At 32.9% G+C, this 62122-nt stretch overlaps 2 protein-coding genes across 3 annotated transcripts in view; one reads left to right on the top strand and one right to left on the bottom strand.

Annotated features, from left to right (window-relative positions):
• Positions 1 to 1556: 1556 nt before the first annotated feature.
• LOC106682307 (germinal-center associated nuclear protein) lies at positions 1557 to 28121 on the bottom strand. 2 transcript variants are annotated; one of them, XM_014423086.3, is made up of 9 exons: positions 27954 to 28121; positions 27493 to 27554; positions 24696 to 24854; positions 24433 to 24588; positions 22161 to 22352; positions 20916 to 21056; positions 18552 to 18741; positions 17296 to 17445; positions 1557 to 15707 (listed from the first exon to the last, which is right to left on the bottom strand). In XM_014423086.3, exons 2-8 carry the CDS (start codon positions 27552 to 27554, stop codon positions 17359 to 17361), a joined length of 987 nt encoding a protein of 328 aa, XP_014278572.1. In that variant the 5' UTR covers positions 27954 to 28121; the 3' UTR covers positions 1557 to 15707; positions 17296 to 17358. The 2 variants fall into 2 exon arrangements, with proteins under 2 accessions (XP_014278572.1, XP_014278571.1); XM_014423085.3 differs by having other exon boundaries at positions 17306 to 17445; positions 27954 to 28120.
• Positions 28122 to 37091: 8970 nt separating this feature from the next.
• Positions 37092 to 62122, top strand: part of LOC106682306 (protein artichoke) — a 150936-nt gene continuing 125905 nt past the window's right edge. The window contains exon 1 of the mRNA XM_014423084.2: positions 37092 to 37240. The gene's annotated coding sequence lies outside the window, so the exon portion shown is untranslated. The remainder of the gene's footprint in view (positions 37241 to 62122) is intronic.

Genomic DNA, 62122 nt, shown 5'->3' with positions numbered 1-62122 from the left:
TAAAGTGCGTTGGCCCGACAACTTCCCTCCACCCGTAAATGAATTCCCTGAAGTACGGGTAATTATCCTCTTCCATCAGCAGAGGGAAGTCCGACTCGGCGAGGGCGAAGATCCCGCATTTTCTTGACAACCTGGCACGGTGTCCTTCCATCGCGGTGCAGACAACAATGCGACTGCCCTCATCTCTCTAGACTGCAGCCAGACGTTTGAGAGAGTGTCCCACCCGCTACTACTCCGCCGACTGGAGAAATTCAAGTTTCCCGCCGCCCTATGCCGATTGGTCAGAAACTACTTGTGGCCGATCATTCGTCATAAGAGTGAAGAACTGTCGCCTCCAATCCCCACCACCTGCGGAGTACCTCAAGGCTCGGTGCTTGGACCTCTATTGTTCGTCGTTTTCACGGCACCAGTAGTCGCCATCAAGCATCGGGATGCAGTGGTAGCAGCCTATGCCGACGACATCGGTGTTTACGCTTTGAGCGTGAGAGCCGACCTGGCCCTACTCCATGCACAGACTGCCTCCGCCACCATAGTAGCTGCTCTGAGGAAGGACGGGAACAAGGTTAATCCGTCGAAGACGGATGCCATTGTCATGTCCTTCCAGAAGGACAAGAAATGCAGACTACCCCAACAGTTCGTTGTGGATGGTGAGGGTCGGAAACTCTCTACTAGCATCCTCTACCTCGGCGTGACTCTTGACAGGCACCTCACCTTCTCTAATCACGCCAGCAAGCACAGTCTTAAGCAAGCACGCCAGAAGTCATATAGACTCTATCACCTGCTTACCTCACAGCAGATCTCACTCCGCCTCAAGCTGCAGATCTACAAGGCCGTCATACGTCCGACTCTTCTCCATGGCGCACCACTCATGCGGCACCTCTTCCGGACCACGTTAACCCAACTGCAGAGCTTCCAGAATTCCCTCCTTCGGCGAATAGTCAGAGGAACCGCACTCCAAAGGGCCAGGAATAGTGTTATCAGAGAGGAGCTCCAACTCCCTTCTGTGCCGGAATTCATAGGCCGTAGGCACATCAAATTCTTTGATGGGCTGAAAGCCTGTGCCAATCCCCTATTCCGAGAAATAAACCCTCCCTCAAGACCTGGGAGGAGGCAAAACACGGTCCCCTTGGTCGACGTCCTCGCCGAGGGAAGGACTTCTGGCTCTGCAGCCTGAAGTCATCCACACCTCAACACTACCAGCCGGAATGGCCCCTCCCCATTCCTTGTTAGCCCCTGGCACTACAGCCACTCGTGTAAAACCGCCTTCAGCGGACCAAGCATGTAACATCTTATAGTGCCACAAGGCAAAACAAGATAAAATGTAAATACGTGTATATATTATCCTTAGATTTAAGTAAGATATATAATTGTATTAGTTTAAATAAATAAAATAGGAGGTAAGAAAAAAACAAAAAAAAAAAAAAAAAAAACGTAGTGCAGACAATACACCTGCTAGTGAAATGGTTGTCGATCACGTAACCGATCAAACAAAACAGACACCTCCCAACCCCCATAGGGAATGTAAGAGACGTCGCATCACGACTCCCCCTGATGAGGAAGGCTATGTAAAGCCAAAATATACTGCCCGGGTTGATCCTCGACCCCAAACTCAATTAATACCAAAACTCAATAATACATTTGACGGACTCTCTGAGACCGATATTACAAACAACACACACATACACCCACTACAAGCACCACAACTAACACAACTACAAAACAAGTTAGACCACCACCTATAGTAATTAATCCGCCGGTATCGGCGGTACAATTACGGGATGCCTTCAAACAGGCCAACATAATTAATTTCACCATCCGTTCCTCAAAAGAGGAAAACAAAATACTAACCAACACTAAACAAGACTACGACAGAGTCCTCCGTTATTTAGAAGTAATGGAAAATGTATATTACTATACATACGCACCACGAGGTCAACCTCTCAAAAAATACATTATCAAAGGGTTTGACATTAATCACCCTTTAGATTCAATTAGTGATGCGTTCTCGGAACGCCTTCCTGGCTTCCGTCAATTGCATAGAATGCAAAAAACAAATGCTGCCAGGCAAAAGACTGACATGACGCATATTATCGTCACAACAGAACACACAACAACCCTTGACGATATTAAAAAAGTGGGTCCCATAGACCACATGATATATTCAGTTGAAAAAATGAGATAGGTATATTGAAAAATACCAAAGGTAGTAAAAGGTAAGACCCAACATGAATTACTTTTCTTTTCACAGTAATGCACCTATTAATTTACTTTTATTTCTGTTTTAGAGGGATCGGAAAAGAAAAATCAGATGTTAATTGCCGCAAGGCAAACCAAGATTAAATGTTATAAGTGTATATATATTCCTTAGTTTGTAAGTACTATATATAATTGTATTTGTTCAATAAATAAATATAGGAGGTAAGAAAAAAAGACAAAAAAAAAAAATCAGACGTTAACGCTGCCGAAAGGCAAAACAAGAAAAATTGTATAAATGTATTTATATTGTATTATTGTAAACATATAAATCCGTATTATATATGTTAACGACCGCCCACAACTAGCCAGCCAAACACCAGAGGCCAGTATGCCCAAAGCTAGGACTGGTGCTACCCCATCCACTTCAATGAACATGAAGAGGCCACAAACGACCTAGCAGACGCTACTACTCACTATCATGGATGGTGTAGAAGAGGCCACACCCCGCAACCGCGGAGAGAAGAGACACCCCACTGACGATGGATACCGGCAGGTGTCCCAAAAACACATCTACCCACGAGCCAAAGCTGACACCGAAGCAGCACCAGTAGAGGTAAGCAACATGTGGAACGCTGTAGCTCCTAAGCCCCGACGCCCCCCACCAATTGTCATCAACCCACCAATGTCACAGGCCCAACTAAAACGAATGCTGAGTACGATCTGTATCACCAAATTTTCAATAAACAATTCGGGTAAAGAGACAAGGCTATACCTGACCACGGAGGATGATGCAGAAAATGCAAGGGGACTGTTCCCCACCGATGAAGAGGTGCAATTCCACACCTATGCACCACGAGGAACGAAGCGATCGAAAAAAATTGTCATATACGGCTTCGATCCCGATTACCCTATTGAAGACATCACAGACGCCCATAAAAGGCGTCTACCTGGATTTAAGATGGCAAGACGCCTCACTAGTAGATATGCCATAGAACGGGTCTACGAGATTGAGACCATTCAAATGATCACAGGCCACACAGTTTGCATAGCAGACATAGAAAAGCTGAGCGACATGACCATGTATGCTTTAGAGTAAGCACATTTAAAGAGGATGGCTCACTAGTCCAGTGCCGAAACTGTCAAAGTTTCGGACATAGAATGAAATACTCACAGACGTCAGTTAAGGAGATGCTCCTTAGCATTAATATAAAGCAGTTCTGGACCAATTCCTTACTGGACCAGACACGGGTATACCTTCAGACAGCCACTGATCATAAAGCCACTATTGAACTACTAAACCTTCACAAAGAGGTGCAGTATCACACATTTGCACCCCGGGGGACGAAGCGCTCCAGAAAATTTGTCCTCTTTGGAGGACTTGAGGTTTCAAGGATTTGAAGTAGATCATCCCATTGAGGACATCATTGAAGAATTACACCGCTAATTGCCAGGATTCAAAATGGCCCGCCGGCTCACCAAGATCCAAAAAGATGGTCTTAGGTACAATACACAACTTATTCAAGTCATAACTGACCACACGACCAACCTCACCACTTTCCAATCGATCCCAGTCATCGATTACGTACGCTACAGGGTGAGCACCTTCAATGATGATTGGATGCCCTGCACAGTGTAGAAAGGGCCTCCAGTATGGTCACACCATGGCTTACTGCGGCAGGCAGAGTGTATGCCCACAGTGTGGGGGGTCCTCACTTGCTCAACGAGTGCTCAGCGAGGGGACCGCCGCAATGCGCATTGTGTGATGGCAAGGTTGGCCACACAGCCACTTCCAGTGTCCCATCCGACAGGAGCTCCTCAAGAAAAGCCGGGCCAAGAGGGAACAGGCTCAACAAGCACCAGTAATGACACCAGCGCCACTCAGGATGCCCAGTAAACTAGTAAGAAATAGATTATCCTAGTCAGAATTAATGAGAGGATACCCACCCACATGAATTCATTTCGGGTCCTCAATTATAATTGCTGTGGCATTGCACCAAAACTAGAGGAGGTGTAGGCACTTCTAGTGCTCACTAAAACGACAGTAGCCGTCCTCACCGACATCAGAATACAGGGACGACCACCATTTATCAGGGGCTATCACGTAGCCACCGATGATCCAATTCGAGGATAGGCAGTTGACCAGTGAGGACGTGTTTGCTGTTGCTGATCATCTGCCACCTGTACGTTCTTCTGTGTTTTCCAGATGTCGTTTCAGTTGCAGACTCTTCACGAGACTCCTGGACCTACGGGAAACGCAGGTTAGTCAGTTATTATATATTTAGTGATTGAGCGGGAAGTGACAATTTGCCTTTGGTGCACGGTTAAAGACAGGAGAAACAGTGATGAACAGGAGAGTGCATTCTGCTAGTTTTAGTGCTGACAGTGTATGCGACAACAACATGGCTGAGGCTGTAACCAACGAGGAACAAATATTCCCCCTATCTCTGACTAACTCGTACCAGGAGGAAATAGAGGAAGATGTCAGCATGGAAGAGGTAGAAGATGGAGATGCTCAAAACAAAGGTTCAAAGAGAACAAGAGATGCGGGTTGGGAAAAGGTAGAAGAGGCTCGGCATGCCTACAAACAAAGATGAACATCGTACGGTGTCGTCCAAGATGTCTCAGTCACAAACCCAACACCAGTCCTGCATAATCGCTATGTTGTCCGGGACAACCACCAGCTGCCCAATAAGCGACGTCCACCACCCATCATCATAACACCTGCCATGGCGCAGCAGGCGGTAAAATCAATCCTCGCCACTATTAGGATTTATAAGTTTATGCTTAATAATTCTAGGCAAGAGACCCGCCTCTACCTAGAAACGGAGAAACACCATGATCAGGCCAGTCAGTTAATGACCAAGATGGACATGATACAATTTCATACATTCGCCCCCCGAGGTACTAAAAGGACCAAGAAGTGGGTCCTCTATGGCTTCGACCTCGACACAGATATCAGTGAGGTAGCCCTCGATCTCCAGGCGAAACTCCCAGGCTTTAAAATGATCAAACGCCTCACAAAAACACTCCCCAATGAATGAAAAGAGGAGATAGACCTCATTCAACTAATAACGGAACACTATGTAAAGATAACGGACATTAGAAAACTTGACGCTATAGACCACGTACGCTTCAGGGTCTCTCCCTTCAAAGATGATGGATGCCCGGTGCAGTGTAAGCGATGCCAACATGGTCATACCATGCAATATTGCCTCCGTCTCTTGTGGTTTGCCCGCGGTGCTCTCAACATCACGAGTTAACCCAATGCCCTATGACAGGACCGACGACCAAATGCACCGTATGCGACAAGGAAGGTCATATGGCCACGTCACGTGAGTGTCCTACTAGAGTCGACCTCATGAAACGTAGAGCCAAGAAGGAAGACCCGATACCTCCACCAGTAAAACCAGTACCATCCAGAAGACAGCACCCCGCTTCAAACAGCGCTACACCGTCACCTGTGTATACAAGAGCCCTAGGGCTGGCCTGACTTCTGTTAAGCTGCTGCTGCAACATACCCAGGCGACAAGTCGACACATAGTACTGGGTGACCTAAATGCCCGACACACTGCCTGGTTGTATAGCAACAATAATCCGCTGGGAACATACATCACCAAGACCAGGCTGGCACTATTTCACCCGGAGGTACACACGTTCAGGCACGCAGGTCGCCCATCATGCACGTCAACCCTCGACCTACTCCTTTCCAGAATCATGCAAGAGGTCACGGACCGCCGGGTGTTGCCCTATGGACCATTGGACCACCGCCTGGTGCTCTATACCTTTGAAGGCGAGTTCGTCACACCACCTGCGAGCAAATACCTTTTGCATGAGGCTAATTGGGGGCTAATCTTCATTTATGAGATTGTTGCTTAGAATGGGTATGGGCCTTAACTAATGCTAGTTGCAGTGGCGGCGGTAGATACAAAAGATAATTGTTAGTGGACAGCACTACAACTTGCCATAAGAGAAGTACACACAGCTGTAATAAAAATGTTGCTAGATGCTGGCACAGCAGTGGATTCGAAAGTTTGGGACCAGTGAATTCCCCTTACATATTGCAGTAATGAAATGGCACAAAGCAGTGGTGGCTTTACTGATCCCCTGTTTGAAGCAATGCCTCAGCACATTGCTTCTAATCCTTCATTTATGAGATTGTTGTTCAGGATAGGTGTGGGCCTTAACTCCCAGGATAGTTCAGGCATAACTCTGTTGATGAAGGCTGCTGGGAATTGCAAGGCATATGTAGTAAATATATTGTTCCTAAGTGGTGCTGATCTTAAGATCAGGGACAGAGGTTGAACCGCACTCCACTACGCTGCTGAAGGAGGCAGCACAGAGTCAGCGGCCGCTCTGTTGATTGCTGGAGTTAGTGATGATGAGCAGGATAAAAGAGGTTGCTCTCCAGTTTTCATCACAGTCGCCAATAATAAGCCTTGTGTTCTGCAACTGTTTGTTGAGAATGGGGCAGACCTGACTCTTAGAGACTGGAATGTTAATTGTTTTTGTTATCATGATTCCCGTGCAGGTCACCTTAAAAGATATCGAAAGAGTAAGGAAAGTTAATCAGTGCCTGTTTACAGCACAGAATTTGATAAAAAGAAAAGAACATGGCCCACCTCAATGTTATCGATGCCAGCAGTTTGGGCACACCAAGAACTACTGCAGATATGTGGAGGTATACGTGCGCTGTGGCCAGAAACACAGCATCGGTGCTTGCCACAGGGTGGGTGACCTAAAGTGCTCCAACCATGGGGAGGGCATATATAGCAGCAGTATAAACCCCAAACATGCACTAGTGCTGGCCGAAGCAGTCTGCAAGTAGATTTTTTAACTGCTGGGTAATTTAAATATCAACATGAGCCCAGCAAAGACAGACTGTGTTGTTTTCGCTCATCAACAACATAAGCGATTGACTCTCCCGAAGTCGCTCAAACTGAACGACTCATCATCTCACCTTCAAACTCCATAGTCTATCTGGGTGTGAAACTGGACAGCCATCTCAAATTCTCCACTCACCTCTACCAAAAAAGTAAGAAGGCGGTTTTACAGACTGAACTACCTCCTCACAACACCAACGCTCTCTCTGCAGCTTAAACTGCAGACCTATAAGAATATTCTGAGGCCGGCACTTCTATACAGGATGCCAATCTTCACATACCTCTCCAACGGCAGGCATTGCAGGACAGCATACTGCGTAAGATGGTTCGAACTACATCGTGGAAGGAGATGAAGCCTCCAGAACTACATTAGCTCCTAGATCAGCCCACAGTACCAGAGTTCATTGGTCGGAAGCATGCCAATTTCTGACTCTTTTAAACAATGACACCAGCCCCCCCTCTAGTGCTTTGGCAAGACTTACACAGTACCCAATGAAAACAGCCAATGCAAGTGACACATATCTAGTTTTTAGTTGTTTTAAGTTTTAGTGTAAGTCAATGAAATGGGGTGTGCCCCAACACTTTACACAACTCAGAAATGAACCACCAGCACTATTTAATTATATAAACTCAGACATTCCTTAGAATGGAGCTTTGCTCTAATAAAAGGAACAAGTGCAGATCAACAATATGTTTATATTTAAATTATATTTCTTTTATTTTATTAAATTTATATTTTTAAGGATTTTGGAAAAAAAAAAAAAAGGACGCGCAACCATCATTTCCCCTTCCAACTCTATAGTTTAATTGGGTGTGAAGCTGGACCGCCATTTCAAGTTGTCCACCCACCTCTAAGTAAGAAGGCGGTGTTACAGACTGAACCACCTTCTCCTCCTTCTGCAGTTTAAATTGCAGATCTATAAATGCATCCTGTGACCACTTTCATCCGTGGAGTGCACCTCTCGAGGAAAGGGCAGCCTTGCTCTGGCAGAACACAAAATCCTTTTGCGTACGTTACGACCCGGTCCAATGCCACACATTGGCCCCACGAGGAACTGAACAGTCGAAGAAGTCGGTCCTCTGCGGGTTCGACGTTGACCATGATCTTAAAGATATTGTCAGCGACATTAAAGACAGGCTTGTATTGCTGTGTCACTTGATCAAGACTCAACCTGACAGACAATGAGTGGAACTAGATTTTCTTCAACTGGTGACGGAACATTTCGTCAAGATCGCCAATATAAGGAAACTGGGAGTAATCAACCACGTGCACTTCTGAATCTCCACCTTCAAACAAGATAGTAGCCCGGTCCAGTGTAGGCATTGCCAACAATATGGACAAACCATGCGATACTACAACCCAGAAGTGATCTACCTGAAGTGTGCTGAAAATCACGACCTGACCCAGTGTACTCTGAGGGGGCCACCCAGGTGTAACAATAGGGAAGGTCATAGGGTGACATCAAAGGAGTGCCCTGTATAGGTGAACCTTCTGAAGAAGAGCAGGGCTAGGAATGACATAGCCTTCTCGGAACTGTTGCAAAAAAGAAACAGCAGCCTGCCCCGATGACTAGTGCCTCTACCATGCCAGTCATGGAGCAGCTGTATGCCCACATGGACCAGATGTGCCTGCCGGCATCACATTACAGGCAGTACCAGGATCGCTCTTGAGCATTGCCTGGAGTAGACGCAGTGGTTGTGTGATAATGATGCCAGCTGTAGTTCACTAGGTTTTCTAGTAAAACACCACAGTTGAAATCATGCTAGATAGTGTTTGTCCCAATCCCTAACTTCTCCTGATAGAGAGTCAGTTAAGAAGTGAGAAAGCCTTCAGGCTAGTACATCTGTCTCACCTTCATCATTCCCACTGTATTACCTAAACAACTAAAGGCCATTCTAAGGCGTAGTCATAGAAACCGGGCCCCAGGCCAAGATGGGGTGCAAAACCATATTACTTTAGCAGCTACCGAGGAAAGGGATTGCTCATCTGGCAAATCTGTACAACTCTGCTTGAGGCTGAGATACTTCCCCACAAAATGGAAATATGCCATTCTGTTTCCACCCCTCAAACCAAGCAAGACGGGGTACGATGTTAATCACTACAGTCACATAAGTCTGTTGTCTCACCATACTAAGATATATGAGATCATTCTGATTACTTTTGGGAATACCCGGGGAGGCCCACATCAGTACTGAACACCATCTTATGAAGTTCCAGAAAAAGGTGAACTGCAGCTTCAATTGGAACCATGAAATGGCCATGATCTCCATATGATTGTTGTAAGGTATTCAACTCAGTGTTTCAGGGCATTCTGTATTGTAAGCTCATAGACTTTGAGTGTCCAGAACAATTCTACAGTATCATCGCATCATTTCTCGACAACAGGATCATCACTGTGTGGGTTTCAAATGAGTATTTCCGCTTCGTACAACTGACCTGCGAAGTGCCCCATGGAGCAGTCCTATCGCCAGGGTTATTTTCTAACTATACTGCTGATGTGGTTGGTGCAAACTACAAAATAGCTACAGTTGCCATTTTTTATGTGTACCCAAGACTTGACTTTTATCCTTCGGTCTACTTTGTTCCTATTCCTCTTATCCAACAATCTTAGTCCATCTGGCTCATTCCAGCAACTGAGGCCGTAACTTTCCCACAGTTCTAGTCTATCTGGCTTATCCCAGCAACTAAAACTGTTAATCTATCTGCTAGCCGACTGATCCTCTCCACTACTAGCGTCAGTGTCCAGGATTCATCCCTTGGCACAGTCAATCCTTACATATTTCCTAAGAAAAATCCTCAATACGCTTTGTCTAGGGCCTTCTGTGTAATAGCTATCAGGCCAAAATATCATTGCAACAAATTAAGCTCTCTCAGCTATAAGACAGGCTTGACAACCCCAAAATAAATGAGGAACACAGTCAAGAAGAGACTATCACGATAAGCATAATGAACGCTTCAGAGGAGAGAAAGGAAAAGATTTCACACGCCAGATAAGCAAGCGTCTGGATGAGAAATTATCTGTTGGATTACAAGAGTAAGAAAGTATTTGATAAATTTGAAGCTGGTGACACATTGCAATAAGTCACAATAGCTACACTACAAGATCAGTTGGATTTACAAAATAAGTTGCAAAAATGATTCTTTACTTTCGTTAACTTTCCTTCAGCTATACATTTACTTTTAAAAAAATTATAGGCACTGCTAAAAATAATACCTTTATTATTTGAAAAAAAAATCAAAGGAACCTAAACTAATATTTTAAAAAATCTAAATAAATATACTATGGAAAATTAAGTACAAAAAATATATAGTTACTAACGCTCTTATTCAGTGTACGTAGATTAATTTTTTAAAAAAAGTTAAATATACTGTTATATTATGTATGAAATCACAAATTTGTTCACATTAGTAAAACATTTTCGATATTTACATTGTTAAACTTTAAGCAAATAAAATTCCTATATTATGTTTGTGTTAGTTTCTTTAAACTGAAAGTATTATCATTAAATTATACACATGTGAACAGTTTGGTGAGAGAAGATTCTATTGCCGATATCTCGCCAGTTTTAAACATGAATCTATTTAGGTAGCAGCAAAATAAGAATAAAAAGAACTGCATCTATAAAGAAAAAGAAAAATTAACAATTTTTTTGTTTTTAAGAAGAACGCTTAAATGTATAATAGACAGACGAACAATTTAATTAATGGAAGACAAAAAGTGACATGTTAACCCACATGAGGAAAAAAAATAGAAAATGGTTCCAGAAAAGCTTGAAAATGGACAACTGAGTCTGAAACGTCGCAGAGTTAGTTCCACTGTAAATCTTAAAAATAAAATTTTTAAAATCGGATTAATACAAGAGAAAGTGCACTAAACTTGAATCACTCGCCTAAAGTAATCTAAAACACCATTGGAACCAAATAGTGTATGTTGAGACATATTGATAGAGGCATGTGCAGTGTAGTTAAGAAGGGTAGTAGTAACAAGATCATCTGATAGAAGGAAAATCGATAAGTGGCGTTATGAAGGTTATTTGCTGTGTTTTTTCTTTGTTTATTGTTTTTTTTTTTAAATAGTTAATAGCAATGATATAATAAATTAACATAATACAAAATTGATTTTAGCGGAACCTAATACTAAAAAAAAAAATGTCAAATTTTCTTTCTAGTTCGAATACTTTAACCTTAAATTCATTAATTTCATTAGCTTAATGACCTTGCTACAAGTCATTGAGATTGTGCTTCCGAATTATCGAATAGTGAAAAACATTAACATTAAAATTTGTTGATTGTGAGCCGATAATATCAATGAATAAGCAAGTAACAACAGAACATAGCGGCGCTCCAAGTAGCAATATGTCATAAAATATCACCACTATACTGGCCAAGGTTGGCAAAATAACGGACGATATAAGGACTTCAGGTGATAAACAAGACAACATATTCTTTAAAAATGCTCAGAGGCTTAAGTCAATGAAAAGATCAAGAAAACATGACGAGTTAATTGAAAAATTGTTAGTGGGAAAACAATAATATAAATATTCAAACCATAAACATGGACATTAGACTTAATCACTCAGAACAGGCCCAGCTCTCACATTCCCTTGAGATAAGGGAAATTACACAGAAAACTGATGAGACGCCAGAGGGTATAGTTTTATCCATTGGAAAGGCTCAAGGAATTAAGTTTACTACCCAAGATATAGACATGGTAGAAAGAAAAAGGCCTATGGAAGAACCCCTACCACCGTGATTAGTTGTTTGTTTTGCTAACCAAACAGTCAGAGATGAGGTGCTATGACTGAGAAAAGTTGAAAGAAATTACACCACAAGCCACCTAGATTGGGAGAGTGACGAGCTATAAGCTATATGTCAGCGAGATGACCTCTGCTAACCGACTACAGGCTGGCGAGGCAGAATAAGGCTGCAGGCAAAGTTAAATATGTTCAATATATGTATACATAGTTGACCATGAAGATTTAAATATACGAAGATGGTCAGGGTTGTGGTCAAACAAAGAAGAACAAATAGTTTAAGACTATTTTAATGTCCGACGTTTCGCCCCACTTTGCAGGGTTTCATCAGGGCTAAAAAGATACAAAAAAAACTGTTCAAAGCGAACAGTTGAACAGAAGGCAACAATGAAGCGGACGTTTTAAACTATTTTTTTTTCTTTTTTAACCGCAACCCTGATCATCTTATATTTAAATATGTTCAGTTCGCTAGGGGTCGTGTTAAAAAAAAGGGAAATAAAATCTCTATTCTTGAATGAGTTTAAAAAAAAAAATATTTAATGGAGTTTAGTCGAAGGGTGTACAATATGGTTTAGCTGTGTTAGTATTTAAATTAATTTTGTTTCTCTACATCCTGTATCATATCATTATGTCATTATGATTAAATTTACTGGTTGTATTTTTTTATACAGTTGTAAATATCAACAAATAAAAAAAAAAAAAAAATTAATTTTGACTATATCCATATAGGAAAAAATGTTATTGATGGAAAGAATTACTGAAATCCAAATAACTAACTTATGTCAACAGAATTATAATTATTACATTATGTATTACATAAGTTCATAGTCGAACTCTATGGAAATATTAAGCATGAAAGATATTGTAAATATTTTGATAAGGATTTCTTGTCAATTTTGGAAAATATGTTGATTGTAAAAGATTATAGAAACACAGACCACTATTTGTGTGTACTGCATAATAATTCATTTTGGGAAAGTTCAGAGTTTAACTCTGTGAAAATATTAGTCATAGAAGATATTGTGAATATCTTGGTAAGAATTAGCTTGTCGATTTTAAAAAATACATTATTGATTGTAAAAATTACAGAAACACATATGTCAGCTACATTATAATTCATTTTACGTGAGTTCATAATCTAACTCTATGGAAATATTAGGGGTATTCATCTCAGCATAGCCCTAACCTTCAAAAGAAACGTGTATAAATTTGACAGCTGTCGGATTATTAGTTTGTGAGATATAGCATTTTGAGTGAAACAACTTATGATAGTTTGAAAAAAATGGATAAAAAGGAATTTCATGAGTCAATAAAGCATTGCTTTTTGGCGAAAAAAAAAAATACTGTTGAAGGGAAGGCAAGGCTTAGCTTGATAAATATTAATCAGACTTGTACCAAAAGAATTTTTTTAAGTTTAAACAAGGCAACATGAGCACTGAGGATGATGCATGCAGTGGATGCCCCAAAGAGCCTGTTACCGCAAAAATATCAAAAAGTCCACAAAATAATTTTGGATGACCTTAAAGTGAAATTGATAGAGATAGCTAAGACTCTAAAGTTATCAAAGGAATGTTTTAGACATATCGTGAATGAATATTTGGGTATGCGAAAGCTCAGTGCAAAGTAGGTGCCACATGAGCTCACAATCGACCAAAAACAACAACGAATTGATGATTCTAAGTAGTGTTTGGAACTGTTCTATCATAATAAATCTGAATTTTTGTAACAAACTGTATGTAACGATGAAACATGGTTCCATCATTTCACATCAGAGTCCAATCCACAGTCAGCCGAGTAGACTGCATGTGATGAACCAACTCCAAAGCGTGGAAAGACGCAACAGTAAGCTGGTAAGGTTATGGCATCAGTATTTTGGGATGGGCATGGTATAATATTCATCAACTATCTTGAAAAGGGAAAAACATCAACAGGGACTATTACATAGCTTATTGGAGCGTTTAAAGGACAAAATCACGGAAAAATGGTCTCATTTGAAGAATAAGAAAGTGCTGTTTCAACAAGACAATCCACTGTGTCACAAATCAAAGAAAACGATGGCAAATTAAAAACGATTTCATGAATTGGGCTTTGAATTGCTTCCGCATCCACTATTTTCGCCAGATCTGGCCCTCAGTGACTTTTTCCTTTTCTCAGACCTCAAGAGAAAGCTCACTGGAAAGAAATTTAGCGCCGATGAAGAGCAATCACCAAAATTGAGGCCTATTTTGAGTCTACCATATAACGATATATAAACAAACGATAAATCATACCATAAAAATGGTATCAACAAATTGTATAACCACTATAATCGTTGTATTGCGCTCGAAGGAAAATATATTGAATAATAAAATCAAACTTTATCAAAAAACAATTACTTTCTATGTTAGCCTATGAAATTTTCAACCCAACTGTTAGATGTTTGATAGAAATAACTTATTTTTAGAAAATATGTTATTCAATGTAAAAATTACAGAAACGTAAATCACTACTTATATCAAACGCATAATTCATTTTAGTTGAGTTCACAGGTGAACACTGTGAAGATATTAGGCTTGAAAGAAATTGAGAATATCTTGAGATGTATTGCCTTATCGATTTTGGAAAATATGTTATTGACTGTAAGAATTACAAAAAAGCATGAAAGAGAAAAGGAATGAAGTCGTTTTTGAAAATATGTTATTCATTGTAAAAATTACAGAAATGCTAACCACTACTTATCTCAGTGCCATAATAATTCATTTTAGGTGAGCTCAGAGTCGAACTCTGTGAAAATATTAGGCATGAAAAAGAATATTAATATCTTGTGATACATTACCCTGTCGATTTTGGAAAATATGTTATTGATGGTAAAGGATTATAGAAACACAGACCACTAATTGTGCTAACCGCATTATAATTTATTTTAGGCTAGTTATCCCCCCCGTTCACTGCCTTATAAAAAAAAATGTGAGATTTTTTTTTTCTTGTTTCCAGTAGTAATAAGTGTCTTTATTACAAATTAAATTCATTTTTTGTAAATTTATTTTTTGTGTGGAATATTTGCCCATTTATACCTATCACATGGATCCGAATATCCGGCACTGTCAGCAAAATATCCATTGTAAAACACGTAAGTAGTTTAAATTAAATTTATTACAACTATATAATCATGGAAAAAAGTGCAACATATTACCAAAACAGAAACAATTAATACAAAACTTTTTCTTGATGTTTGTTTCATTTTTGCATTCAGACTTTCGTTTTGACAGACCAGCTTCAATATTCATGGTTGAAAATATGTACCTTAATTGAATAGCAAAAAAAATACAAAAATAAAAACATTTTTCAAAAACAATCACTAAATATGTTTAAAATGAATATTCTATTACAGGAAACAAGTGCAAAAACACCTCTTGCCAAGCAGACACCATGCCGATCACGGATCCGTGTAGTGGGCACCATGTGCTAGACACGTGATACACGGATCCGTGTAGTAAGCATGCGAAGGTTTAAGAGTTGAACTCTGTGAAAATATTAGGCATGAAAGATATTGTGAATATCTTAAGAAATATTACTGTGTCTATTATGTAAAATATGTTACAGATTTTAAGCATTACAGAAACACATATTTCAACTGTGACTATAAACTCAAACACGACTCAAAACTAATTTATTATTATGAATATAATTTTTAGACTATGTACATAGAGCTGAAGGGAGTTTTTTAAAAAAATAAAGCTTTATGTAAAAATACTTGTTTCTAAAATAATTAACTACATCTTAACTAACTTGATCAATACCACTGATGAATTCTTCTAAATTGCAGTTAAAAGACTAGACTCTGAAAATATTATTCCCTTGATCATTCATGACATTGTAGGATGTTAATGCGAATACCTAGAATAAAATAAATAAACTGAATTAGTTTGTAATTAATTGCCTTGGACAGATCCATGAAATAGTGGAAATTTTTTATTATCTAGGTGCTGTCATAAGTAGGGATGAAGAATAGATCATGAGATATTGTACCAAATCAGAAAGGTAAAAGGTATATTCAACCAAATATCTTCAGCGCTGATAGGCTAACGGGAAGTAAGTAAAGAAACAAAGTAATACCTGTTTAAGTTAATATTCTTACCTATTTATTTATGTGATTCCTAAGAAAAGTGTTGGGAAAAATCAGAAGGGGTTATGGAAGAAATAACAGAATCAGAATCATATCAGGAGTGAGATCTATTATTGAAGCCTCGGAGGAACGCCAGTTGAAAAGGTATGGCCATGTTTGTATGTTGGGAGAAGATCGGAAGGCCCACTGGCTGATGGAGCAAGGTCTACAGGAAAGCACCCTGTAGATAGGCCAAGGTACAGTGACTACTTACACAGACTCAGTTAGGAATATGGTTGCTAATTAGTTCACGTCTGAAGAATGGTTCTGGACAGAAACATATAAGCAATGGGCTGAGACTAATCCACGCCTAACACTACTAAGGAGATAGTAAAAGAAAAAATATATAAATATATATATATTATATAATAATAGTATATGGAGGCAGAGAATCAAGTAGGAGCTGTATGATTTATATCATTAACCAGATATATCTTATTTCATCAAGAGTGGAAGCTCCAATGGGAGAGACATCTTGCAAAATTGGCTGATGATTTATCTTTAAGAGGATTCTGACCGAACCCCTTTGCAGTCGCTGAGTTGGAATGTCAAGGTTTTAAGACAGACACCAGTTCTTATCTTTATCTTAGTATACAAAAAGAATAGACATAATACATATAGATGATTGACTTCATCTGAATTTATAAGGTAACCATGACAATCAAATTGGGCATATGGATCTGCTGGGCTGGATAAAAGAAAATTCAATATAATCAGCACTCAAAGCTTTTATAAGCTGGAGGTGTGGAGATGACCTCATCTTGTAGGGAAGGGATTTCATGGAGATTGGGCTGGGTTTATATTTGTGGAATAGATAATGAATCTCTGGGTTTAATAACATATTTAGTAATAATAAAAGGCTTAGCAGCCTAGAAGGTTTGATCCCAATACCAACAACTGCTGTTCACACACACCTGCTCCATGAGGCCCATCAAAACCAAAATTCACGAGATCAATCTTGATGCAATCCTCTCACCTATGCTTCAGTCTATCCCATAGGTATTTACCTCAGAGTGCATTGAGTTTTTAGGAATCTGTTCTTTACTAAACCCTATAAACTTTCACCTCATCTTAATTTCATAATTTTTTCTAGTAACTGTAGACCCCAAACACTTAAATTTCTTTATTTGTTTATATGTATTTCCTTCTATATAGTTGACAAGCATAATCTTTATAAAATTATTGATGAATATAAAACTATCTCTAATGATTAAAAATTTAGTTAGGCATATTTAAGCCAGCAAAGCTTAAAAGGAATAATAATAATTTATATTATAATACAATATATGATTCAAATAAACAATAAAAATAAATAAATACCTAATGTTACCTTCATAACTTCTTAACTGAGGTGAAGCTGGGATTTAGCAGCAATCATGAATATTAGCAATCATTGCCATTCAAAAAGAGATCTGGGAGTAATGCAAGGTGTAATTTGCAAGAGATCCACTCAGGGCGCTTGAACAGAGCCTAGAGAGAAAAAAAAAAATACATTAAAGGAATCACATTCCTTTATAACATTAATTATAAATTTTCAGTTATCTAACTTTGAAAATATATCAAGAAATAAATTTAATTCACAAGAAAATTTTAAAATAAAACTTAAATTTCATAAGATGATTTAAAAAAACAATTGGCACCAGTGCTTGACCTTTATTACATTAAAATTTGTTTCACACTAGAAAGATCGGGGAAGGGGAGGAGCCAGGGAGAAATTGGTCATCAATTTGAAAACCCGAAAAGTTGAAAGATTTGAAAACCTATTTCAAACTGTGAAAATTGTAGCAAACATTATTAAAAGAGGTTAATGTACTCAAAATGCTATTTAGAAAGATCATTTTTTTTTTTTTTAATTTTTTTTTTTTATTTTTTTTACAAATATTTAGGAAAAAAGAAAATTTAAGGGAATACTTTCCAGACCTCTAATAAGTTGGGAAATCTGGTAAAAATTGAGGTGGAATTTCAGACTTTACCCTCCCCTTCACAATAATTGTTACTACAATGCTCTTATTTTAAAGGCCAAATGCCCTGTGGGAAACGTTTAAAACATAATAATACATATACTAACTACAATTGACTGGGTGGTGTAAATAAATTAATAAAGGTTCCATATTCTTAACAAATAGCATTTTCTAAATTAGAGATAAAAGACGTATTTGGAGTATAAATAATTTCATTGATCTACAAGATTTAACAGTTGTAATGTACTGACAGTATACAAATATAATACTTTTTCTCATAAATTATATGATAGTAAATTTTTAAAAATAATACCCAATAATGAGCAAATTATTCAAATGATTAATTTAATTAATGAATCAATTTTAGTTAATTTATTATTAATCCAGTATCTAATGCTAATAAAATATTTATTATAAAAAAAAAAAGTTAGAAGAAATATTTTTATTAGCCTGTTGAGAATAATAGGAAACAAATATATCTTAAATAAAAATAAATCAATCAACCATATATCTAGAAGATTTTCTGAACCATTCACAGCAACAAAAAAGAAAAACATAAAAAATTAAGAATACACTAAAATAACTAATACAATCTATTCTAATGAAAACTGGTACCTCTTTTATAGAGTGGTTGAAACTAGCTCTTTGGAAAGAAATAGATGATTCTCTAATCTGAAGACCATAATAATGACAATGCTCTTCTGCCTCCTTTTCATCCTCAAAAAGCCCTATCGAGATCAACAGCGATAATGGTACCACTAAAGTGCGGCTGTTATAAGCAACTGCCATAGTACTTAAAGCATGCCTGTAATTTTATAATTTAAAATAAAATTTCTATTGAGTTTAAATATGTGTAATATAAATTTAGCTAAACTAGAGGTTGCAGAATTTAAAAAGAAAACTATTGGGAACACGAACATTGAAATGCTAATTTCAAAACCACCTAATAATAGTGTAAAACTTATGAGGTTAAGAGGTTTGCAATTAATGTTGTGATATGTTTAATTAATACATTTTTTGGAACCCTATAATTATGATCAAAGTATAAATTTAATACCATAGTATTATTTGATTAAATTTAAGTTGAACATCTTTAAAAAGATTTATTATTTTTCTAGAACTCTTAGGAGGGTTCAAAAGTTGGTAGTTATTTAGATTTACATATAAAAATTTTATCTACCAGATGTAATGTTTAGCATTAAAGTCCAGTCACTGACCCCACCTCCTATGTTGTTTAGTACCTCCAGAATCAGGTTTATATAGGGTCTTTTTTTAAGCCCGATAGAACTTGAAATTGTAAAAAATAACACAAAAAATTAAATTGTAATCAAAATTTTTTTTTTATTCGAAAGATCAATACGTGACATTAACATTTGAAAATGATTTCGGGCATATGGGCACCGCGGCTGTTCTTGACGAAGCGCATTCTGTAAAATTGTGTTCAGCGATGAGGCGCATTTTTGGCTTAACGGGTTTGTTAATAAGCAAAATTGCCGCATATGGTCGTGCGATTTGACACCTCTCGATTATTTCCTGTGGGGCTACGTGAAGTCACTGGTTTATGCTGATAAACCAGCAACAATTGACGCCTTGGAGGCCAGCATTGTTCGTGTTATTCGTGACATACGGCCAGCAGTGCTCGAAAAAGTGGCCCAAAATTGGACGTCCAGAATGCGCTTCGTCAAGAACAGCCGCGGTGCCCATATGCCCGAAATCATTTTCAAATGTTAATGTCACGTATTGATCTTTCGAATAAAAAAAAAATTTTGATTACAATTTAATTTTTTGTGTTATTTTTTACAATTTCAAGTTCTATCGGGCTTAAAAAAACACCCTATATGTTGGTGGAAGTGGAAAGGATAAAAATTGTGTATTTTGTCAGTTTTACATTAATACATCGACCAAGGGGTTTGATAAAAACTCCTTTAGGTGTACAGATCAAGAAAGTGGCCTGTTTCATATTGTTTAGTAATATCAGAACATTAAGTGTGAAAAAGCCTTTTAGCCTTGCCCATCTGGTTTAGGGTGGAGGAGAAAGTGGATGAGGTAAAAAAAAAAAAAGTGTTTTATCAATCCCTGCTATGTCTCAGAAACTACAAGATTAATTGAAAAAAAAAATATACAACCACTTTTATAGGAAATTTTATGTACTTTAATTATGCGCAGTGCCCATTTCACCAAATCCAATAATTTTCAAGATATAAGCAAAAAATTGATAAAATATATAGGTCTTACCACGTTCACCCCTACCCCTCTTATCTAAAATCATAGGACTTTTACTCAGGTAATGTTCTGATGTTATGAAGTAATATAAAATAGATCACTGATTTATTTTTTCAATTTTAGGAATAGGTGCATAATTTGACTCACAAAATATTTGTCCCCTTCTAATCATAGAAACTACATGGTTTAGAAAAGAAAATTATAAGACGATTTTTTAAGGAAACTGTGGGATTTTTATGCACAAAATATACTAGAGGTTCTGAATAGTAACCTAAATGAAATAAAAACAAACCACTTTTTTATTTTTTTAATATAAGACTTAAATCTAATTAGAATGGTTAACCCAGTTGCATGGGTTAGTTTCTGATATTATAATACTATAACCACAACAAAGGAAATTACCTTCTGTTTTCCATTATCGTTCCTTATTCTGATCCTATTCTTCTCTACATCCATTATCTTAGCACTTCTCAAGCCCCATATTTCTTACTGTATTATACTACAGAACTTTTTTTTTCATAGAATGCATCAAAACTCAATTCGGGACTATTCTATTTTCACATTATTTTTCTTATAAACAATAGTTATCTCTAACGAAAGGAACTGAGACCTATGCTAAATCTTAACCTCTACTAAGAGCTTATTACCAATCTGATAATTCTTGCTTCCTCTGTACCCAACAGGTTTACTCATTCTTTTTTTTTTTAATAAGTATTACTAACATATAACTAGGTTACTAATTCAGAATATATATACCTTCTAATGGTAGGAAAATGTTTTGCAGAAATAAGGGCAGCTAACAGAACAGGTAGTTCTTTGATCTTTCCACATACCCGAACATAGTTCCCCATATGCCAATCCAGACTCAATTTCTCCGATTTTAGCAGAAGTGGACTTCTAAAAGAAAAAACAATTTTCAAAGTTATTCTAAACTATATTATTATCATTTAGCATAAAACTAAACAAATAAATAGAAAATAAAACTTTCTGAAATTGAAATATTTTTCATTTCTTAATAATAGGGAGTTGTCGAGAGTGTAAATAGAAATAATTATGAGTATATAGGCAGATTATTGCATTAAAATTCATAAAAAGCCACTACAACACATATTTATGGAGAGTCAATGATCATAGAAATGGAGAAATTATCCGAGCACAATCCAGCAGATGTTTGATTGAATACATGCCGTGGAGCTTTATTGAATGAGTAAGTTATTCACTTAAGACAAAAAGTTTCATTTAATTAGTTAAAATTAATCTTTCGCTGTCACAGAATTTATATTCATTATTTACTTACAACATGCAAAGCTATATGAAACTATTCCTAATTAGATCTTGCATTATACATTGTAAAAGAAATAACACTATTTTAAAAAGTAGTGCTACATTAAAACAAAATTATATAGTACTAATTAAAATGTGTCATTATTCTGATTTATTTTGAATGTTACACTAATTATTTCAAATAATAGTTTAAAATTATGAAAACATTTCCCCACACAACTTAAAAATAATAATTATAATAAAGCATTTTATGTTCAAAAAATATAAATAAAAAAAAAATCCTTTATGAAAACAATTTATAGATGTATTCAAATTTTGGTTTGAAATCAATGACTAAAAATTTATTCAAAATTTGTTTTAATTGAATAACATTTTAGTCATGTTATGTCCAACTAGAAATTTAGTCATTTTTGTTTAGTGGAATAAATTTTCAAGTGACAGAGGCCCAACCGTGGTACAGCTACTATTATATTTTGTGGGAGCAGAGTTTGGAGCTTGTGTATTTTGTTCCTTTTAACACCTTTCTCTGTACTTAGTAATAAGTAAGGTTTTTCTACCTCATGAAAGGAATCCTGTGGTTCATTAGGATTTGGAAAACCAATTGTAACTCACCTTTCAACCAACCGCTGGGTTTTTGACAAACATTAGCATTCTTCTGGGAAACTTTTACCAATGCATAAAACCACTAAAAAATGTTTTTAAAACTAGCCAACTAACCTTCTTTTCTTGGGCAAAGAAAAAGATCTCAAAAGTGGGTGAATGTTCCCTAGATTCATAAGTAAATATAAAGCTTCAATATCTGATGAAGGCATTTCATTAGACTCATCAGCAACTCTTAAGCAGGCTTTTAAGCATTCAAGAAGTTGGATGTCATTAAGATAACTCTGGAAACCAGGTGTTTCACTATACCTATGATAAAAAATATATATATACATAAATACTGTAACATCCTCTTTTTTAAGTAAATGGTTATGTTTTATGTATAAAGGGTTTTTAACATGTTTTATTTTATGTATTGTTTCAATATTGTTCATTTGCTTTGTTAAACCAAAAAGAAAGCTAACCAATTTTGTTCAGTGAAATATGGAGTAGAAATGATCGTTATTCAAAACAAATAAGATGGTGGCGTGTGTCTTGCCTAAAGTTTGCTGAATCACGGTCATGTTGAGCAGATTCAAATATTTTAATTTAACCTCCCATCATAATTAAAATTACAATACATTAAAGAAAAAATAGAAGTTAAGACTAAGTACTAAAGAAAATCATAAGAAAAAACTCAAAACCATAGTGCTACAATTGATGTTGAAAATGAACACCAATAGAAGGGGAAGGAATAGAGCTTGGTTTTAGAATGATTTTTTGCTTGGGCGCGGGAGGGGAATGATGTTTCCTGGATGCAGGAGGTCATCCTCTTTTGTCTAGCTCAAGGGTAGAAATCTTGAAAAAGAAGACATCGAAGAGTCACCCAAGAAGAATAAGGGACTCTTTGATTGAATTGCCAAACAACACACTTTGGTGGATGAGAAGTGAATTGAAAACTTTTAGAGGATCAACGCTTTGTTTCGTTAGTGTTTGTTTGCTGACACAGTCAGTGTTACTTTGTTGAGAAAGAAGACAAAGAAACTTCAATCATCAAAAGAAGATTCTATGATATTGGTTAGTTTTTGTAGAAAACATTTTTCTACTAATAATTATTCATTTTTAAATTTCTATATTTTCAGAAAAAAATTTTAAGTTTTCAATTATATTTTAGTTATTTGATGGCATTCAACATTTTACTTCCTGAAAATTCTAAAATTTGTAAAAACGTTTATATCTTTTAGGCAAAATAAAAATGGAAAACTGGTTGAACTTATTATATTAGAGAATTAATTATTGACATTTTTAATATTGATATAAGATTTGATATATTTATTAAATATCCAATTCTTATTTGGAAAAAAAAAGTAGTACAATAGTTCATAATGATCAATCAATTTAAACAAATAATGTTCCATAATGGTAACATAATTAAAAAATATACTGGATAAAACAATATATGTTATTTAAGTGAGAAGTAGGGTAGCTCAGAGAGCCAGGCACTGTACTCCTATCTTCCGGACTCAGGTTTCAGTCTGTCTACGGCAAGTAATTATTTATTCTACTACAATCAGCCATGGATCGAGCCTGAGATTGGGAGACTCTACAGGGCATAAAACCAGATGGTTAAGTGTGATCTTGAACAAATCACCACCGTGCACAACATTTGTAATAGAAACAGTACCTCCTTACAAAATAATTAACCCTTTACTCTCCATTAGGTTTTAGTACTACAGGTTTTTTTTCATTATTAGATCATTTACAAAAATGAGGGCTTAATGTGGGTCAATGTTTTTTTTCTTTATCTTCTTGACTAGTGTTATAAAATAAAAAATGAACAATCATAATTAAGTTGTTTATAATGAATACAAATTAACATATTTTCAGCTTTGGAACATAAGTTCCTTCACTATGAATTAAGAACTAATTCATTGCTACCTTTATTTAGTCAAATCAGGTCAGAAAGAGCTCTTAACACTCAAAAACAAAAATTGTTTTGTCAAATTTCGTTGTTAAAAACTTGTTACAGGGAGCCCCCCTTCGATTATGTTTGTTAGCCTGGTCATCAATGCCAGACTATTTTCAATCTAAATCATTTCTAGTAATTTTGCGTTAACAAAATTAAGAATTAAATCAAGAAATATTTCTTAGAGTGATTTGGTATTATCCCTTATCATATTATTCCTAAATCTATGATTATATAATTCAATATTGGAATTGTCATTCCATTGCAAGTAACCATATTTTTTTAAACTTTCAACATTTGTATCTAAAAGATCGCAGTTTAATAATTCTATTTATTTTAATTTACATTGTTCTGGTTTTCAAAACATAAAAATTAAACTAGTGATAACAGAACAAGAAGCATATATTTTAAAGATGATTTTAAGTAAATTCAATTAAATCTTACCAATATGTTGCCCAAGCATAGAACCTAATAATTGGTTCTAGGATAGGAAGGACAATATGCCCAGAACACTGTTGTTTAAAAAGGTCCTGTCGAACAGACCGAAGCCTGTTCTCAACAAAGTTGTAAGTGTCAAGGGAGCCATCTGAAGATAAAATGCTACAGAAAAAAAGAAAAAAAATATGAACCAAAGCAGATATCCAATTCATAAATCGAAAAATAACAAAAAAATATAGAATCTTAAAAAACTAAATCAGAGTATTTACTTGTTAAAAAGATATGTAATAGTCTGCTGAAGTATATCTGGAGGCCTTATTGTCATAGAGCTATCTTGCTGCTTCCCAGCGGCTGATCGTTGGAACTCTTTAACAGGTAATAAATTGGGGCCCATTTCCAATCTGTGAAGCAGTTTTTCTCTTTCTCTCCTATATAATAAAAATATTATACAATATAATGAGGATTTCTTACTTATTCCAGTGATTTCAAAAAACCCTGAATGGTAAGAAGCAGGTAGAATCAAAAACATGAAATTGATTAACTATTTTAGAACTATTGCACCTGAAAGGTAAACATTTGGAAGATGATATGAGCCATTTCATTCTCTGAAAGCTTAAAGTTAAACATATATATTCCTGTAATGTTTCGTAGGGTACTGATAAGCATTTATCAAACTAGGCAAATTTCCACATGGCTGGTACAAGAAACTGTAGCTTACCCAACTAGAGACGATTTTTTATCAAAAATCAAAGGGAACAAGTGTTATTGATATATCCATAAAATAGTACTTAATATTATTTTAGGACTGCCAACTAATAAATATTTGTGCTCTCTGTTTTAATTAATTACAGAATTTTTCCAAACTTCGAAATCAATAATCAATCCTAGTTTAAGATTGTACATTTTAAAATTCTATTAGGTGGAAACAAATAGTTTTAAAACATCTCAATTAATTATAGGGTCATTTTATTTTTAAAAAATATATAATATACATTATAATAAATTTAAACAAACATTTGTTTCAGTAATTAAATCAAAAAGTATCTAGTAAAAATATTTGAGAGAAAGTAGAATTTGTAAGTAACCTAGTCCAATTTCTACAAATTCTTATCATAAACTACCTTGTTTGCCAATATTAACATTTTTTTCATTTCCCCTAACTTTATATCGTTTATATATATAATAGATACAGTTTAGATCGAAAGTAATGCCAACACTAGTCTGTCACCTACAAGTGAATACAGATGTTTAGTACTTTCCCTGTTTATCTATCTTTTGTAGATATTTTGGATTTGTGATAAGTGGATAAAGTGACCCTATCCATTTTAAACATCACAGAATCCTTCTAGAAATGACTTGGAGTGTGGCTGTCTTCTATTTTACCAGTATCAATTGGCTTTTTACAAAAACTCATAGATGCCATTAGATCGTCCAATAAAAACTCAAAAGGAAAAGTTAGAATCAATGGAAAGGAATCGGAAAGCTTTGAGAAGAAGGGAGGCATCAAACAGAGAGACAGTTTTAGCCTTCTATTTATTATTATGGTGGAAGAAGTCCTACAAATATATGTTAAAGAAAGATGGTGCAGGCAGTAGTTAGGAAATGGAACCTGAGGACAGTTCTTGCACAAACACTACTATATGCGGATGACATGGTACCCAGATTCTGTCCAGAATATCTAGTGTAATGTATAACAGCTGTAGTGGAATGGGAAGCGGAGCTAGACAGAAAGGGCATGATTATTAATGCCAAAAAGGTAGTAACACAATGTGGTTGAGAACCTATCATCAGAAAAGGTGATATCATACCTGATATCATCAGAACAGGAGAATCACTCAAAACAGTGAAAGAATATACGTACCTCGGCACAGTTATTAGCAGAAACGGAAGATTGGATGAAGAAATATCTAGTAGCATTAAAAAACCAAACAACATATATATCATCAATTCTCCAACAATGCTGTTAGAAAACTGCAAGTAGAGAAAAAAGTAAAACAGCACATTTTCTCTCAATTTACTTCAATTCTGAAAGTAATAAAGTGTGAAGTCTTTTAGAACAGCCTAGTTCTCTACATTTGAACAAGTGATATAGCTCTATAATACACTTGGACATTGCCATGAAAGTACCTAATGTAAATACAGGAAAATTAAAATATTTTAGATAGACCATGGCTAGCTAACAAGAAGGGCAGAGAAAATTTGATTTTTTAACTATGGACCAGGTATTAGGTCGTAAAATAAGTTCATAGCGTTTTTTACTGATGATTTGATGAATAAAAACTTCAGACTCTTGTAAATGAGATATGTTAAGCGTTGCTGCGATATCCCGTGTCAGGGTGAGGGTTCTCTGTGACCAATGCTTGAATTTGATCATCAACAGTTGAAGGACAACCTGAGCGCTTTGCACCTTTTAAGTCAAAATTTCCAGTTATGACCTGAGCAAACCACCTAGGGACGGTGCTTTCTCCTTACAGCATCATCGCCATACACACTGCAAATTTTCCTAGCCATCTGTGCAGCGGATTTTCCTTTTCGGAAATAAAAATTCATTAAATGAAGAAAATGAATTTTTTTCTCATCCACTTTGAGCAAGCAAAATACGACTTAAAGATAAGGAATCTTGGTTGAAACTGATGCATAAAATCATCTTAAGTAACCTTTTTTTAGAATATGTAAACATTATTGACCAAGTAAACATGATTTTATAAACACAGAGAAGTTTAAATTGAAATATTGAAAAACACTACAAACTTATTTAACAACCCAATATATCAAGGGACACAAGAAAACTTAAACTATACGACTTTAGCATTCTAAAGTAACCAGTTTTCCAACTTTCAATTCCTCTATCTAATTTTCTACGAGATAAAAATGCAGAAAGTTTAGTAAAGGCCAGTTTGGGTTCAGTAAGGGCATAAGGGCAATTAATTGCTGATTTTGCTATGACACTACTATATTGGCATTATAACAGAAAATATATGGTAAAAAAAAGTAGCACAATAAGTAGAGCATTATTTATTTAATATTTAAGAAAATATGCATCGCTCAAACTCCCTTATTACTTACAATTTCACTTCCTTCATGGGGCACATGTCCTCACATTTTCCAATAATAAATGTTTCTTCCATCTGTCAAGAAATATATTACATTATTAACAATGAATTCAGTTTAATAAAAAATTTCTTAAATGGATTAGTTTGAAAAAGAGGATACTATCTTAAAACACAATAAACATTTAGATAATCTATTAAATGCTTGAATAGAAATGTGAATAATAATTTTCACATTCAAGATTAATAGGATATAGAAGAGATAACATAGTTTCAAAGTATCTTAAAATTTGATAATGATGATTTAAAGTATACTTTAAGTTTAAAAGTAAACAAGTAATAACATTTTTATCTTCAATCAAATTTATATATTTTTTTGCTCTAGCAATTTAAAATTATATGTTTTAGTTGATGCTCAAATCGTTTTAATTAACAATTGTTACTTTTGGCTTGAACTGTAAAAGAAATGATACATACCTTATTAATATGGAACTAAAACCTCAACTTATATTCAAACACGCCATATCGGGAATAGATAACCATTACCAGAGAAGGTTAAGACCGCGAAAGACTGGGCAGGCTTCAGTTTTGCCGGATTTTCTCAAGATTTTTTTTTTTCAGAATACCAATTTTTTAGAAAGTATAGATTTTAAGATTCTTTTAAATAATTGATAATTTATGAAAATAATAAGATTGAAACTTGTGAATACTGAGTTTGATTATTAAGGACGAGGCGGTTATATTTCATACAATAATGTCTGGTAATGGTATAATGGTAGGTAACTGGTAGGTAACCAGATAAAATGAGTAAAATTTGGCTGTTACTGATGTACAATAATCCTGGTTAGATGACGTTCTTACAGTAAAATTCAAGTAATCAGTTATTAACAATAATTAAGGAATTATTTAACGTACAATCTAATTGTGGCAATTTCAATTATCCCACATCGTTCACGAATTCATTGGGCCTTAAATGATAATTTGAGGTGTTTTTCGCCTTGGTTAATTTAAATTATGGTGAGTAGCATGATTCATAAAAAGATATAAATATGCATAAGCTCCATAATATTTTCTAGAACAAACTAGAATATGTATCAGTTGTATAAAAAATTACTTTTAAAGATCCCGTAATACATCATAAACAGATTCACGTGAGCTTTTTAAAAAATTGTTTATCTTATTAAAAGTTCCATATATCCTTTCCATCATTTGCCATATTATTAAAATATAGAAAAGAGGGAATTTTTAACAATCTGCTAAGTTGGCCAAAAAATTATTGGGACAGTCCCTTTTTCTATAAATCTCAGTAGAACTAAGATATTTTCCAGGACTGATATTCACTTTATTAGTGGCCCTTGAAAACTAAATTTTATAAACTATTAATATTTGGAATTCAAAGAATCAGTCGAATAATCCTTAACCAGAAGAAGGAATAATCATTCGAAAAGTAAATTTTCGGTGTCCAAAAATTAATGAAAAAGTTTTAAATGTTTAACGTTAGCTTTAGCCAAAACGAATAAATCCTTTTTCATCTAATAGGTAACCAATGAGGATTAACGACATAATAATAACATTAAAACTCAGTCTTCGTTCTATATTTGTTATCAAATTATGGCTAAAAGAAGTGAACTTAGTTTTTCTTTAAAAAAAAAAAAATTAAATTGTATTCTAAAGGACTTAGTTACCGACAAATAGGAAATAGATTAGAAATAAGTTTCAGTATTGTTCGAAATATTGTTAAACAGTTCATAAAGACTGGTTCGATTTGAAACAAACCTCGTTCAGTACGGCCATCAAAATTTAGTGAAAGACTACAAAGGAACACACACCGGATTCTAGAGGGAGATCACACTATATCAGCCGTCACTAAAGGAGAAGTCGGGTAAACTTCCAATACCACCTTTAGTTTACAAACAGTACGCAATGTTATTCACAAACATAATTATTAAGATAGGGTTCAAAGGACAAATCGTTATTTTATTTTAATGTTATTTTTCGAAAAACTTAATTTTTTCATGTGTAAATAAATAAAATTTTATTCATTTTAGTCTCTAAACATTTTTATTCTATTTATAAGTCCGATGTTTCGGCCATCCTCAGGGACAATCTTTATAAAATTTAAGAACTAGATCATTGTAAAAAAAAACACAACTTCATGCAGGCTATTCTGCGCAGGTCACTAAAACAAATTACCCCAACTAGTCAATTTTTACAGTCAAATAAAAATTATTTATTACAGTCACCTTCTTTGTTAAAAATTTATGATCATATTATTTTTTCAGATGGAAGTAAAACTATTTTCGGCTCTGATGTCCATAATTACATTTGGCGAAAATCTAATCCTAAGTTTCAACATCGGCATGTGAGGCCCATTCTGAAACATGGAGGTGGAATTGTCTATGTATGGGGATGCATACCGTGGAATGGTACAGAAAACTTGGCCTTTATTGACGGTATTATGAATGCCGAAAAATAAATCGAAATTTTCCGGCATCATTTAGAAAGTAGTGCCGAAAAGCTGGGGATCAATGATACTTTCTTCCAACAAGACAATGACCACAAAAATATGAGAAATCGGAAATAGCCAAGAGCATTCAATCTCATTCCATCGTACTCGGCTTTTAAATCTTTTGTTACTGTTGTATTCCAGACACGTGTAAGGTGTAGACAGGAACAATATTGATAATTGTGTTCACACCTGAAGACCGAACCCCTTAATAACGAACTTAAATCGCAAAAGAAAGATAAAAATTATTCGATCAAAATTTTTAAATATATTTAATTTTGTTTGTTTGAAAAATTAATCATCCCTCATCGTTAATATTAATAAAAAATGTGTGAATATATATTATGAAAGGATTTAAAAATTATTGTTTTTCTATAGTTTTTATGAAAATAGATTTTACTTTCACTAATCTAAATATGAAATATATAGTAAGGGAAAGTAATGTCATCCTGTATGAGATAGAAATATCTGTTTTTTATATGTACAAGGATTAATTTCTTTTCGAAGGGTAATAAGTAAAATTCGTGTCATGTGCGGACTAGATTTTTTTCTATTCAATTCAATTTTTATGTATAAAATTCTAATTTATTAACTTCAGAATTATTGGAATTAGTTTAAGTTTTTAATAACTGTTTGAGCAAATTGTTTTAGCATAATTTCCGCAGTTGGAGGTAGGTTTTCAAATTTCGTATTTTTTTAAATTTTATTATTTTGCTTTATAAGGCGTGATGCTCCTTCCTACCTCTCCCATGGTAACGTCCATGCTTATTCCATAAATTCTAATGAAAGTGAGTAATTTCCTCAATTGAGTGGATAATCAACGAAATGCTTAGTAAGGCTACTAACTTCCTGAGCTGCCTTTTTGTCTTGGTTCGGTAAGAACAGACAGAGAAGTAGTGTCTTCAGGAAGATCTGAAGTTTCAAGAAGCGTGAACTTCTCCGTGAAGACGGAACGGAACCAGTTATATAACCTCGAATAGGAGGCTCATTATACAATAAGACAATAGCATCCTAGTTGGTGTGTTCTTTGACACATTAATGTTGCATAATGATGGATGCTTGATGAAACCACTATTTCATACTCGTACATTGCTATAAGATCACGAGTTAGTAACTAGGCGCGGCGAGACTAGTTTGCTCTTCTGATAAATCGAAATGTGAATAAAAGAATTTGGTATTATATCGATAAATCGTCATAATATCGATTAAACTTCACCTATTGAACTTTACAATATTAAATTATTGTCAGTTCTATTACTTACTCCTTTTAGCTTCCATAACTTTACATTTTAATTGTTTATTCCGTGATTGTACTTTCATAGTCAATTATGTTCATTCTTATTTTTTCATAATTATTTTTACGTTTATTTCACTTTTTTCCCCCACAATTTTATCCATTATTTTACCGTTTCTGTAACCATTTAATTATTCTGCTGTTACTTTGCACGTGAAAAGTTTAGGGAGACTATGGACAATGGCAAACACGCTGGCAATGGTGTGTTGATGCTCAAGGTTCATATATTGAAAACCTTTAGTTCGGTGTAGAAAAATCGTTTTGATTATGAACCTTAATTTTTTGATTCTGAAACCAGTTTTGAAACTTTAGGAACACTCCTTGTAAACAGTATATTTATAAATCTATCATTAGACGTTACATAAATATATGTACGTCTGTACCTTTATCAAAATTTATTTACGCTCCTTGTGTCTCCATCTCTTTTCGGTATTGTTCAGTCTTAATGATTCGAAAGACGTAGCTGAGCGTGTCGAGGCAATAACTTAACAGTCAAATGTCTTTAGCGGCACCAGTTCGAATCCGACTTCTGGAGGTTAACTTTTATTTCGAAGCGGACTCATTGAATAGACCCCGGTCGCCACACTCTGGCTAGAATAGGTTGATAACCTGAAGAATAACCTGCCTTTCCTGCTCTAAGCTGAAGAATATAAGATCGTTACAAAAAATAAAAAAATGAGAAAAAAAACAAAAACAAAGAGAACTGGGTTACTAAAGTAAAAAGGGTAGTGTAATTTTCAATTTTCACGTGTGTTAAATGTACCCCCTCATAAAAAACAAGTTTTTAATCTCTCTCTGCTTGTACGTATTCTTCTTTTTTGAGAAATCTGTTTTAAGTATCATATCTATATTAATGTAAATATTTTAGCCAGTGTTACTGATAGCTCCAATGAAGGAAAAAAAGAGGAGCACTGACTCAAGTGATTAGAACCTCTATGGAGGGTGCCAGACAGTTGGAAGACTAAATGGTATGGAAGGGGAAGACTTGAGTGACAACCCATACTAACAATTAGGGAACATGTGGAAAGAATGAGAAAATATGGAGTGAAGTGCACCAAATAGCCGAAGTAGAAATGAGATAAAGAAGAAGAATTAAAAATCTCAGTTTTCAACCTTCCCGACCTTATACGTTTTTCACCACCAAAAACATCCGCTAAAGAGCTTTAAAGAGTACTAAATTTCATGGAAGTTTGACACATTCGAAAATTTTCATGGGTTCATATCTCACATTAAAATTGTTAACATCAATTCTATGCTGAAAAATTGGAAAAAAGATTTTTTAAAAACCTTTCTTCCAAGATGACAGTTAATCGTCACTAATTAGGGAGTAAAAAACCTAAATGTCTTATAAGAGGGTTAATGGATATAAAATCAGGACCGTATTTAACCCTGGACACTTTAACTTATGGAGGCCTCTGGATTAGAGATAGTGCCTTCAAAAATATTTTCTAAACACTTTTGGGTTATAGACAACACGGTGGTTTAAATCACTTATCAATCAGTCATTTAATATTTGAAAAGTAAGGCAAAAAGAACTTTTTGATTTTTGATGGTCAAAATCATGAATTACTTCTTATAAGCCTATTTACTAAAGTATATCAGTTCCTGTCAATATCAGTGATAAACTGCTCAATCTTTTTTGAAGCAATTCTACTTCTCTGTTTATGCATGATTCTTTTTGTTTTGTCAATCACAGGGTTAATGGGACCCAGTGAGCCAATGAGGGTAAAGATGACACTGGTCGGAGCAACTACTGAAGGGACCATTGTTTTATCACTTTACAAAGAGTGCTGCAACTTCTTAATGCACACACCACGACTTTATACACTAAGAACAAAACAAATTTGTAATTGGCACTGTTTGTTCTATCAGTAATGCTGTCGATAACATGAGTTAGGGGGTCCCATAGATCTTGTGGGTCCTTAGTCTAAAGATGGCCTTGTAAAAAAGTAACTGGAAATAAAAATTATTCCACCTTTTTCAATTCAAAATAATATCTCTACTGGAATAATAAGGAAAGTATGAGTTCATACTTATGAATATATAAAACCGCTGTACATGGGATCAGTAGTATAAGTTGGAAAATAAAACTTCATGAAGAGTTGAAGAGGTAAATACACTGCGACGTCGTAGTAGGTTGCGAAGGTTCTCAAATCCACTGTTTTGCGAATTGGATTTGTAGAGATTCAGGAAAGTGTAGCCCGAAATGTGTGCTCCCCTTGCCTCCGTTACGCTGCGTCACTGCATATGACAATTAAATCCTGGGTTACATTCTCGTATGGATATTTGCATGTAGTTTATTCGTTTCTCAACCATTTATGTACGTTTATTTTTATGTAATATACTTACATTATCACTCATTGTTCACGACGGAAGCACTTTCTGATTCTCTATGTACTGCTTGATAACGCTTTAATAATTACAGACAAATATGAGAAAAGCTCATCTCTTCTGGACAAACAGATTTCGTCCTATTATCCTCATAACAGTCATCTAGCTCAGAAGAAAGCATTTTGCATCCCCTGGGAGTCTTTGTATACACAATTCTGGAATCCGTCGTTCATTTTCCAATCGTTTCTTTGTCATTCATCCTTTTATATCTTCACACAATATTTTTGTATTCAGTCCACTTTCTTTTAGAAATGATGTTATTAAGCGTAATGCATGTAAATAGACTTCGCGATGAGAAAGTGTGACAGTTGTACCGTGTCCATCACATATTGAAGGTTAATACCTTGACTCTTTCTTTCATTCAACCATATAATTATGAATATAAAAATCAGATATGTGACAGTCGATTTCACTGTAAAAAAAGTTGATATTCACATTCTGCAATGAGTTTAATATAAGGAGAAAAAATGTTTTTTAACGATATCCACTTACTACATGAAAGGATAGACGCAATCTACTGAATCTAAATCTCTGTAGTATTGTCTGATAAACGTATCACCTAACTTTTACATTATACTCACATGTATAAATTCTCTGCCTGTCTTCAATATTGCCAAATCTACCAAAAAAATTTTTTTTAATAGTCAATTGACATATTGCGTTGATTATAGCCTAGACTGTGGTTACTATTTACCAGTCCTCGCATTGGAACAGTCTATAGAGGTAGACAAAGTACTACAGAGAAAGTAACGCCGGTCTACGGTACTATCTTTGGACTGCGTCCAACTAAAATCAAAACTTTTTTTGTCAGATGTGCTACCATTAAAGTTAAGCAGCGATATGCAAACCAAAGTAATAATAAAATATTTTCTTTTCAAACTCAAATTTATTTCCTAGAGGATTTACCTTTTTTGTGATTTTTCCCACTGATTTCTACTATTATTTATTGCCTATAATGACATATTGTTATATTTACAGATAATATGATGATTTATATTTAAAACAATAATTTATTTTAGCTAAAAAATAATACACCTGTATTTGTTATGATGGTTAGAAAAAAATTAGAGCTACGAATAATATTGCTGATATTAAGACTCTACTAATAGATTTTTATAAAATAGAAAAAATATACTGACATTTCAATGTAGAATTATTTCAGATTAATTTATTTTTTACATTATACTCAGGCTTTGTAACTACGATTTGTTGGAAAGAACAACTTAGAGTTTCCATCAATTTTTACCTAAAAATAATTTAATTTTCCTGACTTCATTATAGAATATTTTAATATTCCTTAAATCTTTTGGATTTCAACTTTTCACTTATCCTTAGTGAAAGTTAACACTTGAAACATTATCATTTTTGTTTTTACTAAAATTCATATCTACAATATAAATTTCAACATCATGTCATAATATTCCTGTTTCTTGATTTTAGAGGTATATACTCTTTGTATATAATGTTTTATCATACTTTTTGAAGTTTGAAGTAAGTCCTTAAAATCTGAATATAATGAGATCACTAATAAAATTTTTCTTTAATTCGTAGGTGCAGGAAATGAAAATGCTATCAATTTTTAAATCTCACAGATTGTGTATTAATTTATTTAAATGTTTCAAAAATATATTAGGGTCCTTTTTTTTACCTCCGAAGGTGTGGGAAATATGCTATCGATTTTAAATTTAAATTATACAATTTTTTTTAAAGCAGATATATACAAATTATACAATTTTTAAACAGCAGGTATATACAAATTATACAGTATTTTTTGATTTCTACATCTTCAAAAACATATCAATATCGATCAAACCCAAAAAGTTACAATAAATTGATATGTGATGATGCGATCTTATAAACGGTAGCATTTTCATTTTCTACTCCTCCGAAAACATAAAAAAGGATCCTAATATATTAGAAAGCCGAATGCTAAAATAAATCTAAATGTGAGCTCGTGATTATTTAAAATCGACAGATTTTTCATTTTTTGCATCTTCGGAAATATATTAAGGGACTCTAATAAGTTAGCAATCCGAAAAGTTAAAATAAATCGTTAATCGAGCGCGCGATCTTAAAATCGATCGTATGTTCAATTGTTTTACACCTCGGAAGTGATATAGAAGAGATTCGAGTGTCACACGAGATACGAATTAAGACTTTTAGGGAATAATTATAAAATGTTTACGTCAGAGGTAATATGAGAGGACCTCATAAGGCAATAAGTTTATAGGAAATATAAGCCCTTTCTGTTGAAAATAGTAATTTATTTATATCATAGCATTTTATATTTCTTTGCTAATCATAGTTATTGTTTTGTTTTCCAATTTTTTTATTTTTATTTTAGAGCTAGCTAAAATTGAATAATAGTGCTAGTAACATAGCATTCAACTATTTCTTAGTATCTTACTAGGAAGGTATTTTTTAAATATTGACAAAACTCAATTTACATAGAATAATAACGCAAAATAAAATAAACAAAAAAAATGACAATGGCGCTCGCCTGACATATAACTTGCAGTGCTAAAATGTGCTCGCTGGTACAGCAACATTGGGGACCCATGCTTTATAAGCTATGCCATGAACTCTATTATACCGTATCATCCATATTACAATAATTTTTTATTTTAGGTTGTTCAGTAAAATATATAATGATAGAAATTGAGCATTTTATATTAAAAATTAAAAGCCAACACCTTTAAAATTATGTTATAGAAATGATTTGGAATAGAAAAAAAAATTATTTTATAGAGTTACAATTATAATTTTTCATTTTGCTCAAGGATGACACTCAAAATAACTGTTAAAAAAAATTGTAATTTGATTATACAATTAATTTTTATGTTGTAAAAATAATTTAATTTCATTATTTATGTTATTAAGTGTTTCAAAAGGTTATATTTCTTGAGTTATTGAGTTTTTATTTATCTTTTAAATTACTTTCATACATTTTTTGTATTTCTTTCTGACATATTTAAATTATTTTTGAGCTTTAAAGTACGTTCATGTTTTAAATTAAGTTATTTATTTAATTTATATATGTTTTCAATTTTGTATTCGTTATATCTTTTTACTAGTTCTTAATGGCATTTAATATCACCTCTATTATTATATTAGAACTTTTGTTCTGTTGTAATAATAATTAATAAATAATCTGTTCTTGAAATTTTTAAGTTGTTCAATTTTCTTTTATTTGTTACCATTCTACAAAGAAAATTGTCACGATTTTTTTAATAGTGTAGTAATTGTTCTTCATTAATACATTGAACGACTGTAGATATTTGGAATCATCTTCATTTATTCAAATATTCAAGACTTTTTTTTTTCATTTATATGAAAGAAGTACGTGACAATCTCCATCACTGGTGTCCGTTATTGGGAGACTGCACCTCTTCGCCTGGAGAGGCTGGAGTGGGGCTGGATGAAGGCAGATTGGCTCAGTGACCGAAGAGACTTGTTCTTGGGAGGCCGTCTCATATTTCTGTGCGTTCGATCATGTCGTCAGTGTTCTAGTCTGTTCAGTTCTTGTTTCTAATTGAGTGCTCTACTGCTCCGAAGAGTTACCGGTGTTTTAAGGTAATTTTTTATGCTTAAATATTATAAGCTAAACAACCATTACTACATAGAATTAACTTATTGTTGGAAAACAATAATAAAATCAAACTGTTCTGTTGTTACCGAAAATAGAAAGAAAAATGAGACGTTTTTAGTACTATCTTTGATTAATATCAATTAAATAATTAAGTAATAATACAATAAAATTCCGTTCAGGATCAAAATATCCTTTTGCCTGTTTTTTTTTTTTTTTCAATTCAGCATTGTAAAGCATCATTTGTTTAAAAGACAATCCTCTGTACAATCCATGGTAATCGATAAGAAAAAAAATTGACTTTTGGGCTTAATTTGCTTATGCTGTTGGGCGAAAATGCCAAAACTACTAAATTAAATAGAATACTGGCGAAAAAGTTAGTATGGAAAAATAGGTAAAAAATTTTGGAACAATTATAGGAGAGGAATTTTTCAAATGTATAGACAAATTTAAATAGCTTGCTAGTACCTTCTGTACACTAAGGACTCAGGGCCCCGTTGTTCATGAGGCCCATAACTCAGGTGATCGAAAGATTACTATTAGACCAAGGATTGACCAATTTTGTCCATTTATCCAACCAATTAAGTATCCTATTATGAACTTGTTTAGCTCTTAGTGTTTACAATCGCGGAGTAGGACTTTAGAAGTTCGCTACTCTATAAAAAGCAAGGAAATAATAGTCCCTTCAATACTTGCTCAGTCCAGTACCCTCACTAGTGTCATTCATAAATTATAACGAAGCAAGAATGAAATGAGAAGTAAGATATCTTCAAGGAAGATTGAGTATTTCATCACTGATGTAGATAGAAAAAGATGTACTTAAATAGGTAAACTCTTACGAAGTATATAATGGTTTTGCTAATCAAAAAACCCCAGAGTGTTTGAAAACAAGATATTGCTAGAAAATTTGAAGTGGAGGACGACTACGCGTACAGTACGCGGTATTGCATCGTGACCTGCGCACGGTAAATATGATTGAAGGGGCAGTGTTGTAGTAATCGAAGTAGGCATGCACAGTTGTATGAAATAATGAACCAATAATACATTAATCAGCTCTGGAAGGCCGAAACGTTGATGGTAGGATTGTGTCTGAAATCAGTACCATCTTTTCACTAGGAGTCTACGGACCCCTGGTTCTGCGATCCGTAGTACCCTCTTACTTATGCGATCTATAAATTAAAGCAAATAAGAAATGAACTGAGAGGTACGGGAGCGTAAAGAAAGGTTTAGCAGCATATCGAGAAAAGCATCTCAAGTTTTTTTTAGGTGTGCCACTTTCCAAATATTAAATAAATAATGATCTTAAGTATAACAGTGTTTACTTATGTTGATAATCCAAAGTTGTTAAGAAAGCAATGTGAAGGGTTCCACCTATAATTTGGAGGTCACCATATCTTGAAGTACCTGGGGCTCCACAAGAGACCCTGTTCGGGATTTTAGATGTGACTTTTGTTAAGTTTCAGTGGATGAAACTTTATTGGTAAATATTGTGGATGTTAACCTTACAACTCGTTAGCTCATACAATATTCGATAGAATGTAACATTACACAATAAAATAAAAATAAAAATCTTACCAAGCGAAAAAAACAAACTCCTAATTACTTTTCTATAAAAGTTATTTAAGCACGTTGAGCCTGACCCTATAAAAAAAATTTGATCAGATGACTTAAAGAAAATAATTGGTCAGATTTTGGGTTGCTATATATACCACATATTATTAAATGCAATTAGACACTTTCTTTATAAATATATTGTAATATAATATAATTTAAATGTATCCAATGTACATATGTAGTAGAAATATCGAAATTACTTCAAAGTAGTACTATGTATATTTCCATTAACGTTAGAAAACATAGAATTAGGAATAAATTCTAAATCTGTTAAGTCAAAAAAGTAATTTGAAAGTTGTAATTTTTCTAAAAGAGAGAACCATTAATTGTATTTTTATTGAAGTTAATGGAAATGTATTTGGCACTACTGTGAAATAAGCCGTTTATATGTTTTGTTATTTTTATAAATTAAATACATTCTTTGTATTAACTCACTTTTTTTAACAATTAATTTTATTCGCTAATGGAAGGATTATTTTCTTCATATATTCATTGTTATGAAGCAATTTCTTCTTTCTCTAAACTTTATTATTTTTTTTTCAAGTACATTCAATGTTTTAGGGCATTTTCTCCATTTTCAGAATTAAATTATGGATATTTTAAAGTTTTTATTATTCTTTTTCTATATGATTTCCATGTAATTTCTATCCAAATACATATACTATAAACTATTAAATCTAATGAGCAATTTTTTAAAACCTATAGTAAATATCCTTGCTGTGTAGTAATAGTAGTAAGTAAATAGTAACTATCTCACTTGTCTCGATTCGAATCTGGCTGTGGCAGATGATTATTTATGCTTTTATTTCAGCCTTGAGTCAATCCTGTCGGTTCAGAAGCCATTCTGGGGCACACTTATCCTCTATAAAGTGGATACCGTTAGTTTGGGAAAAACTGGCAGTTTATTGTTTCCATGAACAAATAATCACCTCCTTTTAGAACCTTTTTATGTTTTTTTTTTAAATTTTATTATTCTTTAATTATACAATTATAGTTATTTCCATTCATAAAATTATATTTGATCGCAGTTATAATTAGTAATAATTATACATAAATTATCTTAATCATACTGTTGATATAACATAATTAAAAAGAAATAAACAATATTCTTGGAAGATAGTCCGCGTGGCGGTCAATAAAGGGACGAAATAGTAAATCAAGTATTTATTGCTAACCAACTTTGCAGGGCTTCATTAGGGGTAAATGAGAACGAGATACAAACATTGTAAATATGATAATACAATTAGAATACTTACAATGTTTACGAAGTGGGGCGTAACGTTGGTAACCAATAAATAGTTTTTTTTATTATTTCGTACCTTTATTGACCCTCATCCGTACTATCTTCCCACAATCTATTTATTACCTATGGTTAACTATCAATTTTCCAAAATAAATGTTACAGAAGGAAGCAGTTTCTCAACAATAATATCAGATTTTTCGTTAATATAAATTACAACATATCCAATAAATAAAATCTTTTTTTTTTTTATTTTATTTATTTATTGATATTTACAACTGTATAAAAAAATACAACCAGTAAATTTGATCATAATGACATAATGATATGATACAGGATGTAGAGAAACTACCATAATACAATATAAGGTCACGGGGCCATCTTCTTTTCAGTAGACTTCTTTGGTCTTTACGGATGGTTTTATTAGTAACAAAATAATGAGCATTGAGGATTTTACGAAGGATTTTGGATTGTAAAGAAAATAAAATCTTAAAAAAAAAATTAAGTATGTCATAAAAAATCTAGATTTTTTTTTCTCAAGCTTCCATCGAAGACCTGTACAGCATGAACCCAGATGTGAGTCGAATCCACAACATTCTGATTCAGACATTTTTGCACCCTACTCTAACATGATCAGCTATCACTTCCTCTAAAAATCTAGTTTCGCAAATTAGTTAATAAAAATGCTTCAAACAAATGATTTTTGACAACACTTAGGCGTGGGAGATACATATGTATTTTGAATCTCCAGACTACATTACAGAACATTTACAAATAATATAAACAGCAATTGATCATATTATTTGCGCTCTAGCTTATAGATAATACATTGAGCCACTCCTGACTCTTTGGTAAAAAGTTTTGCTCATTTTGACTCATTTAATCACTAATTTTTAATTTATTACAGCTAAGTTGTTGGTTAGAAAAATCTTGGAGGGAAAAACTGAAATAATTTTGAATTCCTTGATCTACTCAGTTAAATGAATGAAAAGCTGCGTTGAGAAGTAATTTTTTATCGTGCCTGAAACCCAATGTCAAGGTTACCAAGAATTGCACATGGTTGACCAAGATATCTTAACACCGCCTACAATACTTGATAGTATTGTCGGTTCGAAAGATCTTGCTACTGTTATAAGAAAGTACAATTATTTTATTTTTATTAGATAGCTTTTTATTTATTAGACCCTCGTTCAATTTTGATTAATTGATTTGATATATGAGACTTCACTTGATAAGTAACTCCATAAACTTATTCTTAGTATTTTTAATATTGATTCTATAAACACACTTACAGGAATAAGAGCAGTAATATAGACGTATTAAATACCGTTAGGAAGCTAAAGATTTTAGAAAAAATAATATTTAACATGGAAAGTCGTAGAAGGTAACAGAGATGAGATAACGAAAAACCCATAAATAGGTTAGTTTTAACGACTTTTTACCTTATTGACGGATACACAGTATTTTACATTTCACTAGTCTGAGTAATGTTTTCACGTCAGTATAATGATTAAATTGCTAGTTTTTAAATACAATTATCATATATTTTAGCCTTTATTTGTCAGTATTATTACATTTATAAAATCATTGATTCTATAACACTTTCTTATTGAATAAATGTTTAAGAGCAGAATGCAAATTTTAGTAAATTATAATATTTTGATATTTTTCCATTCTTTGCAAAAGTAAAATTTTAAAATTTCGCAACAAAAAATAATATTAAAAGTATTTTCTGGAAACTGTAGCAATTAGAGTTGGCCGCAATGTCAGATGAAAGGATCTTTTGTAAAATTTTGAAGGGAAAATATTGCCAAAATAAATAATATAATATCTGTTCTAAAAACAGCGAGAATTAATTTCAACTAATTATCATTAAATCAAATTTTTGGTTGTCATCATGTTCGTGTCTTCCTACATAATGTTCTGACAATCAGTTATATTTCCATTAGTAAGGAATTCATTTTACTATAGAAATGTAAAATAAATCATATTACATTTTATAGAATTTTGTTCACCGTAAAAATATCCATAGCTTTAGAAGAAGGTTGAACGTAGCTCGTGAAGGAGACTTGCAAGCAGTCCTTCTAACTCGGCATTAACCAGTTCACAAACCTGTTCTACTAATGAACAACTTATCGAAGATTTCGCGGCGATGATGATCTGTTACTGCCTTCATGAGAGAGTCGGTAACAATTTGTCAGGATTCGTTGGAGTGTTTTGAAAATATGAAAGTAGGCTTAGAGCTTCTTAAGGAGCTCTTTTCAACTAATAAAAATAAATGGTAGTATTTAGTTAGAATGAGTTTAAATTCTCTAGTTGAATAAATTGTTTCTTCATTAACATTCCATTTTAAGTTTTCACCAATCAGACATATTTTACTTTCTCAAGAGTCCACTATAGAAATCTTTGCCTTCGTTAATATTTATGTGTATTCATTGCTTTGTATTATTTTATAATAAGTTATTTCAAAATATTATTCCTCATAAAAGACAGTGGATGAGAATCAGAAGAAAAGAAGATGAGAAAGTAAACAATTACTTTCAGATTCATGAATTCAATTTTTATGATTCTTTTGTGTACAATGAATAAATTATATTATTATTGTAGTCTTGATAATCTATCGTACTCAATATTGTTAATTCATAAAACACCATAAAATTAGCATTCAAACAAAGGAAATTAGCGAATCCTGATTAAATGAAAGCAAAAAAAATCAATCAATTTTTTTCAACTAGTTTCGATTCTAGTAGTCTATAATCATTAACAGTAAAATACTGCCTAAACTGTAAATAATTTACTGAGTAACACAATTGTTTACAATTTAGCAAATTATTATTTGCATATAATAACAAATTTACAATTATTATTTTTTTTTTCGTTCCAAAAAAAAACTTTTCTTTAATATTTCAACTTTAGAGTGTGTTTACCTGTGGTTCTTAGTAACTTATTAGTTCATTTATTTTAAAACAAAATATTAACAACTTTACTATTGTATAACTTCCTTTATCATTAGATTTATAGCCTTTACAATTATAGAGACAATTTTTTTCGCACACATAGTGTATTACACAAATTTTATAAATATTATATTATGTGTACATTATAATAAAACTATAGGTTCTATTATAAACTGAACCTTAATTTTTCAATTATTATTTTATTGTTTATCATCTCATTTAACTGATGAAATACAATCCTAATCCTTCCTATCTTAATTGATTTTGCCTTATGTGTTTATTTTTTTTCCCATCATTATGGTAAAATTTATTTCAGTTAACTGATCATTTTTTCCTTGATTTGGTTACATTTATTTGCTTTTGTAATTTAACATAAATAAATCATAATTATGTGATTATTTGAATTAGGTGGTTTATTAGGTGTATTGTGTAATTATTTTCTAATTTTAAGATTGAAACAATGTTACTCTGCTTATTTTTAAGTTTCTGCCTTATTTTTTATTTAAACACATTTAAAAATGTATTTTCCATTCTATTTGCTCGATATGGGTGTTTATTTCATCCATAGCAGGTAAAGAAGTATATGGAATTTGTTTTTAATTATTTGTGTTTAACTATGGGGGATGGAAATAAATTTATTTTCAATTAATTATTTTAAATATTCTTGTTTCAGAGCGGTTTAGTTTATTCTTAATTTAAAACAAATTGATCCTTTTTTTTCTCTCAACTTTATTCTTTACAACTTTTCCAACGTTTCGACCCTCAGGCCATTCTCGAGGATACCTTCGTATTGATGTCATTTCCTTTTTTCAAATCTTAAAAATGGCTGATTGCCTTTGTCCCATATAACCTTTTCTATATAATTTTTTTCTTAGATTTAAATGTTTACAAACCACTTCTCATCTTTCCTTCATTTACATTTGCAAATAACCCTTTAATAATATTAATTGTAACAGAACAAGAAATAATAAACATTTTTAAATATATTTGTTTATTAAAAAAACTGATCTCATTGTTAATAGTAATAGACACAGCAAGAATAATAAATACGAAAGAGTAATTTAATTTTTGTTTTTCCATGGTAGGTATTACAATAGTCAGATTTACTTTTAATTTATTGTTTATGTAATATATTGGAATATACCAAAAGAATATCAGTTTTGAAACATATAAGAAATTATTTAATTTCAAGGGGGTAAGTGAAACTTATATGAAGGCTGCATCAGATTTTTTTTCTAAAAAGTTCTATGAAATGTGTTGAAAAATAGTTTCCTAATGGCATAAAAAAAATCAATATGTTAGTACGTGGCGAGTTTAGAATGATGGAATAAATAGTCTTAATAAACGGAGGTCATTTCTAATTGAGTATTGATGAAGATTAATGATGTGTGAAGAGAGCTCTGCACCTCTTCAACACTGAATGAATTCGAATTAGAATTCCGATCTCAAAGGATTACGACGACAAGTCATCTGTCTAGAATCCACGAGATGGTAATGCGAGGGTAAGGAACAGTTAGTCTTGGTCATGATATGGTGATTGCAAAGGTGTGTCTCTCCTTGTTGAGGTTCAGCAAAGGAGCTTGGCACCTATTGCCTCTTGTATGCGGTCCTTTTTTTTTTTTTTTTTTTCTTTTTTTTTCGAATTTCAAATCACTAGGTTCTTTATTATTAATTAAGACGATATTATAATAGAAAACTCAATTTTAACTTAAATTAAATTCTGAATACAGTTAGAGAAATGGATACCTAAGCTGAACTTCATGACCAATAGTACTGGTAAGATATATTGTGGAATATATTAGAAGTACTATTAGCAATCCACCTTTATTAGAAGAAAAAAAGTTAGAAGCAACATGAAAAAATCTGGTGGGGTGCGCGCATCACACAGCTTCATTTAACTACCATGCTTACGTCCTTATGTTTTGTGTAGATAAGTGGGCTCGTGTTAAAGTAATCGATATGTGTTTTTCGAAAAAAAATCTAAAGACCAGGAAGTTGAAAATTTAGAACAAAACAATTTTTATTTTTCTGTTGCTAAAACAATTCGTATTTTAGGGTTTATTATAATGGTACCAACTAATATAAGTCGCTGCCAAAAATACAAGTTATAACAAACGATTAATGTTTTATTAATACAAACAATGATAATCTGTTGTTTATTTCAAATGGTGAAGGTACTTCAGAGGAATTATGTTTTGAAAATTTGTCATTCATTGCCTGTCAAACTATTACAATGAGGATATGACCTAGGTGGTACCAAAAACCAATCATATGCCAAATATAATCAAAATCGTTAGTTTTTTTTGAGAAAATATCATAGTATCGTATGACTTTCCGTTTTTGAACTCGGTTATTCACACTCAAAAAGTGTGCTAATCATTTTGCGAGTTTTAGTAATTTCGACTCCGAGGACTTCAAAACATGCGTCTCCGTCGAACACATGGATTCGAAATTTCGCACGACTGCAATAATTCCCCTTACTATATATTCCACATATAGGTAAGTGAAAGTATAAATGGCTATAAGGCTGCCTGAGATAATTAACCCAATAATACGTTAAAAAAAAATTAGTTTGAAATTAGTACTGTGAATGCTCCGAGCCTTTGGTTTTTACAAGGACTTTTATGATATTGTGTCCTCTAAGATCCTGCTTTAGGCGACACGCGTTCATGTCAAAGCGCATGTCGCATGAGAATGCTCTTAGCGTTGAGACTAATTGACAACTGCTAGCAGTCAGAGCAGTTGTACAGTCCTTGGCTCCGCATTCCTCTCTCTTACCTTAACCATCAACCTTTCCTTTTCTCGGGGCTAGGCAGTTCATTCCGTAGCAGAAAATAATTGCACGATTGAATTAATGACGTTCCGCGTGGAAAATCTTTCTTACTTTTCGAAGCCGTACATTTAGTATTAATTATCAATACCAACACTTGAGAGACAAAAACTAAGACTTGTGTAGGTAATAGTGTTTTATGACATTTTAGGGAAAAAAGAGATTAGCATAAACATTCATATTGAATTTCGTTTAAAGTAATTACCTTGAGCATTAAGACAGGCTCAGCTTAGCTTGATTCAAACACAATTGAAGCAGTGCGTTTTTTTTTTTTTTAAATATTTTTTATTGCTATTTACAACAGTACATTATAATACATTTAGTAAATCTGATCTATGTTAAATTGGAGTGTTACAGGCGTGTAGAGAAACTACCCATTGGTAGCACTCTAATGACATTAGCTGGTCTCGTGGCCATCTTCTTTTCAGGCGCCTCGGGGGATTGTCAGGAATGGAAGAGGATGGAATGCTAGAAACTAGAGGGTTTGAGTGGTTAGGGAGTTCATAATGGAAGGATTGATATCTGGTTCGGGCTAGATCGGTTACGTACATTAAGGTCTTTATGTATGATTTTATTTGTGACAAAATAAGGAGCATTGAGGATTTTACGAAGGATTTGGGATTGTAAAGATTGAATACGAGAGGAATTTGAAGGTTTTGTGGAGCCCCAAAGCTTAACTCCATATGTCCCAATTGGCCTTATTACAGTCAAGTAGCAGTGCGATTAAGATAATTAAATTGATGTGGTTCAGGGGAGGTTCCTGAACATTATGTTATAGTAAATTAATGCATATTTGTTCCAACTAGTTCATTACAGAATTATAAAATTCAAAATGTTTTGAAAGTTATTACTTTGTGCATCAAGACAGGGTCGGCGTCTTTCTTCCACACCAGCACTGGCCGAACGGCACTAGAAATATGTTATTGTCATGCTCTCCAGATCTGACACCACAGGATTTGTTTTTGGAGACGCGTTAAACAAAAGATTTATTCAAACTAGATCAATATTTTTAATTAGTTACAAAAAAGATAAATTGAAACTTGCGAAATAATAACACATATCCTGTGTTCTTTTGCCACTACTACTATGGGAAAAAGATGCCGACCCTGTCTTGATGCTCAAGGTAATAACTTTAACAATACTTTGAATGTTATAATTCTTTAATGAACTAGTTGGAACAAATATTCATTAATTTACTATAACTTAATGATCAGGGAACCTCCCCTGATCCACTTCAATTTAATTATCTTAATCGCACTGCAAGCTAAGGTGTTGGCTAGAGAAGTGAGTGATCAAATGATTCACTTGTGTTTGAATCAAGCAAAGAGAATCACCATCCCAGATCTGAAGCCTTTCCCATACTTGTTAATACTTCTACATTCAATCAATTCATTAATTACCAACATCGAGCAGAAGTCCTCAGCCCGCTGGGGGAGCGGAGAATAGAATGGGCAAATAGAACACAATCCAATAGAATATGAAATAGAAGACACAAGTAATAACTATCATTTATCATCATATTAATATTGTTACATCAAATAAATATTTTAAGAAGAAATTTGACCACCTAAATCGAAATTAAATAATACAGTCACAATAATAAGCCTTTTGGCTTTCAACCCTACATAACCCATGTATATATTAATAGCCTTAATTATAATTTTATTCGTTTTTATAGTCCACTCAATTAACTTACAGAACCAGTCTTACAAGTATCAATTTTCTGCATATGTTGGTTTCACCCCTGACTGCAGTTGTTGTACACCTAAATTAATTCATAGCAATGAAAAAGTTTAGACTAGAATATCTCCTAAAGGAAGCGTTTACACCTTCATGATTTTTTTTTCTAGTTTTCAGATCCTTAATTCATGTTCTAAGTTTGAACACTTAACACTGAAACACCCTAAATAGCCAATTGCATCCGAAACTACAAATAGAATCAATAGAAGACTTCATAAAAAAACGGTTCATAAGATCCCCCTCCCAATCACCAACAGTTAAAAGAGCAGTAATTTAGAACTTGGGAATCCAACCTCAACCCGAAGACTGAAGCCCAGGCTGCTACAGGGCACCCTGTTATAAATTCTATATTTATCTATCCTCTTATTTGACGTTACTACTATTTTATTTATTATTTTTTTTGTATTTTCTCAAATTAACTTCCCTCTCCCATGAGAAGTCAATTATTCATTTTATTAAATCTATAAATGTCAATGTTTTTGTTATTAACCTTTATTTTTCTTGTCTTAAGAACTGTTATTTTTACCTCTTTGTTTTATTCTATTTTTTATTTGTAACGTTTTAAATAGTTAAGGGTGTCTTTTGCACCAGACTATAACCCCCTCAGCCCCCCTCCATAATCACTTTAAAAAAAATTACTGTTTTATGTTATGAACCCTCGAGACCGATCTACTATTAATTAAAAATATATGATGATGAAACACCCTCTTTTATATGTCATTCCCAGAACCCCAAAAACCGTCTGACTGGAAAGATATATAATATGCATCCCTACATAATTATAATAAACATTTTTAATTTCATTCGTTGATCAGTTCATTAATAATTAACAGGAAAGGGCACTCTATCTTAATAAGTCATTAGAAGAATAAAGATTTCAAAGACCACGGGGTCTTTAACTCAGTGAAATATTAAGCTTTTCTTATCTCACAAATGTCACTTAATTTAACAGAGGATTGTTAACAATAGAAATCATCTAAGAAATGAAGTCTCTAACGACTGAAGCATTCATCTTATCACGAATACAAATTTGATATAATTTAGTAACGAAACATAAACAGCTCATGAAACTACTCCGACTTTCAATTTTGTTTCACGTAACTAGCTGATCCCGCAATCCATAACTGACTATGAGTTGTATACAATGAATATAATTGATAGAAACTTTCATTACATTTTATAATTTTGATGATATGCATATATGATATCAATTACAATTACTACTTTATTTATATTTAATTTCATTGCAATTCTTCTGAATAAGCAATATTTTTGCTAATTACATTAGGCATATTTCTTGGTTTTTTTATGTAGGAACATAATAGAACCAAGGAATAATGGAACATATAACTGTCCATCATAAAATCATTAATTCTCAGTCTTTGAACCTGAATGTAGGTTTTCAATTCTTATTTTTTATATTGATATCACCAAATGAAGCCATTTGAAAGTGCGCGCGCTAAAAATTACTATCAATAGAAAATTCAATGTTTGGACCGGCAACATCCCAAAAAGCGGCTATTCTTCAAGTTATTCCTTTATATTCACAAACCAAGAAAGGATACAGAATAAAATATAATAAATGTATCTAGAATAAAAATAAATTTAAATAAAGCAGGAAGTAGGTTTTGGTAGAAGGTCAAGGATAATGGGACAATATGACCTACAATAACTGTCTTTCTCATCGACCTTCAATTTTTTATTTATTACAGTATTGTTTTGGGTAAAAAAAATATTTATTTTCTACTTTATTTTTTTTCCGCACCTATGAAAATTAATTTTTAGTGTTTCTCGAGGTAGTAATATTCAATATAAATTTTCCATTTTAAAGACTACAGCAGTTTAACTAAAGATAAGGAAGCCGCCATGCAATTGGGAAAGATCTGTTTTTCTCAGCTATCGTGTTGTATGTATCTATTTTTCTTTTTCAGTTATTCATAAAATTCATCAATATTTTACCTTTATGCACTATTTATTATTGCTAAAAATGAGAATTGTTTATTTCTTTTAAATAAACAAAATTAACGATGCTTTAGAGGAAGATTTTTTGAAAATTATAAAAAATAAGGCTTACCTAGTATTTAAGAGCACTTAATTCCTCATTGATTCAATGAGTTTAAAAAATAATTACAACTCAAACTAATCCTCTGGATTATTAATTCGTTTTTACTCTACCAGTCCGACGATGGGTTGACACATACAAACGCGAGCTGAAAGAACAGAAGTTACGTGGCTCTATAAAAATTAGTAGAGCAAGGAAAGGAGTTACATAAACTATCCTAAATTAAACAACTAGTACAACAGTCTATTGAGGATAAAACAAGCGGGGAATCGTAATTGTTGTGATAACTAAATATAAATAAATGTTATTATAAACATTAGTGTGAAGTAGATACAAATTTAAAAAAAATATTTTCATCTTATGGTCTTCTCACAAACCCAGAATATTAAAATAATAGTTTAATAAGGTATTGAACAAAATATATTACTATATAAGTGAATGAGGGAGGTTGAATCAGTGTTGAATGAATGGTGTTGGTTCGAATCCGATCTGGGAGGGTTTGATTTTTATTTATATGGACCACCACAGAAATGAAAGTCCAACACCCCGTCCGGATTAAAACCGGAGCCGCTGTACTTTCGAGACCTATCCCTCTACTCCCTCAGCTACTGACAAGTCCAATTTTAAATTTTTGGTGATCTTTTTTTTTTTTTTATTTTTGATCACCCCTTTCCTGGTTATTTCTGACATACAGGGGGGGGGGGGTTCTCTAGAGGTGACCAACCTTTTCTAACCATGTTGGAGGCTGAATTCGTACCGGCGCAGTTCTCAGGCTACTAAAACCTGCACCTCAATCAACCACCTAAGATACGGATGGCGTAAAACTTTCTTTACTCTCAAAATCAAAAACATTTCTCCTTTTCTTAATATACAAAATTAATTGCGTTCCAGCATTGTTATTATAATATTCGATATTATAATATTATAAAAAACTGCAAAATCTCGTATTTTAGGCATAAATAAATTTAAAAAAAAACAAACACATTTTCCATCCAAAAATTTTTCTGGTGTAAATGTTAACATCTCTATCCAAATTTTGTAAAAATATCTCATCTGGAAAAATTGGGAAATGGACTTTGGGGAGAAACTGGACAGTTCCTATATTGACACAATAATATTAGAATGAAATATTATAATAGCAACTGATTAATTAACCTTATAATTATCATGAATTTGTTATATAATCTTGCATATATATTGTATTAAATATAGTAATATGCATTTATGTTTTTTTTTTTAAATAATAGAGGAAATATTTTTGTTAAACCAGAGTGACCAATAAGTTGTTTACATCTTTAAGAGTCTAAATTCTAAAATAACTTTCAAGATAGGGATATCAATGATCTCGATCTTATAACTTGAAAATATTTTTTTTCTTTTTTTTTTATCCCGTGAAAGAATTTCGTAGCGGTTTACTTTCCCCGATCACCGTTAGACACCCACACACCGTACTCTTCGTCAATTTTCGACCCACTTCTCAGTAGGTCTGTAGTAGCTGCCTATATAAGCTATAAAGCAATCCGTATCTTATTTTATTCAGCCATTGCAAATTTTAAATCTTTTATTTAGGTAACTTACTAAGTATATATGAGGTATACAAATAGTAGTGTACTTTACTTGTTGGGGCCAGCTATGTTATAAAAAACAAACAGGTCTCTGACCCCGTATCAAATAACGCCGGACATTTGAGCGCTTCAAAACAGCGTTAAGGGAAAAAAAAAGAAAAGAAATAAACAAAAATGTTTAAGGAAGATTCCAAAATAAGAAAAAGAAAATTTTTAAAAATAAAACGAATAATTTTAATTTTTTTAAAAATAGAAATAAAAATTATTGCTAGAAAAGGGGGAACAAGTTAAATTAACATCAATTTAAAATTAACCTAAATTACAATTAACTAAAATAAAATAAATTCTCCTTTTAAAAACAGACGGTACTAATGTTAAAACAGATGACCCGATAGTTGAGTAGTGAAGTTTCCAGAGTGATTAGATTAGAAGGTTGTGGGCTTGATAACAACCTAAGTTAGTCAAAATTCATTTCACTATGGTCAAATGAATCTTGACATTCCCACTCTAGGGTCAGGTCCAGGTCCTCCATGGAGGTCTCGGAACAAAAATAAAAAATAATTCATATTGTTAAAACCTTATACACTTTAATAATCTATTTAAAAATATTGTTTTTTTTTTCCTTTTAGTTATCAAACATCTAATCTTGCATTAATGTTCTTTATAAGAAGTTTACTTTATAATTATTGCAAGGAATTCTTTTAATAAGCCTTAATAGCTTACTTTATAGTTTCATTGTTAATAGCTAATTTAATAGTTTACTTTATATGGATGCCACGTGACGTGGGAAACGAGTTAGCAGATGCAGCCAAACAAGCAGTTGCTCTGCGTGGTCATGGCGCGGCCATTCCTGCACTCCAAGACATAAGTCTTCCACTGAAAAATGAAATCTCATATAGTTGGGAATCCATGAGGGAGTCCACCAATCAAATTAAAAACTCTTTAAAAAACTACGAAAATATGGATTACATCAAATGGCAGGAAGAAGATCTCAATAGCGAGATTGCTGTCATACAATTATAACTAATTTATATCTGACCAATAAGTAGCCACTGCCAAATTGTCAATATTGTAATAGTACACTTAAAATGGGCCACAACTTTCAAGGATGCCATTTCTTTATCACGGATTTAAGTAGATTGTGAGTAGGGCCAGGTGTATCAGTAGCTCTTAATGATGACAAAAAAAATATAAAATTTGTATTGACTTTTTTAAGAACACATAACCTATTAAACAAGGTTTAAACTCAAAATCTAAACACGTTTAAATATCACATTAAAATTGTGAATTCAGTAATAATTTAGTTGTAAACAGTTTACAGTATTTTGATGTTGATTATACAGATGCTATTTATGTAAGGTTATGTTAATTTGTAAATGTCACACCGCATACAAAATAAATGTAAAAGTGCAAGAATAATTAATTCAAGTAAAAACAAAGAAATTAGTTTGTGTTGATATTCTTTAGGAAGAAGAATCCTCAAAACCGAAGAAAGAATATAAGGAACAATACTAAATAATTAAAAATGTTAACAAAAATAATTAATTACCTCAAGTTTAAAAAAAAATCTGAATCTTGGGATGAAAATAAAATAAAATAATTATAAAGCTAAAATATGATAATAATAATAAAAATGTTGAAATATCAAAATAAAATATTTCGAATGGACGTTTATGACCATTGAGATTAACGTCTTAAAGCCCTAACGAACAAAGCTTTATAGCTGAAAAAACAAGGTATACCTCGGTATGTGTTGGTTCTTCACCGTGAGTACAGGGAGCGAATTCGATGGCCAAATTATCAGTTGATGTCTGTCAACAAATATTATCACGCCTCTACCAAACTCCATTCCTCGGTAAACTCAGCTCGGCAAGTGGGGTATCAGTTATCGCCGTTAATCCTTAGCACTATCAACTATAATAACAGCGAACTAAGCAATGTATGTTTATGTTATTACATAAAATAAAACTATTTTCTTTCCTTTCAAAGAACTGAATTATAAAATAAAAACCATGAACTCTTCCAAAAACCATTTGTCGTCACCCTCTCACACGCTTTCTTCCTCTAAATTTTTTCTACTTTTTATTTTTTATTTTTTACCCTCTCGAAACTTTTCCTCTTAAAAAACACTTAGTCATTCTTGTTACGGCTTTTTTAATTCAGAGTTTGGCCGTTATTGGTGCATTATCCATTAAGCGTTTGATTTTCAAGCTAACAGATTTGTTTTATTCTTTTTTTTATTTTACCACCACTTCTTTTCACCACTTTTATCCATTTTCCTTACCCACGTTATAAGTTATGTTCACTATATTATTATTGGTGTTTTCAAAAATATATATATATTTTTTTTCTATTCATTTCTTATGGTATACTTTACTTATATTTTGCCTCTTTATCAATTATTATTGTTACGTATATTTTCTTCCTCTCGATTTTCTTTTTTTTTCCATATTTCAACTTTTAAATTATTAATAACTAATAAGTTCATACTTCTTTGCATTATATAACTTCATTTTTATTTAATTTCTTTAATTATGTTATTTTACCCGCTTTTTAATTACCTATGTATCCATTTTATTCTCGGCTTCTCTCATCAGTTCATTTTATTAATTCTATTTTGTAAAATTATTCATTTTAGGTTATTCTGTTTATACTTTCTTTTTTATTTTCTGTACTTACTGTGGTTGTTTTCCTGTTCTGTTCTTAGCCCTGATAAAGGCTAAAAACTGTGACCGAAACGTTGGCACAATTAAATAGGTTACAGCAACTTATTTGTGTTTCACTTTGACCGCACCCCAACCATCTTCTCCTCGTACGTCATCCACGGTCAACTATCTCTCATAATTATAAAATAAAAAATACTGCTGAAATTTGTAAGATAATAAAACTATTACTTATTTTAACTACAAACAGTTAAAAATGAGATTGCTCAAGCATTACTTATCATTATTACTGATGATATGTCACTGATCATGATACGAAAAAAAATAAAAATAAACCAGATTGAGGCGTAATACTATTATTCGTATTAAAAATTGGCTTATATCTTATTGACTGATACTTTGATGCACGATAAAGATTTTCTGATGTTCGAACATACGTAAAAGAAGAAAAACTTTTTTGATTTCAGAGTACATAAAAAGTTATAAATAATTCACCTAACAATAATAAACACAACTAACCAATAAACAATTCTTGTTTCTAATTAATTAATTAATATCAAGGGTTAGATTTCACATGACGAACATGATAGAATGTGAAGTCCTGCCACAGATACATTATTTATTTCATTTATTTATTTGTACAATTATATAGAATATTAAATATAATATTTCAGAGAACCTGTTTTATAGAAGTCTATATGCAACTGTTTTATTCCAAACATGTATTGAAAAGATAACAATGAGTACTCGATCAAATTATTCTTTTATACCACCATAAGCCATAAACAAATAATGTATGGAATGAGATTAAAATGAAATGCGAAGCCTATCCTTAATATCACTCTAGTGATCTAGTTGTCAGTAATTATCCATTTTTTATTCTAATGAGAACATATCCGCATTGTTGCTCTGTCGTAGGTAGGAGAAATCCTTGTGAGAGGACGCTATACATAAACTATCTCTTGCCTAAGCAATGTTACTTTGAATCGAGGACATGTCATAAATATTCTTCCTGAACAATAACTTTTGAACACATTGTTAAATCTATATTTCATATTAAATCTTTGTTTTTATTACGTATAACTAAGAAATTTAATTTTCGGATTGTGCAACACCGTAAGTAAATTGAAGAAAATCCCTTAATAAAAAAATGATAGAATACCCCCTAAATCAATCCTTTATAACATAATATCACCAAAACTTGGCTATATATCACCTTTTAGAAAGCACATGTCACTCTTGAGCAACCTGTGCTGTTGACATTAAGTTAACTCCTCATGGGATCAGAAAACTATTCTGCCGCAAATGCCATTGCTGGGTTGTTAGCTTCCATAGCAAGGCGGTAACTTTTCACTCTTGGCATTCTAGGTGTATTATCAAGTACTTTCGCCGACAAGAGCTCATCGTATTGATTCGCTGTAAATGATTCATAGAACGAGAAAGTTGATCAAACAATTACATTTTAATTATACTCAGTAGTTTTGAACAGTTGTGGCTTAAGTTTTTTTTAATATGACTTAATATTTACTGCACAATTAATATTTCCAGAAATATATATTGGTTCAAAAATGTCCTTTTGATCTTCTTTATGTAAATCATTGAATAATTTTCCCACAATTAACGCAGAACTAAGCTCACAAATTTAAAATTTCCCAACTTTTCGAATTCTCGAATTATTGTGATGAGAGGAATGAAATGCCCCTACTACCTCTAACGTCGAAGTATTAATTTTGAATCCTAAAACCCGAATATACAGTGGGGGTATTTCTTTGGCCGTACGGAAGTATTCACGATGTTAATAGAAAATTTTTACCTCAAAAAGATTGATCAATAGAATATGGTACAACAAAATTAACAACAATCGGATAACTAAAAACAATATAGAAATAGAACATTGAGAGAAATAAAAAAAGTCAAACCAAAAAAGGAAAGTAAAACAGCAAAAACACCTAATAAGAAAAAAATCATTGAATTTCACAAGGAACATCAAACAATGATAATAATAAAAAAAAATTTAAACTACAATACATACCAGGCCTAACTAATATCATCATAAAAATATTATGTACTGGCATGTACAATAACAATATGGTCCAATCCCAAGTGTCTAACATGAAGGACAAAATAAATAATATGGAAAAGTTATATGCTGTATATAAGCTAGATTGTGTAAAATATATATTGGAGAGACATCCAAAAAACTAGAAACCAGGATCGAGCAATATATCACAAACTATAAAAATGTCAAAAATATAAATGGCTCACCATAGCATAACGTTAAACCATAATTTTAACTTCAAAAATCCTACTACTGTAATAGACATGACACAAAACACTAAAAGCAGAAGGTTTCTAGGAGCAATTCATGTAACCAAAAATATTAAAGGCGCGGTAACCTATAAAACACAAAACATTTAAAAATACACATTATGCCATTAGGGAAAATATGTGAGAATGAAATGGTACAATCATAAAAAATTATAAAGTTTAACTTAAATTACACAATAGATTAAAATTGGTCATATCAATAGGGAGGTAGTAAAATAACATATTGGACATGTTGATATGGTCCAAAGAGGTAATGTCTAATATAGAGCATTGGTTTGTGCTACAGAGATAGATGAATGCACAAATGAAAGGCAATAAATTAAATAATGTATTGTAAAAAAATTTAAAATATGATTATATAGGTGACGTTATTTCAATTGGGAAATTGGAAATATGCCAACTATTTGGTAAATATGATTACAAGAATTTTAAATATACATACATTACATAGATAAAAATTGTTGATAATAAGTGATTGTAAAGGTGCATGGTATGCAACAATTGTCCCAAAGCGATGTACAATGCAAAATATAGAATAGGTTATATTCATTTTGAAAGTTTTTCACCTCAACAATTTAAGAAAATTAATGAATTATTATTATTATTATAATCTTTATTTTTTTCGGGTTCAGAGCTGAGGCAGGAGACATTATTTATTAATTATTATATTTATTGACTAATAAATAATATTTGATGATAATCTATATTCGCATTGGAACAAGGCTTATATAGACTATCGGTTGTTGATAAAATCAATGATATGATGTTTGAGTTATTCATGGCTCATTAATAAATAACCATTGCATGAAAATTTAGTTTTTTTATTACTAATTTTGACCAAGCTCTGGTTTGGGGATGCTACACTCTCAATTATATTAATAATATTAAACAAATTATATTTTGCAATTAGTATTTGATGAGTAATCAATTTGAATAAATCAGCTTTTTTATGCTGATCCAGAAAACCTAACCGCCATTTATATATGTATTATTTGAAAGTTCCTAATTTTATTAACGTTACATAGTGAAGATAAAATTACATGTTAAACATATAATGCAGTTTATACATATAATAGTTTTCATTGGGTTCAGCCTCAGTAGCATCCTGCAAATTGTTATGGCCACATCCTCATCCCTTGGCCAGTTTATCAAAGACTGAGGTGTTGATAAGTTGGTTATTTGTTTTTTATTTATTTTATTTTATACCAGATCGGCCTGGTGGGCCTTAGAAGAATTACATGATTGATATAACTGTTATATTATATATATACATATATTTTTTAACAGTTAATTATGGGGGGTATAGTCTTGTACAAAAGACACCTCTAACTATAAACAATGTTATTATTAAAAGAAGAAAAAATAATATATAAGAACAATGCTTTTTAATAAAAGAGGAAAGTAAAGTTAATAACAAAAAATAATGATATTGGTACAGTTAAATAAAACAAACAATTGTCCTCTAATAGTAAAAAGAAACAAGTTAATTTGAAAAAGGGACGAGAGAAGAAAATAGAAAAATAAAAATAATAAAAAATAATAATAATGAATAAATAAAATGAGTAATCATAAAAAGTAAAATAAAGGTAGTGTGACTATGAATTAATTTTATATTTATTAAAATTTATAAAAGAATGTCCTGCAGCAGTACGGGCTTTAGTCTTCGGGTTAAGGCTGGGTTCCCAGGTTGTAGGTCACAGCACTTTTAACTGTCAGCAACTGGGAGTGGAACTTCATGAACCGTTTTTTGATGTAATCCTCTATTGACTCCATCTGTAATTGGCTATTTCTTATGAACCATGGAGCATTAACTGCGATTCTTAGGACTTTATTTTGAAAAGATTCTAGTTTTTTCTTTTTCGTGAAGGATGCCGCTCCTCAGAGTTCACAGCCGTCCATCAGCAGTAGCCTGAGAATTGTTTCAAATATGAGAGCAGTTGTTTCTGGTTTTAGTTTGGAATATAGATCGGTTACATACACGGTATCGAAAATTTACATTTCAGTAATTTTGATTAAACTCGGTATATCCATGTGCAATAAAATGATTTTTAATAATTACTAGGTGTTATCCTCATCGAAATAGTTTATCAGTGCTTAAATGTCGAATTTTCAAAAAACCTTTTTCTAAAATACCTTTAATTTTGTTTTAAATGACCGACCATTTTAATTGGCTAAGAATACTAAAGAATATATAAATGTCAACTTTGAAAGAATAAATAATTATGAAATTATCTTAAGGAGAAAATGGAGAAATAGGACAGCAGTTAAGGGACTGGAAAATCGGAGAGAACCGTGTGTGCCCTATCTCTCCCAACTCCAATTGTAATACGCCGTTTAGTTGTATTTCGCTAAACTGTTGTATTCTTGGCAGAAACATTGTATATATCCGTTATTCATATCTCGAGGAACTCTTTTTTTCTTTTTCTTTTTTTTATCTTTAATGGAATTTACAATTGTACATAATTATACATTTAGTAAATTTGATGTATGTTATTATGGAGTCACACAGGCGTGTAGAGAAACTACCCATTGGTAGCTCTCTAATAAAGATTCACATTAGCAGGTCTCGTGCCATCTTCTTTTCAGGCGCCTCGGAGGATTGTCAGGAATAGAAGAGGAAGCAAGGTTTAGAAACTATTGGGTTCGGATTGTTAGGGAGTTTATAATGGAAGGAGTGATATCTGGTTCGGGCTAGATCAGTTACATATGGAACATTAAGGTCTTTATGTATTTTTTTTTTTTGGGATACAGTAAAGAGTATCGAGGATTTTAGTAAGGATTGGATACAGGAGGAATTCGAAGGTTTATTGGAGCCCCAAAAAATAACTCCGTACGTCCAGTTTGACCTTACTATGGAGATCAGTCTGTTGTAATGAATTGGAAGTTTCAGTAAGTGCTATAATAGTTGAAATCGACGTGCAGTTTCCTGGCTTTTCAGTCTTGTGTGAGGATTCAATGTTAGTCGTTTGTCCAAATGTAATCCAAGGTAGCGAATCTGTTCGACCTCTAGAAACCCGTATATACAATTTGTTGGAGCAACAGAAAAATAAGAATTTATTTTTTTAAATTTTCGCCCACTCTAAGTGAATGTTTTGCGGCGCGAATTTTACAAATTATTGTTACTATATATTTAGAGAACTGTAATTAATGATTTTGAATCATCGTAATGAAAGATTTATTTTAGTAGAGATAATGATAATCATCATGATTATGATTATTAAAGGCGATAAAGTCAATGAGAAACTTAGCATACAGATGAATGGGGCCAATATGTTTAGACTAGTGAGTATAGGACCGAAACAGGGATGTATTGTTGCTATACTTAAGGTGGAAGCTAATAGTTTTGTAACTTGTAAATATGATTAAACTACCAGAAGCTGTGCAATATTTTGATTAAACAGTGTTACGAAAGAAGTAAATCTAGTACGGATGTCCATGCCCGAAACGTTTAATGAAGTTCAAGTCGGTAATCATTATTCTGAAAAGCATGAGGTTTGGTCGCGATTCTCTATCACCTATCTTATTTAATTTATCACTGGAATACATTTTTCGAAATGTAATGCACTCCGAAATGGGTATAACTTTAGGTAGCAAATTGTGCTTGGATATACTGGTGATTTGGGAAACTATAAAACTAAATACAACTATGTTAATAAAATGGAGAATCTTGAAACAAATATGGATAAATCAAAATATATGGTCAGTAGTAGAAACGGAAGTAGTTTCGGTGAAATAGATACAGGAGGAAATATATTTTAACAGGTAGAGGTTTAAGTACTCAGGGTCCAAGATAACTTAATAAATTATGGAGGAAATGAAGATAAGGTACACTTTTTTTTTTCACCATTTCAAAATTACTCAGTTCACTTTCGGTCAAGAAACTTAAAATTTACAAAACTATTATTCTTTCTACTATCCTTTACGGACGCGAGAAAGAGCGTCTCCATAGACTAAGGAAACAACAGCTTCTTACGGATTCTGAAAATAAAGTATTATGTAAAATATACGCAAAAGACTACACAACGCCAAATTTAGGCAACTGTACCCGTTAAATATAATTCAGGTTATAGCTTTAAGATGGGCGTGTATGGTGGGGCTTAGTAAGCTCGTGTGATGGGGCTTAGAAACGAACAGATCAAAGCTTAGTAGACCGAGCTTATGTGGGAGGATTGCGTCAGACTGATCTGGTTGGTTGATTTGGGTTGGGACGGGTATCACTGGACAGACATATGTAGACAGGTAACCCGAAAATTTCAGATTCACCTAGCATTTATTATTATTATATGAGTGAAAAAAATAATGTAACTTGGCTAACTTTTGGCAGTAATAAAACTTTGATAGTATTTACCCCAAGAGTATAAAAGTAATTAATAACTAATTATAAAGTAATTAATTAAAACTTATATAAAAAAATTAACTATAACTAATAATTAAATAAGTATAAAATAAAGTTAAATAGCTTAACTTTTGTGCCATCACTTCTTAACTATAATACTTGTTGCCAACTATCAGTAACCTTGTCATTGGACAGTTTGCAGCTTGCAAGACCTACTGACCTACTCATCTTGATATCTTCACGATTCAATCTTTGGACAGAGCACTGCTGGAACCACGGCTCAATCAAAGCCGAAATGAGATAAGGACCCTCCAGTCACGGCCTGGATAATATCCCTGGAGGATCTTGAACGGCTCCAGTCCCAGGACTTGATGACCTGTGTTCTACAGACTCCTTGGGGCTGTAGGAATGGTCAGGTCGATTTTTCGGAAACGAACTTAAGGAGAGATTCTGGACATTTGTGAAAGTGGACCACTTCCTTCCGTATTATCCCGAGATTCATCTAAGCTTATTCACTAAGATCCTTGAACTCGTTGATATGCGTTTCCTATCGGCCCACGAGAGCGGAAAATATTTAATTACGTCTCGTTATGGCATGGATATGTTTTCCGAAGGAAGCTGGAACCGGTTACATAAACGGTTTTTCATAGTTAAATCCAGGAAATTTCTCCTTTGAATATATTTAACAGTTGTTAAGTTTCAATTTCTATTTAAATAAGGAGGCAGTAGGAGTGTTTCCTGTATCTAAATGAATAGGACGTTCAAAGTAAACTTTCATTCATTAAAAGTCTACTTCCCGTTGAATTATTTTTGAAGAGGACTTTAACCAACTAACTTCTAATTAACCTAACCTTAACTTTTTGGTGTCACCCAGCTAACTTCTAATTAACCTAACCTTAACTTTTTGGTGTCACCCAACTAACTTCTAATTAACCTAACCTTAACTTTTTGGTGTCACCCAACTAACTTCTAATTAACCTAACCTTAATCAACATACATAAATATAGGTTGATTTATTTTTCCGTATATTTTACAGCTACTCAATGCTGCCCGCTGGTGTTTTTGCTTTCACTAACCATATATATGAAATATACAAACACAATTTTTCGAATTCCGGTTTTCAACAGAAATACTCCTTATGGGATTCACTGACTGCAAATAACCACAAACTTATCTGTGTGTGAACTGTGAAAATTAAAATCGAAATTGAATAATTGATATTTAATGAAATCACATATTTAGGGCATGTCTACGCCTGCTATTTTACAGCAACTTTCAGCGTCACTTTAAAGAATCAATTTTACAAGTTTTTTTAAAAAATAGATTTAACAATTTTCATTAAATTTACAATTGAATAGTCTTTAACACCACTTAGGTTTTATCCTTATTGAAATAATCTATCTCAGGGGTAATCGAGTTTTCCATAATTTTGTACAATTTGAGTTTTTTCTGAGGGAATTACACGTTTCACTCTTTTATTAGAAAAATGTTGATTTCTGTTGCATAAAATTTAATTCTTGAAGTAAATTTCTCA

This window comes from Halyomorpha halys, unplaced genomic scaffold, assembly GCF_000696795.3.
Source record: "Halyomorpha halys isolate HHAL.00 unplaced genomic scaffold, Hhal_1.1 Scaffold401.1, whole genome shotgun sequence".
NCBI classification, from domain to species: Eukaryota; Metazoa; Arthropoda; class Insecta; order Hemiptera; family Pentatomidae; genus Halyomorpha; species Halyomorpha halys.
The sequence above is the reverse complement of the archived record's forward strand: the minus strand, read 5'-3'. Positions and strand labels throughout refer to the sequence as shown.

Coding starts and splice junctions, on each gene's coding strand:
- LOC106682307 (XM_014423086.3), bottom strand. CDS start 27,554: ATGGAAGAAACATTTATTATTGGAAAATGTGAGGACATGTGCCCCATG. Junction 24,855..27,492: donor CCCATGAAGGAAGTGAAATT/GTAAGTAATAAG, acceptor TTTATTATATAG/GAGAGAAAGAGAAAAACTGC. Junction 18,742..20,915: donor CATTTTCCTACCATTAGAAG/GTATATATATTC, acceptor ATAAAATTACAG/GCATGCTTTAAGTACTATGG.